The following is a 58,331-nucleotide window of genomic DNA, read 5'->3' as shown; positions in this document are numbered from 1 at the left end:
AATCGGTAAAAATGAAGTAAAATTCATAGGATTTCTCCTATTTTTGTTTAATCTGACAGGTGCTTGCACACCGAATAGCGTGTTGTTGAAAAAGTTCTAGAATTAGGTCATTGGGCTAAGGCTGCTGCTTGGCCCTAAGTGTTTTTTGCACATAAATTGAGTAAATATCATCCGATTTTGCTAGTTTGCTAAACGCAATTTTAAAGATGAACACTTTCAGTAAATTTGAACATGCCGCTCTTGGGCTAGGCGAGCAACAATGTCAAGTACTCAATAGGCTTGAGGAAGCATTTTGAAAAGGGACGCACAAGGGTTGCAGAAGTATTAGGGTTACAGGCGTATTAGGCCTGAGGACGTATTGTGGTAACGGACGAAATAGATTTACGGGTCGTACGGGGCCCGTCGAAGCAAACGCTCCGACTGTTCTGATACCTTGTTTTTTATATTTATTAAAACCATTTTTTCCGTTCTATATCGCATCGAATGTACAGCATTGAACTATCATTCAATGTAAAATTAAACCAATGCGATAAGACGTGTTTGATGATAATGATGAGTGTTGTTTGCAATTTTATTTTTATTGTCTAACCGTTGTTATATTTTAGGGAGGCGGTTCTTCATTGAAGTAATATTTCGGATTTATGACAACGATATAAAATTTTGCATTAACGTAATTGACTATTCGTATGAGTTGTACAAATTATTGTCATTGACAATTTTTGATTAGACACAAAAATAATTCTGACGCAAGTTTTACCTGGTGTTTCCTGGAACAGTATCTTTGCTGTCAGATCAGGCGGTTACATTGATGCATTGAAACTAGTGTATAGTGTGAATAACGACAAAGAAAACCACTTTACCGACACAAGTTTTGCCAGATGTTTTCACGAAATATATGATTTCTGGGAATGAGAATCTTTGATTCAAGGCATAATCGTAACCCTTTCGTTTACAGGTCAATCGATTGAAAAACAGCTGAAGCAAGCTCATGTCTGCATTTCAGTTGATGTTTTGATGACTTTTGAAAATTCTGTACACTTTTCTGTGCCTACGTCTACCTCGACTTCAACTTCTTTGCCCCTCCCCCTAAAACTCTAAATAAATCTTTACTATCAATTGCGAAAATTTACTACCTCTAAAAATGTGCGCAATTTTGGTGGCTTTTCGGTTTAATAATCTAAATTACAGCATTTATTGCCGATAAAAATGTAGCGCCTGCTGTTTCGGAAATCAAATTATTGATAAAAAATAATTACAAATTGGGTCAGATTGTTATTTAATTGGCCAATCAATTTCTATAAATACAAGAGATTGCATAAAACATCATAATAAGAAAGTGATTGAGGTGGTAATGGATTCGGATGATGGATAATTTCGCTTAGAGGTAAACTACACACTTCACATTGGTCTTTCATCTCTACCAGTTGGTCCAAAACAATACATTCTACGAAACATTAAATTATTAAGGGCCGGCGTCAAACGGTAAATCTTTTTAGTCGTATTCATCCAACATTGTAAAACCCGGAAATATACAGTTATCGCACTCACTTATTGTCGGTGTCAATGATTTCGGATATAAGATCCATACCTGAGTGCTTCATAGTACAATGCGATAAATTACACACTTGTCTATATGTTACTCAACAAAAAATATATCACGACAATGAAAATCAGATACACTGCCATTAAAATTGTAAAGATTAGATAAAAAAGTTAATTAATTAGCTCTGTAAAATATATTTTCATGAACGGGAATAAAAACTTACTTTTGTTTCTCCAGTCAGTTGTTACAAGAGCACGTAGTTTCTAGTTCAAAAACAATTTTTTTTTTAAAATGTGTACTAATTGTATAAGATCTGGACTTGCTGCTTTTCTCATTTTAGCAGCAATTTGTTGTTCCAGAAGTGGTAAATGTATTTGCAATACAAAATTTTTAATGAGTCTGGATGTTAATTAAAATCGGAAATGGATTTACCGGGAAATTTCGATTCCGATGTAAACAACGTTTACCACTATACTGATCACCATTTCTGACAGGCAAACACGTTTTTTAGTGCACAATGTGGATTTTTGTTCAATTATTTTTATAAATGACTTAATCATCATTGCAGAGTGGATAACTATCGAGTGTCGGTAAACAATTCCCGGCGTCTTGTTGTCAGAATATTGTATCATTATGGACGAAACTTTATGCATCTTCTAAATATATTCGAAATGTGAATTCGGTTTGCAGCATGAAACCAGACATTTATACTCAGAATATTGTTCATTCATGGACATTAAAATAAATTTATGTGCGGTGTGGTGTCGGAGATGCTAAAATGTCCTTTAATTATTTGAAAAGTACTTAAAGTTTACAATTTTAAGATTGAAAGCACTTCAATCAGGACACAAGAACTACCACAAGAAAGTTTTTATTTTGTGACCAAAGATCCGATGTAGTTGATGTTAAATCTGAAGATAATTTTCTGCGCCTTAGGTTAGACTTGCATTATAAAAATGTTTTCATTTTTCGTTTCCCAACGATACTTTTTAAAGACTGACTATATAAGGCGAACGATCCACCAACATTAATACACTTTCTTTTATTTATATATGAAATAATTCATTATGGCAAGCAAGATACAGTGTTGTGTGTCCTGTACATTTGTGCATATAAAAATAAATTTTAACGATACTTTTGTAGTCGATTTTGATGTGGTATAGATAAAACATGAAAATTGCTGCTGTGAGAATGATACTTATGTTTTAAAATTGTGAGTCTCTGCAATGTTAACAGCTACTCGGATATTTTTGAGCGATTTTGATAACATTTTTACAGCCAAAGAACGGAAATTTTAAAATTTGACTTCTAGAAATGTCTTTCAACGGATTTGATCGGATTTAATTTCAGACAAATCGTTGAAGTGTTAAGTTACTGTTCTCCAGGACTTATGATTCCACTATTACCAAAACTTGATTGAAAGTAGTGGAGTAGAGAAGTGTTGGCAACAGGGTGTTGGCCCTTAGCATTAACGATCGGATGTCAGACGTCAAAAAGAGTCCAAATTTTCATACATGTATGCGTGTACATGTGCATGTGTTGTGTGTTTTAACTCGCACTGGAAAGCATATAACTCCTGTCTTAACAATCTCTTGCAAAGCGAATTCTGAGACCATTAGCATTCAAATATTTTCCGTTTTGATGACGGTTGTCATTATTTATCGATAACTATTACAGGAATAAACGGCGACTTGTGACTAACGCGGTCTTATATGTATAGCTAGAAGCATATGTTCAATAAATGAAGTACAAGATTTAAAATCGATCACTCTTAAGAATACTTTAGTCAAAATGTAGTAATAGATGCGACTGTTCACATGTGCGTCAATTTATGAAATCTCTGTGCTACTGAAATGTTGAGAAGTTTTAGTAACTTTTAAGTGCTAAACACCATCGAATTCTTCTAGAAAATTGTCTGTTTACTAAGACTGAGTGGAACAATGTATAATAATAGAAAAATAAAACCAGAAGAATTTTTTCCGACTTGGACTAATCAACTCCAATTAATTTCTTTTCCAGCTTTCGCATATGACTTAAGAATAATCGGAGGTCAAATTGCACAACAAAGTGCTGTAGCTCACCAAGTAATTTTTTCTCTTTAAATTTGAGCTTAATTGGTTGAACATTTGAAAACGAATTTAAAGGTGTCCATTCGTCTAGCAGAACGAGAACGTGAAGGTGAAGGATTTGGATTTATATGTGGCGGTAGTTTGATTTCCGCAAATGCGGTATTAACAGCTGCTCATTGTATGTTTCGTGGTGAAAATGCAACAATGTAAATGGCAATATGGCAGTTAGGGCACAATTTTACTGTTTTAGACTCAATCTCTAATTTCTGTTTCAGGCAACATCGGCCAGAAGATCTTATGATTGTAATGGGTTCGTTGCTGTTAAACACAACAACCAATTTCACCATTTACAGAAATGTGTCCAAAATCATAGTCCATGAAAATTACACCATAAATTATGTAAATGACATAGCAATTATACTGTTCAACGACAGTTTAATTTTCAATGAGGCTGTCAGACCGATTCGTATTGCCGAGAAAGGTGTTAACGAGTTAACTATGTGCGAGGTGTCTGGATGGGGATCAACGGAATACGTCAGTGTGATATTATTATGAAGCTTTCACAAAACATGAATATGAAAACTGAGTTTATTTTATAGAACATTTACGGTTCGCAACCAAGTAATACTCTTTTGACAGCTACGGTGCCAATTGTCAGCTTAATGGATTGTACAAATAGTTTTGGTAGCTATATACAACCCGGCATGATTTGTGCTGGATATTATTTGGAAGGCGGTGTGGATGCATGTCAGGTAAGAATTATCGAATTGCAATGAATTACAAACACAGTCTATCTTTGAGAAAAAAAATTTCCACAATTTTCTTGGGTTCTTGAACACTTCCTTTTTGCGAATATTTTAGACAGTTCAAGATAAATCGAAGCTAATCGAAGGCGTAAAAAGCATCGCAAATTTTCTTGTTAGCAAAGATGGGAACATAAAGGATGTTAGGTTTTAAGTTTCAACCAAAATACAAAAAAAAAACTTTCACAAATTTGCGCTGATTGGGAAAAAAATAAAAAATAAAATTTCTGCGAAATCCGCAGTAATTTAATTTTTTCCAGCCAAAATGGAGCAACCTTCTAGAGCCAACAGACTTAAAGGCAAATATCATTCATAAAAAAGCGCGAGAAAATGTTTGTAAATTGTTTGGATATGCTGACAATCTAGTTACTTACTCTAAAAAGAAACCGGGAAGTCATTATCCGTGCTGATAATAGTAGAGAAAAGAATGAAGTTTTGCAATTAAAATTATTTTACTCGGGTTCCAGTAGTAAACATATTAATACCCCGAATAGTCAGCCGTACCAGTAATCACTTTAAAATTTTTTAAATCAATAAATGAAACTTTTTTTTTCAATAATATTAAATAACATTTCAAACAAGTTTTACCTTATATACGAGAAGCCAAGCATTAATAGATCCGACCGAAGTTTCGAATAGCTATACAAACTTTTGTTTAGCTTATACATTTTCATGTTTTTCCATAAAACGTTCGAAAAGTAAGAAGAAAAAAATTACAAAAGCTCTTTGAAGAGCTTAATAACATTCACGGATCGTTATTCGTTCCATAGAGCAAAAACCCATTCATTGTATTATGAATACGAACTGCAATGGATTAACTGAGATTTGCATTTTGATTTAAAGGGCGATTCTGGCGGGCCGCTCGTTTGTGACAATGTACTGACGGGCGTTGTATCATTTGGAAATGGTTGCGCTTTTCCATACTTCCCTGGTGTATACACAGATGTAAGATATTATCGAGATTGGATAACAGAAAAGAGCAGCAGTGAAATTGTGACGAGTAGTGTATTGCTGTTAGTATTAAGTGTGTTTTATGTACTGTACTAAATGAGAATATCACGATTATAAATTCAGGCTAAACAATAAAAATGAAGTACGATGATTAATAGTTAATCATACAACCGAGTGATAAATGCTTTTTAGGCACTAGATGTGAAGATAGTGCAATACACATCGTGTGCCTAAAAAAGCATTTATCATCGAGTTGTATACAACGTTTTTCGCAATAAGAACAACGGAAAGTCCAACTTTTCGTCACTTGTTGCGAAAATTAACATTTGCACTGGTTATTATGTGAGCGCTTTGTCTTTTTTAAATTATCTGATCAACTACTACCACTCTTACGACCTTATTTGATTTCTGTTTTACATCCACGATACATGGATCTATATAAAAACAGTTCAGCAGGGAACGTCGATGCACACAATATTCATACTTCCACAGGTAATCAAAAACTCTCCAACTTCGTTGTAAGGCTTGATTTCCACAACCTGTACCAGATGGCAAGCATTTGACCAGTATTATTATTGGTTCTATTACTTCCATCGATCAAAGTATTTTTAATCTGTTGATTTCAAATCTTGTACTTCAATTCTCTTAACATGCATTGCATCATGCATCATTAAAGAACCATATTAACGAGAGCTTGTCATTATTTTTGTCGTCGTTCTCGATAACAGATGAATAGCCGTATATGACAGGTTAAAATGTAAGCGCAACGGAGTGCTTTTTTCATAGATGGAAATCAAGACTAATTTTCCTCCGAAATTTTTTTATTTATCCTCATTGCTTAGACAAGTGGAAATCAATAATCGATTTAACCTGTTACAGACGGATGCCATCTGTTATCGACAACGACAGCAATAATAAACGACAAGCTCTGACTAATCAGGTCTTATATAGCAAAATCTTCGATCAAATGAAGTAATAGTTTGAAGTTTGAATAGTAAAACTGTTACTATGCTAGCCAAAAATAAGTTCTACGATTCTTTAAAAATGAAAAGCTACCAGTACGAATAAATGTATTAAAAATCATTTGTTAACAGTGCAAAAGAGTTAAAAATATGTTAGTATTGTGGCTATTCTAGGCACATAATGATATGTGAATCCTTCCAAGCTTTATCTTTAGTTCGACAATGAATTATCGATAATTTTATTCGATTAAGAATAAATCCAAAGTTTTCTAAAAATCACCCAGTCATAAAAATTGTAAGGAAATTTATCTAGCAAGTGTACTGACCTACACACGCAAAGAAAATTTATTATGCTTGCGAGAATAATAACTGCTGCAAATATAGACTCAATCACAGTTAATTTAATGAAAAAAATTAAATTCACGGCAAGTGTGAATATGAAGAAAAATAATTATTTAACCGAAAACACCTCAATTATAATTGCATTTCTCTCCGGTATTCCTCTCTGGTATTCTCTGTAATCGCCAAAAATATTTTATTTCTTTGTGTGTACGGTGAAAATTTACGCGACGAAACGGAAAAAAAATATTTTTTTTTATTATTATGACGAAGCGAGACAATTTACTCTATTAGCTTAGATATTTTTGTGAGCATAAAAACATTAAAGATTTAATGACCTGTTCAGCACACATTAGACATAATGCATTGGTCTGTTTAGCATAGTCAAGATGTAAATGCTCACTGTGAGTAAAACAATAATATAGCTACACCCGTCGGAAAAGACTAAACAATTTCTTGTGTCACCAGCCGATAAGAATACTTAAAAGTGTCAAAGTCTTCCTGAGTAGCTATTCAAAAGCCACTTTATTGATCTATATGAATTGTACACACACAAAAAAATAGTTAGACACCGTTGAAGAGCTATTAATTCGTAACATTCTTTCAAATGGCTTCGTATAAAAAACTGTTGTACATGCTTCTTGTGAAGGTTTTCCGTTTACAGATAATTCCAGACTATACAGTTAAGTCACGTACAGCACCATGGAATAAGTACCGAAAAAAAAATAATTCTTGCAACAAATGACACACAAACAAAAACATGCAGATCTCTTAGTTTACCGTATGTGCATACAAGTGCGTGCACAGGAAAATTGTTCATCTAACATTTTACATGTGAGCTTCAGCACACACAAAAAAAAACAACGCCAGTTGAAATCTAACGTTCAACAAGTGAACATTTTCCATGTAAAATGAGTTTGACAAATTTACTAAAGTCAACTGGTGGCATAATTTCATCAGCGAAAAACCAGTATGGTGACATTGAACGAATGTTTCAAGGATATGCCCATAATCCATACATTACTCAACCGTCGGAAATGTACGATAATGCCTACTATCCGGGCTACATGTGAGTATATCTTTCATCGAATGTTCTACGTTTTGGACACCGAAACCAATAGATTTTGCTGAAACTAATCACCTAAAACAATCAACTAAATCCGTATTTATATCGTACGTCGATTTATTGCGAAAGGAAATTCGTTTTCACAGCTTTTCGCATATTTCGTCACAAAGAAAACTTTAGTTGGGATTTTCAGGTGATTGTTCAGCATTTGTACGGCGACCAAAATTGATGTATGTAAATGAACGTTCGCGATTTTCAATTTATTTCTGACTTAATTACAGTCCTAACAATCCACACGGCTACGGACTGAAATACGGCTCATCAGCTCCTGCTGGTGGATATGGGTAAATAAACGCAAGATTCGACTCCATAAATCGTTCATTTATTACAATTCGAAATTGTAGACATGACCAAGGCTATGGAGGTGGTGGTGGAGGAGGAGGAGGACATCATTATCAACCTCCTCACGACACATATGCTGAAGTCCATTCTTACGGTGGAGGTTACAGTCACGCTCAGCCGCGTCACAAAAGTAAAGGCAACTCTTCAGCTATGTCCGCACTCACATTGCTAGCATTTTTATTCTTCCTGAACATTCTTCAAAGTTGTTTAAAGGAGCACATGTTGGCAATGAATCCAACAGTAAGTTGTACATCGAGATTGAGGTGTATCACATGTTGTGCCACATTGTTGTGGTATTGAGGTGTATATAGACAGGGCTAAACGAACTAAAATAATTTTGTGTGGTTTATGAACCGTTTAATATGAGTTGAAGTGGCTGTGTGTTACTAAGAAAGGTATGATTTCATACAATTTTTTTTTTAAATCAGTTAGTCGTCTCTTATCGACTGCACAAACAAAAATAGACAATAAGCTCGAGTGAATATATGCTAAAATTGATGAAGTAAAAGATTGTGTATCAAACGACGTTTGTTAAGAGGCTAAAAACTTCACTCGATCACCCGAAATATTATACACCTCAATATCAGCAATAATGTTGCAGAATGAACTAATTAATTCAAAACCAAAATCATTTCCCAGGTAATGGTTATGACCGCTGGTGCATCACGCAGTAAGGCCATTATGCGTGAAAATTTAGATAAAGGCGACGCTGATCTCAAGGATACAACTTTGGATCCAATTACAACTGGTGACGGTGATGAATTTGAAAGTGATTCACAATTTCCCAAATCTGATTACATTTATCGGAAATTTTTCAACGAATCGGACATCAAGTACCAGAATGCTAATAATTTTTACACGCGGAGACCTCACCGATCATAAGAGGGTTTTTATAAATAAGTATAAACTAGAGAACAGGCTCTATTCGATTGTTGTTTACAGAAAACCTTCGAAAAACTGTACCGCTATCAATACCCTTGATAGATGTATCCATTGGTGGAAAACTGTAAACAACAGTAGAATATAGAGCGGCAGAGCAGCAGTTTCATTTTCTTTACATTAAAAATTTTCTAATGTTAACGATTAGTAAATAAATGAACACATGAACGGAAGAGATGTTAGTGGCAATCTGAGATTGTGATCTGTCGTAATTTTTATTTGGATGGTAATAATCGAACGTTATTAGTTTTGGGTTGAGCGTTAAAAATAATTCCATTTACCAATATTTCCATCTTATTGGTACCAATTTGATGATAATAACGGTAGCGAGAATTAAAATATTTGTAAAAGGAAAAATTCCAATGGTCGTCGATCAAAAAATATTGGTCGAATATAATTTCCCATTTTTATTTGTCGTAATTGTTATCAATTTTTAAGCCTCGTACAAAGTAGAGTAGACTCTAAGTTTTTGCAAATTAATTTAATTTTTATTAATTTAACCTTTTAGACACGGCAGACGTATTGTAATCATTAAATTTGTCTTTTTGTTTGTTTAAAGTATCGTTTAGTGTTTGACAAAAAATCGATCCATTCAATATTTTGTATCAAATATTTCGCTATAAAAGAACACTGGGCAGAGTGCATCTAACATTTTTGACTTTGCTGTCGATGATCAAAACATTTGTTTTTCTCCGAACAAATGTCGAGTCGTTACAGAGGCAAAATATTTTTTTGTGTGGATCGATCAAAAGTTACATGATGTTAGAGCCATTTAAAAATTAGAGAGTTTAGAAAACAAGTAAGACTTGACAATATTTTGTCCACCGTTGAAGGTTGAAGCTTGTTGTTCAGGAGAGAATGTGAACTATTCAATTGGATAATTAAATGATATGTCACATTAGCGAATTATAAGAATAATGACAGTTGCATTTTCTTGCCGACAGTGGTAAGTGCTTCATTTTTACTTTTCGATTTTATTTACATTTTTCTTAGAATTTGCTATTGTCACACGTCCTCTTTCCATATTTAACGATTCAATTATTGTCCAACAATCGCATCGATAATAGGGTTTTAGCATGTCAAATAGTGAACTGGTTAATATTTACCCCGGTAATAGAACTGATTTTCAAAATTTTGCACCAACAACTCTGCTGCTCTTTTGCTCATTTTTAAACATAAAAAAACTGTTCAATCTGTGAATCGCATGAATTTCTAGTTTCCCCAGTGGTCACATTAATAAATCAGCAGTCATACTTACACCACACCGGTATTCTCTTCTCAATGCATATTCTGTATCGGTTAAATATACTTTCCGTATGACGGAACTTTTATTGCAAGCAGCCCCGTGAATAATGCATACCTTTTCTCGCGTGTGTGTTCCGGTGTGTTCCGTGAATCTATGAAACCGCAGTTATTGTGTGCATATATATTCATCTAACAGAGTTTGCAGCGAAAATCTTACAACGGTTATCCCACTTTTCACAATTAAAATTTTTATTCTAAATTTTAATGTAACACAAACGTTACAATTTTCATGGCTGCTTTCAAAGACTGATGGCGTCGCTTTCAAATATTCTCTTCATTTGTTTTTTTTTTGTGTGAATGTTCACAGAATCACAGTCATAACATTACAAAAGCCAAAACATATAAAAATAAAGTGAAAGACATTTGTACAGCAAAACGTGTTGAAGACGAAAAAACTGTTTCCCCTGTAATTATACAAAAGGAAAAATTATTTCGAAATTTGAAAACTACCATATTCGTTGGTGTCATTATAATCTTACATTGCTTTGCTATTGCTCGGTCGCAACAGCATTCCCTTATTTCCGTGTATAATATGCAAGAGCCAGTTCTGGGTTTACATGATTCGCCCACATAGCAAGAATGTGGCAGCCAAGGAAACTGTTCTGTAATTAAAGTTTAAATTCGGAATTATAATGGAAATTTGCAAATGTAACGGACAATTTTGAGTGCATGGCGATGGCGTTGAAAGTTTGAATTTCTTGCATGATCGAAATAAAAAATTTTGGTATTACAAAGTTGTCGCATTATGTTCAACTCATTCATACAATTCATTCATTCTACACGATTTCAAAATTTTTACGTTGTCTTATTATAGCATAGGTACAAACAAAGTGTATCAGCCTAATGGCTACAATATAATAATATGTAGGTTAAAAGAATTAGAGAATGAACCGTGTATACAAGCAGCCATTCGGCTAAACCTTTTCACAATGTGTGAAAGATAAACATCACGAAAAATTAGCACAATAATGTCGACTTTTTGTCACATGCAAATATGAAATCTGATCAATGTATGAATTCATCGTTCATCTCACTCATTGACAATGTGTGGCCAGAGCCGTAACTGGAAAGTGTTTTCCGGGTGATGATCACCCGGTAATCACAAGGTTAAATGAGAGTCTTTCACGATATTGCTTTTGGGGGCCGTTCATAAAGTAGGGCGAAAATCAGGATTATTGAGACACTATGCACGTATTTACACATGTAACTCAAAATGTAAGAGAATTAAAAAAAATGTATTGATCCTTCACAGTAGAAACTTCTCTCCCTCCTAGTCGTTTAGTCGTTAGTCGCTTCTAAAGGGATACCTATTGAAGTTGCAGTTATTGTTGCATTTACTTGGATCTGTGGTTCTCTAAAATGTTACATTATTACGAATTGAATGATTCTCATTTAACACAAATGGACAAAGAATAATCAGAATCTATTTTCACATTTTCAAAATATTGGGGACTGCAGGTCTGTATTGTATATTGTAAGTGTAAAGAATCACTTATCGTTATCCAAACATGTAACCTTAGCAGTTAGCCGTGTTAGTAACTGCTGAGATGCTAGAGTGGGGCTGAGCCCCTTAGTATTTACGTCCCGTCTATATATAATACTTGATACTGTGCTCGTACCGATAAAGACACTTTACACATTGAAATTCATTGGCCTAGACTTTTTAAGAGGCGATCCTAGATTTATGTCGACAAAAAAAACTACATGCTCCACATCAAGTACACATTGACTAACTTTACAATGTCGCTATGTCGCGATCCTAGATTTATGTAGAAAACCAAACTACATGCTCGGATCGTATATACAACACTGACTTATTTTTACAATGTCGAATCACGTCTTGAACACGATAGCTTCTAAATTCATTAGTAACGCTTGAGAAAGTCCGATGACATTCGAGGTGTATTGTGAACGAGGAGATGTAAATTGCAGATAAAACTGTAATAAACGATAAAACTTTTATTCTTTTTATATTGAACTGGTTCTGGCCGAGCAAGTGTGACATATATAATGTCGTTACTGATAAATTGCATTTTCTACCTCCGATTCTCTGCAATAATACTTTGGTAACTCAATGCGTCATACTATATGACCGAGCCAAATAAATACACCTTGATGAGGTCGTGCGTGTCTCGAATGATTGTGAACCTCATAGTTAGCATGTCCAAATTAAGTTAAACAATTTAAATATTAATTGTAATAAAGTCGACATTGCAAGTAAATATTGAATTACGATAATGTAATAAAATTATGCAAATTTTTGAGACACAAACCTATTGTTGCATGACATCAGTATTTACATCGTGTCTTTCGCGATCTCGTTCCCGTAAATAAATTGTTTATTGTTATTTTTAACCAATCAGCATATCGAATTGATGCATTTAATTCGGCTTAGATTTTGTTTTATTTTTGTAATTTAGCATAAACGAGATTTGTGGCGAAATGTTGCATTTGTCACACACTATACGTACTGATTTTTTCGCTGAATAGTTTTACGCATAAAATTTTCGGTTTTTCTCGATTCTTAAGTAAAAATATCGCTAAGTCGATTTTATAAAACTAACATTTCGTTCAAGCTGATTACAACGCTAAAATTGTTAATTTAACAATTTCACCGTAAATTATAGCAAAAGAGTAAATTGTTTGAACATTTTACTTCGAAATTTTGGTTTCTTTTCAGCGTATTACCAAGTTTCTGGACATGGACGTATAGTACTCAGATTCAAATGTTATAAAAAAAAAGTTAAGAAAACGGCAAGCATATCACAAGCACAATAGTTATAGAGTCTATTCTTGATCTGTTGATGTTATGTTTCAAGTGACTGGATGCAGAAATCGCTTATTTTATCAAACATTTTTTAGGCATCAATCTGTTTCAGCTGGTCTACTCATACAAACAAAACTGTTTATTTGTACGCTTTTACCACTACCACGCATGTGCGTGTAACTATTTCAAACTATTTCAAACATACAAAGCCAATTTTTTTTGTATGAGTGTATCAGCTGAAAAACAACTGAACCAACATGTCTAAATTAGAGTTCATCTTCTTTTTCGCCGCACTCGATAACAGATGACTTAGTTCCACGAATGTTCAAATGTAATTTATTTAAAAAAAACATGCTGACGTTTACATCATCCGATTTTCGGAACTTTTCACCCTCTTCACCAGCGACCCATTTTTGATAGTGACCAATTTTTAGTTCTAGCTTTTCTATAGACGAATTCGGAATTCATTTTTTCTGATTTAGAAGTGGTTGTGTATCCAACAAAAAATTAGAAAATAAAAATCGAATTATTCTTATACGAAACATGAGAGTCGCAACAGCACCCAAATTAGAAAACATGGCGGAATTAACTTTTCTTCGAGTGTACGTGCAAACATTTCGTTTCTAGCTTACTATTAATTTTCGCTGTTCCCGCAGCTCCCCGAAATTTTATTAAAATCTTATTATTTTACACTAGCCTCTGTTCGGTATGCATGTTCTATGCAGGAAATGATGATTTTATTCAAATTATTTTATTAATCTTAGCAAGGGACAATCAAAGTTTATAAAAAAATCCACGATGATTCATTCACAGCCCGACGCGTTTGCAATTTCTACATGTCTTCATCAAACTGTTCAATAAAATGTTAGGAACACCAAAGGGAGTGTTATTACGTATATGTTCCCGTCAGCACAATATTTTCCATGAATCAGTCATCCAGTTCGGTCTGTTTATTTAAAACTTTGATGAAGTTTGAAGATTATTTCGAAAGAGAAAACTTTAACTAAATCAAACATTGCTCGATGCATCAAAATAAATTAAAGTGCAGTTTTCATCTTCTGTTAAGCTAATCTATAAAATGTTCAAATATTTCGTATTTATAACGGAGTTATGAGACTTCAAAGGTGCTTCAGCATCCGTCTGGTAAAACTCCGAACCAAAAAGTTTCGAATTGACCAACACTTATATGGGCAAGGTTGAGAGTAATTCGGTACACTAATTCTAGAAAATTGTTTCCATATTGCGAACTTTCGATAATACGGTACGTCGTCGACTCGAGGTATCAAGTTTTTATTTACTTGTGCACTTATTCACTTCAAATTGGATAAATCATGTATATTAGACGTGCACTTCAATTCAGTTACCTTTGCCATGTCTGGAATCGCAACAGCAATGATCGTGTAGCATTTCGTTGCCGAGGCAATATTTTAATATAGTACTATTGCATGGGGTACGTGCACACCAGGCCGGTGCCTTTTCTGTGAAGCAAATTTGAATAATGTTAGTGGCCGAAAATGGAAAATCATTTTATATCGGAGTAACTTTTAAGTAGCTCGTCTGCGTGCAATCGAAATGATGTGCCCGCGTCCTTTTCGGTGATGTTGTGTTCGATGAAATACTCGGTGAAATCGTGGACCGATGATGATGCTGCTGATGATCGACCAACGTCGACCGGAAATTTGCCAACAACATCACACAACACCTTGCTCTTTAACATTATAATTAATATCACATTTATTTTATATGCACTCCAGTGTAGTACATCAATCATGATTTATTGAAATTTATTCATAGTTTTCCGATACATTTAATTCATACAGTTTTGTGGTATCTCGTCGTTTCACAATTTTCAAATTACCATTTTGCGTGTCATAAATTTATTTGAAACGAAACAAATTATTTATTGAAGTCATCACCGACTATCGAACATAAGAACGATTCATTGTAGATCATTTTATCAGCAAACAGTGGGTCAACTAGCACAATTTATGTAGAAAATCTATTTCAACTAGTTATCACCTTTAGCACACAGACCGTGCAATGTTAATACATTACACACACGTTCTATTATTTTTATATATATTTTTCGGTGTGTATTTTAATATCGCGCGCGCGGTTACATCCACTTTTCTGTATCGCTTCGCTGCTGAAAGTAATCTGAAATCAATGTAAATTTTAAAGTAAGTTGTGATGTCGTCGCTCGGAATGGAGAAGAAAAAATATGTAGAAAAATTGTGTGTATATCTTTTCAAAAAAAAAGAATTTTATTTATAAAAATTATTGCTAACTTAGAAATGCTAAGCAGATAACCGCATGTTATGCTTATAATATTTTTCGTTTCATTTATATATGCTAGAACACAAAATATTATGTAATTTATGAATAACAATAATGGATAATTGGCGAACTTGTACTGTTTGTGCTTTGAAAAAGTTCATGAAATTATCGAACTAGAAAATATTTAAACAAAAACTAAAAAAAAAAATGGGTCATAAAATTCAAATGTTCTAACTGCTCTAACTGTGCGCGCTCCCGTACACATACGAATTTCAAAATGTAATTGTTAAAAACTTTAATGCTTTCAATTAGAGCAAAATAGTTTCTAGGGTTTAGTCATTAAGCGGAAAATGGTGGAAAGAGATATTTAGATATTTACACCTCTTAAGCTATTATTGCGGTAAACAGAAGTCCGGGAGTTTGTTTTGCGATTGGAACGGATATTGGAGTTTAGATTCTTCGCTTTATCGAAAAGTTTCTTCGAATAATAGAAATAGTTTCTCAAATTCTGCCGTTATCTTGTCATTATGCATTTATCTTAGAATAGAAATAGAAATTCTTCCAAATGCAAGAAGCAGTATACTTACAACGATTTTTGCTTCATGTTAATAGGAAGTAAAGGTTTGATAGCGAGTTTTCAACAGAGGGTAAAAAGTAAGACTGAATGATTCCAGTGATTGCTCCTTGGTTACTTTTCTGTAGAAAGACCTTTTCAAAGTGTAAGATTAGGTACCTCTAACTGTAACTAAATATTGTCAAACACAAAACTTCCTTTTGACCTATTCGTGAAATGTATTTTATTGAATTGCCGTGAATATTTCAACATTAAATTCTGTTTTTTCAGGGTATGTATACCGAACATTAATTCTGCCATAGTGTGCGATATGTGTGACGTCATTATTATTTCCCTAGAGTTGTTAAGTCCTACATTATTATGTCGATAATAAGTTGATCGTTTGCGCCAATACAGTAAAACATTAGATTTATGAATTACCAGTGAATATGCCACGCATAATGCTCTCTTGTATATTACACAGACACTCGTTTTGTGTAATATACACTCTAGTTATTAAGGCTTGTCATATTCTCTGGTACCGTAATGTACTATTATTATTCTGTGCTATTCTATGTTACGGTTGTGCGATGATAACAACAAGGACTATTTTTGGGAAAACATTCCGCCATAGTTTCAGAACTTTTCACATTTTTCCGAATTTTCCAAATGTTTTCAAAAATTAAGGAAAGTAGGCGAAGATCTAGGAAAATGTTTCCCCAAAAATAGTCCCTGGATGATAATGACATGTAATCAACATGTAATAGTACAATAATACGTACGAGCTTCCAAATTTTTATTTTGACAAGTGGTGACGTTGCTCAAACAAGTAATAATTATTACGTATCTGCTGGAAATTTTATTTATCTTGGAAGAGGAAGGTTGTATAGTATACAATGTATAATGCGCCGAAGGCAAAGGATATAATCCTTCTACAATCTAAACGTATTTTCCTGCAGAAACGCATTCGAAATTATTGCTTTGACTACTGCCTTCGACTCGGGCAGCTAACTTTTATCTAGTCAAAACAACAAAATTTCCAAGCAAGTACGTAGTATACTATTATTATTATTTAAGTCTCTCTGACGGGACTAGTTAACATGAAGTGAATTTGTCATATAATATGAGGCTAGTAATATGTATGCTTATTTACGAAGCCCTTAAGTGACAAAGTTAAAATTTTGAAAATTGCCGAGGTTGATGAGCGATTATTTCATTCGGTATTGTCAACCAATTTATCAGAAATCGGTTTTTCTCTCAGTGTATACAGAATGAAGAGAAACGATTCAAAATTGTTAATGTTCTAAACGTAAACGAAGCGATTAACCATAACACTGCATCTGAAGGTTGTTGTTCACTTTGACTTTCTATGAATTACTGTAAGCAGTTAATTTATAAACGAAAACTAATGGCACATAAAATTACGCATTCAGTTAGCGTTATTATTTATATTCAAACAATATTTACTTCCAGTGAATCTGGATTCTGACCAAGAAAAATTTTCATTTTTACATGTTTGAGTTGCGCTAAAAAAACACGACTTTTGTATATACAATGTTGTTGTTCCGGTCGAAATGGTCACATATCCATACTACTTATAAAAAACGGTAAATTGGGGTGGTGATGATTCTTAACAAAATGGAAATGACAATTCACATATTAAGCTACGACAAAACAAATTTAGTTTCATTTTTATACAAATATAAAAAATTTCGATCGACTAAAAAGATTATCATAAATCGACGACGCACAAACAAATAATTACGAGTTAACAGGAATTTCGCAATAATTTACGTTAATCCTCCGTTTAATCGGATATTCAAGAATGAACTGCACATTTTTATGGTGTAAATAATGTAAACAAACATAAAACAGTTGTGGTTTACAAAATGCTTAAATAAACTGATTGTAGATTGAACATTTTATATTGAAAATTAACGAATAGAACGATATGTGGTGTGTTTACTAAATTATTCATTGGTTCACCGAATGGCCTTTAATACGTATATAGTACATATACAACATTGCCACAAATAAGATAAGCAATTTCTATCCATCGACCATATGTACACATTAATTCGTAAAAAAATATTTTCTTCACATATTCTCTAACGTACCAAATATTGTGATCACAGTCGTGGTGGTCAGGTAAACGATAAACTATACGCAAGGAAATTAAAATGTTTGCTCCACCGAAGACAGATTTATGAGTTGTTAATTTTTGCACTTAAACTCACTGTAACAACAAAATGTTTATTTCAAATTTATAGAAAACGAATTTCGAATTCTAATAAAAATGTGTATTCAATTTAATAAATTGATAAGACACTTGGAACAGGCCAAAGGGCCAAATGAAATCGTTGCCAACATGATTACACAAATTTTATGTTGTTATTATTACTCATCAAACGTGATTTCCTTCTTTAACGCATGCGTGTTCGCGATCTCAACCCTACTCGTTACATATATAATACAAAAAAAAACTACGCATGATGTAATTCATAAATACGAATATAGTATACAACCGACAAGGGTTCAACGGTGAGTTTTACATGTGTGCAATCTTCTTTCTTTTGAGTATAATTCATTCAATTCTATAAAATGTAAATCGTACGAATAGTAGCTTGACAGTGTTAACTGCATCGGCACTGTATATAACTGTACAATATTATTGTAGGTCCAGACGCTCTTCAATTTTTTTTATTTTCAGAGTAAATAACTTATTTTCATCTATAGTAGTGTAGACATATACGATAAACGTTGTCCTAAGGTTATTTAACAACATGCAACAATATTACTTCATCACTTGATAGCAGCTATGAGCATAAGAGGATGTTCGTAAATTACGTTTGCATTCGAGGAATGGAGGTTATGCAACGTAGAGAAGAGGTGGGGTTTGACCGAAACAACCTTTCACACAAGAAATGTGTAAGGTTTTTACCACTTAAACACTTCTCGTATAAAGGTTTTTCTACCTCAACAATAATCAGGGCCGTAGCCATACGATGTTGATACAACGTTGAGGGGCTACTAGTTTTTGAAGGATTTTCTTAAAGATAAGAACTGTTTAGCTATGTGTCGTGAAAATGTCGTCTAGTTAGTTAGAATCCAGTTATTCTCTGTTGATTTCAAATCTTATGCTTTAATATATTTAACATGCATTTCATTATATAAAGGACTATATTATCCAGAGCTTGTCATTATTTTTGTCGTCGTTATCAATAACAGATGAAAGCCGTATGTGAAAGGTTAAAGAAAATTAAATTGCAGCGGACGGCTTTCTTTAAGCACATTTACTGCAATTAAATACGTAAATATTAATGTTGCTCTATGCTAAAAATTGTTCTACAGTTAGTCTCGACAACACACTGATTTTTTTTATAAAAATCATATTATCATAACAATTCGAAATAATATAACACATCAGCCGCTTAAAACTTAACTGAGGCCATATAAATTGATTTGAGCCGGCGGGCGCCTTTTTCTAGAAATACATTTATTGAAAAAAGGCCTGGTTTGAGCAGGTATCTGAAGCTACATGTCTATCAACATTTTCGATCAATAGAACATCTTAATACAGTGTGAAATAAGAAATCCGGGTACGCTAAACTTATAAAAATCTCGATGCATTTTCGAGGCATACCGTAGAACAATTAATTTTTGCTTGTAGTTATCTTTTCCGTCCATCAAAAAAAAGACTTGTGTAAATGCCTAAACTTAATTTCTAGTATTTTAGTATACTTGGTGAAAACCTTATCTGAATTGTCGAGCGAAACGTTATGACCATTTGGAAAGGGACAACTAGAATACATGTTACTCAGAGCAAACTGCTCAATTTTGTTCGTTTCTACTATAATTCGAAGGACTGCCTTCATTCTGAACGTCGAAATTGTTTTTGGAGCAATTCCGTAATTGAAGTTGCTTGTCTAAATAAACACTGTCCGTTAAAAGAAATCCTGGCAAAACTATTGACAAACAATGAGTTAAATAATTAGACGTGGGAAGCCTGTAATTGCACATCAATCGTAATAATTTCAATTTTAAAGTCTAAGTACAACAATATGTCAATTAAAATCGACACTTATTAAGCTGTCGCTATTTTTAATGAATCTCTGCCGAAAACATTCTCTCTGAATGAAATAAAAGCTGTGATTATTTAAAAGAAAAATTTCGCAATGATTAATAGTTATTTATGAAACAAGAATCGTTTGAAGGTATTTTATCGCACTAGATGTCGATTGTCAACCCGAGGCGAAGCATACATTGTTTTATGCAATTCAGTGAGCGAATTCCCCAAGACTTCAAACAAACCACAAAATTTTCACTAAAAAAACTGAAACTGAAATTGACATCTACTGAAAAACGTGTTACAACTGTTGCAAAAACAGTTGTTCTAACAGTATTCGGAACAGTTGTTATTACACTTGATGAATTATGATTATGATCGTGTCGTTGTATTTTGGGTGCGATGAATTTTTCTCGCAATGATTTTTGGATGAAATAAAACTGGTTCATATGACACTACACACAGGCTGCGTAAGTATCGAATTCGCTCACTGAATTGCATAAAAGCTTTATGTGATTCGTACCAACTACTGTTGCTGTGAAAACCATTACTTTGGCATGCCAGTATCAAGATTGACATTTTAGATATATAAAGCGAGATTATAAAATGCAACTTTTGACTATTGATAATTCATGCCGGCAGTGAGAGAGTTTTTCATTTATTATAACACTAGTGTAGTACCCGGCTTTGCTCGGGATTATTTTAATGACAAAATATTACGTTACATTTGGTAAAAAGATGAATTTCTTAGGTATGAACTTACGCAGTTACGTTCCATTTCGTAAAGGGATGAGTTCCCTAGAAAGCAACAAAAGCCTGTACAGCCTCTTTCTCAACTCCACTCAACAAAATCTTGAGTTGTGCTAAGATATCATGCCCGCACTTTAGTAAGCGGGCGTGACGCAAGTCCACTCTCAAAAATGTTTCAACAAAATATTTTTGAGGACGGCGGAGCATATTTACAGCAACTTTTTTACTTCTCCCCCTTAACTCCAACGACCCCCAATCAAGAATGTGTGGAATCTAGGAATCCATACGAGTTCAACGAGCTATCACACGTTATTGCAGCTTCAAAATTGGCCGAGATATTGAACTTCGAAATATTGATGTTTGTATGAAAATAAGCAAAATTCGTTTTTTCAGATAACTGAAATCGCCTACGTTAGTTAGTTAGTTAAAAATAAAAATGGAATTTTCAAAAGTTGGAAAAAACCCATATCTTGGGAGCTCCCCAAAGTCTCCATACAAATGCCATATAAAAGCCAATTTGTATATGTGTGTGTGAGCTGTATATTTTGTTGCATGATATGGATGGTAATGTGGTGAATGGTGTGTGTTGTTTTGGGATGTATTTCTTGTTGGGAATTGTTGGGATCATTAATTATTAACTTCCAGTAGGTCGGTTCCTAAATTTTGGGATGACCAACTAACTTCCATCGGATTTTTTGATGGATTTGGGTTATTTTCGACATGAGTGAGGTGTTTCAAGGATGGTTTCTAAATTTTGGGATGACAGATGATTCCTCTGGCACTTCCTAACTTCTATTGGATTTTTCGATGGATTTGGGTTATTTTCGACATGAGTGAGGTGTTCCAAGGTTGGTTCCTAAATTTTGGGATGACATATGATTCCTCTGGAACTACCTATGTAACTTCCATCGGATTTTTTGATGGATTTAGGTTATTTTCGACATTATTGGGGTGTTACAAAGTTGGTTGCTAAATTTTGGGATGAGAGATGACAATGCCCTCAGCGATATCAGTTATTTTGTAATTAAGATAAAGGACTTGCGTCACATTTACCCTTTAAGGGTTTCTTGACTGATTCCTCATCATTTTCAAAAAAATGTACGGTGCAGGTGGTGGAACTCGCGTCAACTTTGTCTTCAACCAACATCACGGCAGAGTAAAATAAACCAGGCAGGAGCGGTTCATTTTCGAAACATCAAATAAGGGACCTAATACACTGGATGAAAATGAACTCAAATGAACACTGACATAAATTGAATAATTTTATTCGCAAAAAATGTAGGGCTACTAGATTATTCAGGTCCCTTGTCAAACGTCCACTCCTGCCTGGTTAACTTTACTCTGCCGTGCCAACATCCAACTGGAAGGTGCCAGCGACACGTATCACTTTTCTATCAGTATTTGATTATTTTATATCGGTAAAATTGAATTTTTCTATCGATCGAATATAATATCCTACATATTTTCATGAGTAAAAAATAAATTCTCCATACAAAAGTTTTCCACGCATCGAAAACAAATTTTCCACAAAAAACATTTTCACGGGTCAAAATATATTTTTTTTTCAAAAATAATTTCACGGTCAAAATAAAATTATTATTCGCGCCAAAAATGTTTCCACGTTGAAGAAACACATCCACGACGTAAACAGGTAAAAAAAATCCGTGCGTCAAATAACGTATGAAAGTGAAAAATATTTCAGACGTTCTTCCTAATTTTCTTCTTTATATAGACAAACAAACAAACATTAAACTTTATATTATAGATTTGACTGAACTTTTTCGTTAGAGATTCGATGTTCATGTAAATCAGGTAACTATCCGGCAATTTTTCAGGTCATTCAAGTCTTTCGTTTCTTAACGGAATTATTAATGGTAAAAATTTAGATGACAACTAGGTTCGACCTTTTGGGTGGGTCAGGTACCTTGACTGATAATTTTCCCAAAATAATGGTGTTTTTTGTCATCAGTAAACTTCTTAATCAATTAATTATAAATAACAGTGTTATGAATATCTTAACTTATTTTAACTGATTTTTTCATCTGGTTGAGAATGGACAATGTCTCAAGTCCAAGCAAATGACAATATTTTTGTTTGAGCTCAACAATCACATCATACGTAAGACCTAAAATATTTTTACAATATAAATGATCTGAATTTATTTTTTTCATGATAAAGAAAATATCAGCGTTCATAATGTCCTGGAAGCTTACAAGAGTTATCGAAATAATACATTAGAGACGAGGTGCGCCAAGGGGCGTCGTGGTGCGCCGATGTTCAGCTTTATATGTATAGATAACGCCACCCCTGGAATTAGTCTGGTTTCCAGGTAAAATAAAGTTTTGTACAACCGGTCAATTACAATTTTCTAAAAGAAGCAAATGAAGCACTCAATCAAGTTTAATAAACTAACCTCGATTTCCCGTCGTATGCTCTTATGATGACCCCGCGGTATGGATTTCAAAGAAACACTTTGATGCTGTGAAATCCCATTCACATTTTTGATCGCAACAGCTAAGTACACGCACCCAAAACTCCCTTCACCCAACGATTTAACCACATTAAAATCACTTAATTTCATTTTTCTTTTTTTTTCCTGCACTTACTTTGAGTGATCAAACTGAAATGAATTTATTTCTAAAAATTCTTAAACGCAATGGTAATGTGATTGATAATTGAGAATTGTACATACTGAAACACTCGGCAGAATCAAATAATTGATAATTCCGCAATCTAATTTAATTCCACATCGTTAAAAAAATCATCGTTATCGTGTCCACAACGAAAATTTGAGACACATCTTCCATTTTTTTCAGAATATTTCATACTTATTTTGGGATACTATTTTCTAACGTAAGACCCTAGATTTTCAGTCAAGTGAATTATCAATTATTACCAATTATCAATAATGAATTATCAATTACCAATTGTCAACTGAGTAAAATCCTGTTTTTCTGGAATAGTTTCCAGAGCCCTATGACATGACCCATCTTCAAACTTACCCTAATTCCTCGTTGATTAAAAAAATCATCAAAATCGGTTAAGAATTACTCAAGTTATCGTCGTGACAAAAAAATGGCCACAAACAATTACGTTTTTGATAACATTTCATACATTGTGTGGTTACAAACATTTTTGGGGTATTTTCTGGCGTAAGACCCTTGACTGAATAAAATCAACTTGTGCAAGCTGTAAAACTACGATGCTATTTTGATAGAATTTTTCGTTCTACAGGTTTGATGCTGTTTAAACATTCAGGGGAATTTAAAAAAATTTAATCAAAGAAATCATCTCGACGAAACGATCTATATCCTGATCATTTGATCAGTTCCAAGATATTGTAGATGACTGTTCACCACTGTTCAATTAGGCTATTTGGAAGTACCTCACGGACATACTTAGTCTAAAGTCTAAATGCAATGTATCCAAAGAGTGACTATGGTTCTAAGTCGACATTCTAGTGGAAAAGAAATTTTTCACTCGCCATTGTAAAATCATTTCTCCACAAAATATTTAACGAACTGAAATATAAACCTCGAATAACAGAAACTAATGCGAGAAAAAGATTGATTCACATAGAAGTGTTACGGGCAAAATCCCCTTTGGTGAAAAACCGTAACGCCATAATATATGTTAGAGAAGACGTTGCGTATTCTCAACTCGGTTCTTCCCACATGATGAGTGCGATGTACCTTCTTTAAAGTATAGATAGTGATGGGGTATAAATACGTGAGACTATGACATTCATATCTACAGTTGATTCAAGTGTGCTGCATTACAGAGGAGCTAGAGTGTGTTTGAAGTTGAATCAATTAAAAACTTTTAATTAAAAATGGAACGCAAAATTGTTTTACTAATTGCAATGATAATGCTTGTGTTATCATGCGTGTGCGATGCGTATGCATTTACGAACCGGCAACAAGGCGGAAGATTTGGAAATCCAATCAACATACCAACAACACCACCATTCAATCCGAGACCGCAATGGCCACGACCATATCGATTTTGAAAGAGTCAATTGAATGATCTTATTGGTGTAATTAACTTTTAAGTTAGAACAAAGAAATTTTTGTAAAATAATTCAAGTTTTTTATTCTATTTAACGCTCGGAATTGGTTGACTGCGGTAAAAAATGACGCACCCTGATAGTTTTATAAATACAAACTTGATCCAAACCTGATTTATGCGAAACTGATAGGTCAGGTTTCGGGTTGATCTGAAATTTTCATTGAGGTGAACCTGAAATGCGACCTAATACATACCAACATTAGGGAGTGGCGTTTTAAGGCCTTGGAGTATGTTCCATCCAGAATTGACCCCTGATTACAAAACAGCTAATAAAAAATGTTCAAATCTCAGACTGACTGGCATGATAATTAAATTACTAATACAGATTGTGGCTTCGACTTTGTGTACTTTTTGTGTTCCCAGCTCTGACGTTTTTCTAAATATCATTTGTACCAAAGACTAAAAGTCTTTTTTTAGCGTGTGAGACAGAGCCGAAGGCGAGTCTTGGGTACGAAATATACTATTCTTATGCTGGATTCTGCGTTGCTCAAAAGTAGTCGGAATCGAAAAATTATTGATGCAATTAGATTAGTCTTGGGTTAAACTACGAGCTGTCAGTGTATGTTCAAGTTGTCATGATCGATCCTGCTATCTAGACAGTAGCAACAGCGGGGAAAAGTACTTCGAAAAAAGCTGTACCATGACTTTTTGACTTTGTATGAAGCTGAGAGTGAAGCTGATGAGCAGTTTTCCCCTCGGTAGCAACGCAACAATTGTTTAAGTTTCTGTCGCCAACAATTCTGATGACTTATATTGAAGAAGAACTATGTGGTGTGACAGTAATAATTTTTTGTGCTGATCGATTTACAAATCGGAATGCGTAGAGATATACTTAAAGTCGTCTCATAATACCTTCTATTTATTCAAATTACATCGCCGCATTTACCACTTTGTTCATTACATAGAGAACAAGTTTGCGGGCACTGTGAAAATGTCTCAAAGAAAATTTATGATAATTTTGATATTGCCGCCGCAAGATATAAAATGATAAATTCTTTTCAGTTTAACTTTACTTACAATTACAATATAGTGTACACCGGTGATGATGGTGATGATTCGTTCCAGTTGTTGGTGAAGGGAAAATCGACCGACATTAAACATCAACATTTAACATTTGACTGACTCATTGTTATTGGGCTAAATATTCAATCAAGAGAAACAGTGTGTCCTAGGTTGGACCAGAAAAGACGAAAGCCCGATTTTGGGTGGGACAGCACTGACGGATTTCCGGGCTGTTGGAATGAAAAACTTTTAACCACCTCACGAAGAGCAGACAAAAATGGAAACGAAATTCGGAATTCGGAATTGTAACACTCATTAAACTTACCTTTCGAACCAATTCCGACTACCACACCATATACAATATATAAATTGAATATCGTAAAATTGAAGTAAATTCTAACAAATCCACAATTTTCACGTTGTCATTTACTTTTTGGTTTTTTATTTATGACAAAAAGGAAAATTGGTAAAATTTACCTGACCTAATCATCTTCACAGAGTCTTCAAGAGTTAGTGGCAACATAAAGAATATAACCAAAATAAATGAAGTTACTGGTCTGGTCTGGTTTCGCCTCGAACCGTTTATCATTCCTCGAACATAAAATACCCTGAGTTCTTGTAGCATAAAATGCCATTACGCATTGAGCGCTAATACAAAGGCCCAAACCACTATCCACCAATCAGCTGCTAATATAATAATGTCAACCAATTACACAGTTTGGAAAATTAAGCACTTGTATGTCTCTTCAGTCCTTGTTACCGGATTGGGCATTACTAGGATATGATGTAAACGTGAGTAAACATGAGTCTGCAAAGCGGCCGCCGGCGTAACTCTGGGTTAGATTAATAATTTAAACAACGTGAGCTGCGTACCTCGAGCTAGACAAGACGCCTCTGTATTCATAATTTCGTTTTTTCCAGAAGGTATTCCAGAAGAAATATAAGGAGCTCGGCATAAATATAACATCAAGTTCTATATGGCTTTAAATGCCAGGACGATTTATCGATCACTTAATAAATATCCGGAACATTGGATCGGAAGAGCCACTATAGACGAGACATCATTCGGTGAGTGAACTCCTGTCACTTCCATTCCAAAGAAACATTGCCAATCATTTTTATTCATGAGGATCAAAGTGATGAGCCTATAATTTTCCCAAGTTTTACTCTTTCCAATGAAATTATGTTTGTCTTACACTTACAATTATATCTACTCTTCGAGATCCGTGAGATGATGACGAATTATGTAAATCTGCGACTCACTAACATCATCTTAATCCAATTGAGTGCATGTAACGTTGAATTCTATTTAATGTCCAAGAGAAGATTTATGAACTCCGTTCTTATCGAAACTTTTTTATGATATTGTAATTAGAACTGACTATATACTTACTAAAGGAACTCACTGAATAGTCAGTCACCACGTAATATTACTTTGGAACTCGATGAAAACCTCAATTGTCGCGGCCGTCTTAGAATGCATCCTTTCGACAATAAATTAGTCAGTGACGATAGCTCGTTCTTTTTCGACATTATATCAATTCTTCAAAGCACAATTGTTTTATTGTTGTACACAAATGAACACAGTGTCAGTGTCGACAATCTTTTTTTTTGTACAAAAGGAGATTGTGAAAGCTTCTTAGATGAATGTTTTTTGATGGCGGTAGATTTAAATTTGAATTTATGTTACGAACATAGTTTTGTTTTACAATTTTTGATGTTTCTTCATTATATTATTTAGCGACAAGTAATACAACATTCATACACACTATATTAGGAATTTACACTAAGACTGGATTTCCACTTACAAAAAAACACTCCGTTTAGCTAAACCACGTTTCTTTTCAGAGAAACGTGAACACTCGGAGAAAAAACGAAGTGCCTTTTTCGTAAGTGGAAATCAAAAGAAATAATTTGCGGTTCGTCAGTCTTCGTGTGTTCACAGTAAATTTCTTCACGAGTTATTAACTTCCTAAAGATCTTGCGTCAAAGTAATAATTATGTAGAGGAATTCGAAACGGAGAGTGAGAAGATAACTCTCTATGGGTTACAATTCACAAGGATTCACAAATTTCAGGCTTTTCGTCACACTCAGTGTATCCTTTTTCTGGAAGATTTGTTACAGTGTTGAATGGGTCGAAACTGCCAAGAATTCATTGTTCTAGGATATTTGTTACAGTTAGAGGCAGTGAAATTTCAGCATGAATTTGTTTCACCTATTTTTAAACTCATCCACACAAACAATGAACAATGTTTATTAGTCTACTACCACGCGCGTGTGCGGAGCAGCTTCATCCATATAATCAAGTATGAACAGTTTTGTTTGTATGGGGATCAGCTGAAAAACAGCTGAAGCAAATTCATGATGAAATTTCACTGTCTCTGATTGTACCATAACTTTCATAAAGGCGAGTATTACCGTGAAGTTCTTACCAAAAATCTATCGATTTATTGCTCTATTGCACAAAATGAGGTTTTCCTTTTAATTAGTCGAAATACTTAAGTTTCTTACATTTCGTAACGTGAAAATGATACCAAGACCGACTTACCTTTTGTAAAAGGAAATTTTTAGAGCAGTTTAGAATTGACCAATTTTTGGTTTAAACTTCACGGTAATAGCGTGAGACTGTAATTGTCATGGCAATAATATCACGGTTGGCGATAACTCATCCCCAAAAGGAACAGTCTTGCATTGTTTAAGTGGTAAAATGGAGACACTAAGGACTTCTCCGTTTTACGGAATTCGCATTGGCTGACTCATTTAGGCAACAGTACGAATAATTTTTGTAACATTTTCATATCACGGAGTCTGGATGGTCTAAATAGAGTGGAATGAGTGTTCCGTTGGTTCGCTTTGTAAACACAAACAAAACATACGTAACAAATAGGAGGTTCACATTTATAACATCAAATGAAATTGTACTAGTGCTTCAGCGCTGTTGGTACTTTCACTTTTACGAGACCATACATGCCGTAGAAAACGTTCACATCGCAACTGTCACACACACACGAATAAATTTTGACATAAGTCGAGACAAGAAACGATCAACTTGTTTTGTGTGTATATGTTGTAAAAGCTGGTGTCAAATAGTTTTTGATTAATTTTTCTGTCTTTACTCGTTTTGAGTTAATAAATTGTACCGTAAAAAGTGCTTAAATTGACCAAGGTTAGTTCTATTTTGTGTACAAATTATTGAAAATTGGTAATCCGTTTGAAAGTTCTTTGGAATCCGACGAAATGTCCGTAATATTTGTGAAATGTTATGTTGGAAAACATCGCCATACTTATCACTTTTCTAAAGGAATGTCAGACGAAAAATTTAATTGAAATTTTATTTTAAAGAATCCGGCATCAGCCAAACATTACACAATGCATTTTGTCGTGTTCTGAGTAACCAAACGGAATATTTCATAGCTGTGATATTTCTGTGTGAAGCGTACTGTTTTGCTGTTTTTTCATTGCAAATTGTTTTGGTCACCAAAAACACAATTTGTTTACCGTCTGTTGGTCTTATGTAAGAGTAAAGCCATTCAATGATAGATAGCCATTCATCAAATCCATTCGGAAAAATTCATTGATAATTTTGTTGTCATTTTGTGGCAGGAGAAACTGTTTTTACACGCCCACAGCTAGGACTCTTGGGTTTCTATTATAACAAAGGATTACTTTCATTACCAGCCAGCGTTGTGAGCTACAATTGCTACACTTTATAGCGCTTTGTAAGAGCCTGTAACACATCAAACATTTTAAGATGTTTTTTCTAGTTTTCTTTAAATTATTCAAAGTTAGTTAACGATTTGCGAACTAGAACTACCTAAATCTAACCGGTATCTTGACTAGATAAAATGATTTCTTTTACAGATGTGACAGATCGAACTAATGTTTAATTAAATGTTTTGTCTACCGACAATTATCTGAGTCAACAGATAAATTCAAATTCAGTTGAATCTCTAACAGAACTTTCTATAGTCCGACGAAATTTTAGATCTGAGCGTGGAAAGTAGAATTCTATTGCAACATTGCATAAGTTCAGTTCATGTTCATATCGTTCAACATTGGTTGTGTAATGACAAATTTGACGTTTTCGTTTGGGAAGATTGATTTGGTGTCTTCATCCCTACGTCGAATGAGAAAATTTGTAACTTTTCGCAAACAGACATCGTTGATGACAGAAACGACAAAAATAAGCGATATACTCAGGCTAATGTTGGCTTATATACTAAGCGGCATATTGCTGAACTAATGCAACCGATTCGGTAATTAGATCGGTAACATACTTACAGTTTGTGAAAGGTTAAACTATTGACCGTCTGGCGATGGGCTGTTAGCTTTTTTACGCAGCTCAGGCCGGCAAAAATCATTTTCGCTGTCGTTTCCTAGATTGTGTGGCCCTGGTTGGGTGTGTGTAAAACGGTAGTTGTATAAACTGTTACTAAGGGAGACAAGAAATGTCCGATTTTGTCGATATTTTCTTAAAATCCCAGACTATTATCTGGATACTAATATTTGAATAATATTTTTGCTGTACTATGTGTTTAGTGTAGTATTTCGCCGGCTCAATCGAAATGAAATCACATTGAGTGTGCGGAACAGCCAAACCCTCTCGCTCTCACTCTCTGAATAAATATTTTCCTTTCAGAGCCGTAAAAAGTATTGTGTCTATTTCACTGGAAAAGTCAACTTACGCTTGAAAATCGTGTAGAATTTCAACTTAAAAAAAATTGATTTGGCGACAAAAATTGTGTCTATGTGGATATATTTTTGGATTATATGCATGGTTATGAATGGTCGCAAACATTTTATAAATAAATATATATAAAAATATTAATAATAAGTGGCTATACCACTTTATTGACATGCATGAAATAATCACTCAGTAGAGAAAAAAAAACCTCACGAACTTTTTGTGTATGGCTTTGCTCAGTTGGGTATTTATAACTCATACATTGATGGTTCCAATTTTCAAGGACAAGGTTATTCAGTTATTCTGTGTAAAGTTCATATACCGCTGAACAACTACTAAAACAAATTTGGTTAAAAGTGAAATAAAAACGAAGAGAAAAATTGCTTTAATGTGTAAAACCAAACATAAAAATGAAACAAACTTTGTCTATCGATGTAATTCGTGCATTTTTTTACGATTTTTTTTTCCTCATATATATTCAGGCGAACATATGGAATATATGTTACAGACTGTAACGAATTTTCGGCAAAAATTTATTTATGTCTGCACAATTATATATTACTCAAACTCAAAATTACATTGATAGTAACAAAACAGAACAAACAAAAAAAGAAGTCGAAACGAATCAGCCGTCGTTAATTAGGTTTGTTGGTGTACATTTTATTGTAGACTGACGTATAAGCTTCGAGACTACAATATAGGTGAAGCTTGGACGATAGGGTAATTTGCGAAGTTTTTTTTTTCAAATTTTTATTTGATGTTCTTCAATTCAGTATGAATGCAATTACAAACACCAAACCGAAGCCTTTTGTTTATTTTTTTTTTTTTGTTGTAGACTGGCTGTATTGTTGTCAGAAACATTAATTTAAAAACGATGACATGCAATGAAATGAATTCTATTCTGAATCTGCAATAATCATTTCCGCTAACATTTTTTTTTAAATGTAAATTGTAGCGTCTTGAAAGTTCTGTTTTTATCATCCATTTGAGGGCGTCTCATTTCACTTTAGAATGTTTCTAACGTCTTCTTCTCTTTAGTTTTTGATTTTGCAAAACCAACAATTAATATCACCGGTAGAAAACAGCCGATGACATATTGTAAATATTTCAGACGCTATAGTTAACTTTTCATAGGCGGCATCAAACGCATATTCCGCCCATCAAAATCCAAATTGGTGTCAAAATGAAAGTTTTGGTCCCAAATTAGAGGTGTGCGCCGCCGGCTGGAGGTGCTCAGCCAAGCGCCGCTGCCGGTACATAAAAATGACATCAGAGTCATGTAAATGTATGTATTCTTAAAGCTGATTATGAAAGACTATTGTTCCGTTGTTTGGGACTAAAGACTCTACTTGTTGCCGTGTGTGACTTGCATTTCAAGCATTTTCCAGACTTATCATTATATCTCGTAACAAATTTTCCATTTAGTACTGAATATTTTGCTCTATCTGTAGCAAAATGTCCAAACCTACCTATGACTCTCTCCCTCCCGATGGCTCCCTCCGCAAATTATTAAAAATTAACTCGAGGATAAGATAATTAGAATATACTATTGGCTTTTGACAATAGACTTTAGAAGTAGTTGTTCTTCCGACCTTTAGCACACCCAGTTTATTGTTCTCTTCGAATAGATTGTGGAAATTGTTCTCGTCACTCGGCGCACACCTCTATGCCAAATAACTAATGGAATTTAAAAATAAGAATTTTGTTGACGGTCGAGAGACGTAACCTCACCTAAGTTTTTTTCATTCATTTGTATGATTTTTTTTTTAAACGTGGATGGCATCTCAAACGGTTTTGAAGATGGTCTATTCGACAATTTTAATTGTCTGGCACGACAGGCATTTCAAAAAAATAAATTCTTTGCTTAACTCCAATTCAGATTATCAACAATGTTTGACTGCCGAGATATACACTAAGGCGTACCGTCGTTAGGGTTTTCCTGAGGTTGGGGTATACTAAAGAGCATTTTACTCTTTGTCCAGCAGAATAATGAAAAGGTGTGTCCCGGCGGCTAATAATGATGAATTTTCTTGAGCTTGAGGACAATGGTCAAGAATTTTAAATCTGTTGTTGCTCCTCTATAGAAGAAGTTCTGCAGGATTGAGAAGTCACATATCACAAGTTCTCGTAATTTACAATAGCTTGTCTTTAAGAAACTCATACTAAAACTGTTGCCCTGGAAATTGTTGCTATGGGAATTATTGCTACGGAAACTGTTGCTGCGAAAACTTTTGATACGAAAACTGTTGCTATGGAAGGATGTGAATGGTTGCCCTAACAGATGCACCTAGAAACGAATAAAATTTCATTTTAACTTAATAAAATTCTTGGTTCAGCAGAAACGACAGAAAATCGCTTGATTCGATAAATAATTTTAATTTTTATCATTTTGTATCACAGAATAATTGACAAAGTAAATTTCACTGTTTGTTATAGATTTTTATGGTTGACAGAGTTCTAATTATCTCATTTTTTATCATATCTGATCTGCCACGTCCAAAAATTTGTTTACATTTTACTGATCATCGCATTTTTATATACCCGCAAAATGTTGGTAATAATTTAAAAGTCTTAGTCTTAGATGAACATTTGTTGCAATCAACCGAAAAAAAAATTGAAATCAGAAACGGGTAGTTTCGAATTTAAGAAATTTAGATATGCCGTCGCTGCACCTCATTAACTTAACTTTTATGATCTCACGTTCTCAATTATATCTTGTCAATGAATATTTCGCTTGAATCGTGAATTTAATTGATTTCTTCCACTGCACGATCTTGAGATAAACATCAAATCAACACTTCAGAATAATTTCTTACCAACTTGTTTTGCTACTTTGAGGGGAACTTATACGATCATGAGAAACGTGCTCTTTTCCAGTTACCAGGATCGGACTCGTTTATTCATATTTTACCGATATTAAGATCTTATGTGAATAATACCAACGCGACACAGTAAATTCATGCAAAGTGATCTATATTGTCAGTTAATCTTCGAGGATGTTTTCTTGGATATTTTTTGTACTGACTAGTGAGAAAGCCAAGCCGACGAAAAGATGATGGAGAAAATAAACTCAAAACCACTTCCAGGACCTGAGGACGACATCAACGACATATTAAGCTTCCGTGTAAACACATGATGCTTTTTAGCTCTTTGTTTTGTTAAAATTATTATGGAGATGCCATTGAAAAGCTTTTGTTGTTTTCTTAGCGTCTTCTTTCAATAGCGTGAATGACAGAGTGGTAAATGCATTTAGTTTGAAATACGATCCACTTTTGTATTACTATCAGGTCAAAAAGGAAATTCCCTTGCTCTTTTGTCACTGAGGCTAATTTCACTTATGTATGAGACCTGACGTCATTTTGAGAGAATAAATAGTAGGTAGAAGGTCGGAGGAAGTATGGCCTGGAATCCAGGCCCTGGATGCTGAAAGTTGTAGTAATGAGATTCTCCTCCTATATATCACAATTTCAAAATCCTCTAATGATTTTCGGACGAATTCATTAAAGTTTTTATTTGAGTTTACAATTTTCAACATTCATACAGCACCAATGACCGCATTTTCCGCTCTTTTAGCCAAGGCATATCTTTATGAAATTTTGGTAAATACAGTTAGAGGTAGTGAAATTTCGGCATGAGGTTGCTTCAGCTGATCCACACAAAAAATGAAATCTGTTTATTCGTCTTCATACGGTTCTACCACTACCAAGCGAAATTTCACTGTCTCTGACTGGATTGGAAAATTTCAACAAATTTAGAAAAGGAATTTTCGTCTTTGCGAATCATCATATTCACACGAAACCCGACTCTTCCATTTTTCATCCCTAGGTTATGTAATTGACTCTTTAGTTTTTCGGATGAACGATTTTTTCCGATACCCTGCGAGCGGAAAAATTAGGTCCCCTATGTTGCGCAAGCCACAACGCATTAAATCATCGAATTTATACTTAACATCTATGCATCCCAATATACTATTTTTATACGCTGCATTACGTCGTTCGGTTATGATTTATAAAAAAATTGCTTTTTCCAAAAAAAAATAAATAATAAAATCCGTCGCTTATAAATAGAACTAATTTTGCAGCACATGTTCTAAAGTAATTAACGACAGTTTTCCACTTAAGTAATTTTCGTTGTATGCAATTTTTATGTATCATCGAGTAAATGAACATTGCCGACAAGGTCAACCGAACTATCCTCTTTGATTGATACATTCAAAATATAAACAAAAATTCAGACCATTCGCAAAAGTTTTATTGTTGAAGCTTTGCAATTTTTGTTTATAAAATCGACAAGTTAAATTTTCTAACACAAACGCATTCCCTATTACGTACATCATTCTGGTTAATAGGTATATAATAACGTTCGAGAGTGTATTATATGTGCTGGCTCGCAAATGTTTTGTGAATTAGCAATATGCAAAGCAATTTTATTCGCGAAAATAATTCTTTAGTATGGAACAACGCATCGATCTGCTTAGTAACACTAAATATTTTAGTGGAGAGAGAAAAAAAAATCATTTTTCATTTTAAATTATTTTTTCTGTTGCTTTTTTCTTTTGTTTATTTTTTAATTGACTTTTTTTTAAAAACATTACCATGTTGTTGCTTCGCTGAAAAGGAGCAAAGACGCTACAAATCCGATTATTACGTTAAGAATGAAGTAAAACAGAACTCAGTTGTCAGTGATCGAAAAAAAAATTCAATTCCCAGTTTGTATCATTACTGGTTCACATTATAAATATAGCAAATAACGAATTGAAATTTATGGACATTTTATTATTTATAATTTGTGAGATAATTGTTGTATGTAAAAGCGTTTACAAATAATTGAGACTACAACCCGCCAGCTACCTAATTTGTGTGTACCAAAAAGTATAAATCTTGTTTAGTACAAAGCGATTTTTGCATTTTCCTGAGTATTTTGTTGTTCTCTGATATGGATTGCTGGATGCAAGATGTGGTATGTTGAAAATTTCTTTTTCATTTATTTATTATTCATTTCAGGTTCATGTTCACGGTCAAATGTATTTTTTTAGAAATTTATAATTTTTTTCGTAATCAGTCAACCAACTTTCGGTTCACAAAGTGATAACAGCCTAAATTACGACTTTATACCGTATTATCATGAAAAAAATGTTTTTTTTTATTTATTTTCATACATATTCTCTCTCCTATCTTAGCCAAGTCTCTTGTGTCTTTTTTGGATTGACGAGAAACATTTTCGGTTTATTTTGAATCTAATTTATTGCAAGACAATAAAAAATTTTTTATTTGATTTTGGTCGTCGTCTCTCCTCCCTGTCTCACGAAACAAATCAAATTTTGAAAATTATTATTCCAGTTCCAGTAGACAAAATATTGAGCCATATGAAAAAAAATTCGCCGGCAATATTTTGTCAACAAATGTTTCGTCTTTATTATCTTGTGTAGCATTGAGTGAATGTTTTGTATATTCGGGAATTGATTGTCCGATTATGTTAATGAATATCGCAGGCAGTTTAGTTCTGCATATCATTTCCAGTCAATTAAGCCCATGACATTCCTCAGTGAAAAGTGAATGAACAGAAGGAGATTTTTATTTTTAAACAATTTGTTTGAAGGAAAACGAAAGAGCAGTTCAGACAATAAAACCGTCTCTATCAGTTTTTCCCAATCATAACTAAATAGCATGCAATTTATCAGCGGATAATTGAAAAATATTCGCGCGGCTGATAATTAATCTTTGATATGTTTGATATATCTCCATTGTTATCATCGCGTACCATGGTTTCATCATTGTATACACATTACCTATTACCTGTGATGCCATGATATACCACTAACTATAATTATTCAGATACATATAAAACCGACAGTGTTTTTCATTTCGTTTATGTAATAAAAAGTAGTTATCAACCGGTTTGTTCGAAAGCAAATAATGAAAAATTCACCGCCCCAATCATCTTCGGCAAATTAATGTTGCTTTTTTTCGTTGTTGTTGTTCGTTGTTCAGTTCATGCCTCAGATAATTTATAAAAATATTGTTTGAAATTGCTAACTATATAGTTGGTCTGGTTAATACCAGACTTTATTGAAAGGGTTTATGTTTATAACTTCATAAAATTAGCCACAGTATAATTATTGTACGAAGGCAAGAAAAACCTTCCAAAATGTAATATGCTAGCGGCATTTAAAATTGTAGTTTTCAAAGCTTAAGTTGTTCAATTGTCAAGACCAATAACGTAGACAGACGAACAGACATTCATATTGAAGTAAAAAAATCAGATCCACTGCTATTAAGTAGCAATAATCATAATAAAGTGTACAGCTGAGCCGCTGAACACTTCTTCATTTATTATGGTTTTCATCCCGATAAAAAATATTTGCACATTGATCGGCATGACGCCATAGAATTCCAACATAATATTACGATTACTTCGGTTTATCATAATAATCTTTTTCGTTTTTGCGTGTGAGCCATTCTTGCGCATGCTAGCACATTTTATTTTTAATTAATTTTATTGCGAAAATTTGGACAGAAAAATATCTGCGTTGCCAATAACGACAGACCTGAACGGATTGTCGTTTCATACATCTACCAATTTTATTACATCCTCTCATTTCACAGTGTAATGTCTTTTGCGTCGATGTTGATCCCATGTATTGTTTCTTGAAAATAACGATACACGGAGACGGGATTCGCTAATTCTTGAAGATTGAAATTCTTAGACTCAGGTAATTTGAATATTTGTGTTCGACATAAATAAATACAAACTGCAGCAATTATGGAACCGCAAACCATAATGCCTTTTTGGAACCATCAGCAATCTATTACTTCCGTTGTTCAAAGTATCACCTGGGGCTTGATACTATACTAAATTACGTCCATGCTTTCCAAATTTTTATTTTGACTAGTGTAGAGGTTATAGCCTGACCCGAAAGGGACTGTAACATGTAATAGTAGATAACATCAGTGCTCATGTAAACGGCACTTATTTTCTACCCTTAACTATCATAAATAATGTCGGAACTACTCAACCGATTGTCATAAACTTTTCGGCGAATTTTGGGGATACCTTGCGGCCATAACTTCAGTAACCAACGACGAACAATTTTTCAAAAATATCAAAATGTGGTACCTCCAAACGACATTGGAAAAAGAGTAGCCAACGGGTTCTCTTTTTTCATTTTTCAATGCAGTTCACTTCATGAATTTCTCATCAGGTCACACCAATAGATTGTCTTCAAGATACGGTACTTTCAGACGTAACCTCATTTAAGTTTCGTTAAATGAATTCGTTCATTCATTAATTTGTATGAGATTTTGATAACGTGGATGGCATTTCAAACGGCCTTGAGAGGCAAAGAATTAACCAAGAAACTTCATTTTTAGTTTCTAAGCTGTACAAGCACGCCAACCTCATCGTAAAATATTCGCCCGAACACAATTGTAATTACCCATTTATAAGCATATTGCATCGTAATATTTTAATCAGTCCCTTAACAGACATTACTTTCATTTCAATTTTACTTATATTACAAGACATTCTAATTCAAATAAAATAATTTAAGTTTTAGTGAGTTGACAGGCATATTATATATAAGGGGGCATACATATGTATAGACTTAGACAGCAAAAAAGAAAATTGTATCGAACCGACTATTTCAATAGACGAAAGCATTCAAAATTGCTTTATTACTCGCTATTTACATCGAAGAGTTTGAACATGCACATGATGCACATTGCACATGTAGTACAATTATTGAATATTTACATTAATTATTATCGTGACGTGCCTATAAATTACATCCAGTTAGTAGATGTCTAGATTCTATAATACTACACTGAGATTCGCTCTTATTCAATTGCCATATATTCGACTAGTAATTGGTATCTAGAACAAGATTATTGATAAGAATTAGTAAACATATTTCAATAGTAGTGGATGGAATTATGTAATTCAGAAATGATTTCCGTGTTTGTCGTGTACACAAATTGATTAATCCGATTATATTGCATGTTATTAATCACTGTAATGATTCCTTGAGATTGAGCTATGAGTAATCATGAACCTTTTTTTATCTTCTTCAATTTAAAATACCTGTTAGACTAGGGGCATGTGTGCACGCCAGTCCTTCATTCGGCTCCAGACATATGTCACATTTTTACACTGCCCGATTCGAAAGGGGCATTTTTTCTAGGGTTTTACTTTTGAGCTCCCGAACAACGCTTGTTACTGGCCAGTGTACCGGCGTCAAAATAGAACCATTGGTGAAGGTGATACATAAAAGTACAATTTTCGTAATTTAAACCAGTCAACGACAAGCTTTTTCAGGAACCAACAGTTCAACATCGATTTGGATTTGCTATAATGCATGTGTAACGAGGTGTGTAGGCTAGGCTTACCATCGTTGGGCGCTCCTAACGCTAAAAAAAGTCGTTTTTATATGTCCGCCATTCGTCCGTATATTTCATATGAATAATCAAATTCCAAAATGGTGCCTGTCGCCTTAGTGAATTATAAGAAAAATGAAAGCCAAGTATATTTTACTCTCATCGCGTAGCTTTGAGAAGCAAAAATATTATCTTGGATTGTATAAGTGATGTGTGAAAAGGGAAATGAAAAACTTTTCTGATTGATTGGCGAAACGAAGTTGAGGACTGAGGTAAATTTAAGATTTTGAATTGAACTATATTGACGAGACGTGATATCAGAATTAACTGTTGATGTGATGTGCAAGACGAGAAGACAGAACTGAATTGATGGATTGAATGTAGAATTAATGTTGAACTGTGATATGTCGGCTTTGTTACGTATGCGTTAAAACCAAGAAATAAATAAATAAATATTTAATTTTCATTTTTCTTATAATTCACTAATGCCTTTACACATTTCGCTGTATGGAAAATGAAGATATGTGTTCGAATAGAGATTTACAGGAAATAAATAATTTCAGTGTGCCGATCTAGCAACAGCTGGTCTTGTATAAGCTGGTGAACATTGTAGCGATTGTTTACTTTGTGTTTATCTTGATTTTCTCTTTATATACGTGTGTGTGTGTGTGTTTGTGTGACGGGTAACAAGCGATAATTGCATATCGTTGTAACAACGAAATAGACACCAGCTGGTGTAAAGGCAGCTGTTACTAGATCGGCACACCGAAATTATTTTTCCAACAATTTGATGGGCTTTAGTCCTAAAAATCTCGCTTTTCCACTTATACGTGCAAGCAAATAGCTGATACATATGGAATCGGCTATGCAGGGGGAGTGGAAGCCGAATAATCTTGTCTATTACGATAAGCGATTATTGCAAATTGAATAATTTTGAAAAGCTTACTTCCACTTCTATAACATCCTTTACGGTATTAAATGCTATGAAATTACATTGAGTCGTTTCGTCATATTTAATTACGACTTCATATGCAATCTGTAACTTTGAAACGGGTAATATCAGCGACTGTACAACAGTGTACGATATATACACAGTACCTACTACATTTATTATTTTAATAGTTTGCATTGTTATTTATGTACTAAAAATAATATAAAAAAGAGATATGTAATGTAACTACTGTGTTTATTACCATCCCATACTCAGCGAATCCATGAAAATGTATATTTTTTTTTGTGTTCATGTTTCTCTTTATTGAGTATCTACAGACTGGTTTACCTTGAACTTGGCCGCGAAATTAAACACACACACAATTGTAGGTTACTGGTGAGATTTGCAATACGCGAAATATCTTTGTGTAGACAACAACGCCAAACAGATGAGCGATGGGATATGTTTTTCTTTTTTTTGCACAAACACATATGACCCGGCATTTTTATAATAAGATTACACGTTGTGTTTTGTCGCACACTTATGGCGTTTATTACTCAAACCCGTATGTGACAATGTCTTCATGGATTTTCCTTTGCGTTTGTAAAATTGATAACATAGCGAAGGTAACCGTCCACGAAAGTGGTAATTAGTGTCTTGCGTAGCGAGACATGGAAACGATACGAATTGAGCACATAACATCCGAGTGCCGATTTATTTGATGGATTTCATGTTCACTGCATTGTTAAGGTAAAAAGAAAAAATTCCCGTGCTTGCTGCATGATAGATCTCGTTATTGGAATATTGCGGATAAAAGAAAAGACGATGAGCTTTGAAAGTTTGTGATGTTCGACAAGTTGTTGTGACTTTATTTTTCATCGTCTTTACAGACGCAAAAAATCTTCTTCTCTGAAAAATTAGGGTAAATTGTAGTGGAACTGGACACACACAGAAAGGTTCAAAATGTCGAAACCTTTCCCTTCGACATTCACCTGATTTCGCTCACATAACAAAAGGTTCGTGCAAGCACATTATTCCCAAGATTTGTATAATGGAGTTGGTTAGGGCGAATAAAATCAGGTTTGTTCAAGAGTTCAACCTGATTTTTTCTATTTTTAAATTTAAATGTTTGGGTTTCACAAAGCTAAGACGATTCCATGCATTAACACCAACTGCTTTTGTCGCAGGATTTTTTTTAGAAAGCATCCAACCGGTATCATTTTATTAATCTTCTGTTCGAGGTGTGTCGGGGTCGCGCCACCACAAATTAGTTAGACTGTTTGCGATGAAGGCTGAAATTAATTTAGCTTGATGTCACGGTCGTAACTACTTTGTTGAACGTTCAATTTTAGAAGTGCACGATTGATTTTGCGAATAGATTGTGAAGCTGCAGATCATATTACGAAATATGAGAATACATTAGTCAATGTCGGTCATTCTCCTCCAGAAAACTTTAGATTTAAGCTACCTAACCTGTGTTGCCTATACGCTTAAAATTGACGAAATATTTTATTTTTTTCAGGTCACTATGATGGCTGAGGGCTCTGGATTAAGAATAAAGCAAGAGATAGAAACCACATGCTGTAGTCCGTCTCCATCGTCAGGTAGTGGCAATCAACCATTCGTATACAATACGTCACAATCAAACGTACAGTAACATTTAAAGTGTCAATGGAATTCTTGATTACAGAGATTTAAACATTTCAGATCGAAATGGAGTTGAAATGCGCTTCAGCTGAACCACACCCCTCTCCGGGATCACCAGATCAACAGTATTGTAGTTCGACAACTACACCGATCGGTGACATGTGCAATGATATTAATATGGATAATTCGAAAGAGGAATTAGTTCCGCGACGATTGTGTTTAGTTTGCGGTGACGTTGCGTCAGGATTTCATTATGGTGTAGCGAGTTGCGAGGCATGCAAAGCATTTTTTAAACGGACAATTCAGGGTTCGTAAATGGTGACCTTGAGTTTGTTGTAGTTTTTTTTGTAGCTTTTCGATTTGTCCAATCGTTTACAGGAAACATTGAGTACACGTGCCCGGCCAGCAACGAATGCGAAATAAACAAAAGGAGACGAAAAGCGTGTCAGGCATGTCGATTTCAAAAATGTCTGCTCATGGGTATGCTGAAGGAGGGTGTACGCTTGGACCGAGTACGCGGAGGACGACAGAAATATCGACGAAATCCTTCCGTCAATCCTTACCAGTTTATGATACCGCAATCTACCACAACTGCTGCTCCCACATCGTTGGAAGATATAAAAATGCTGGAAACGCTATCGATTAGTGAACCGGAAATGTTATCGGTTGGCGTAGTTGGAATGGATCTTATGAAAAATAATTGTGATGACAATGGAGATGATAAATCAAGGTCAACTTCAGACGTTCGTATGGACACTGACGCACAGGAACTGCTCAGTGTTTTAAGTGATATTTATGATAAGGAACTAGTAAATGTTATTGGCTGGGCGAAACAAATACCAGGTATTGCACCGCATAGTAATGCATTTTCCGACACTATTCGTTTTAAACGACCAAAATGTAATTTTAGGTTTTATTGATCTGCCTCTTAATGACCAAATGAAGTTGCTACAGGTAACATGGGCAGAACTTTTAACCTTACAGCTAGCACATCGTTCAATTCCGTACAATGGTAGATTGAATTTTGCTAAGGATTTTTGGTTGGACGAACGATCTGCCAAAGATTGCGGTGCAGTAGAGCTGTTTAATCACGTAAGATAGTTGTTCATTTTAAGCTGCTAGCACTGCTACAAATGATTGCAATTTTACGACTTTTAATGCTCAGGTGAATGTAGTCTGTCAATCACTAAAGCTTTATTTTCCATCTATTTTAGTGCGTTCAAATAACTCAACGACTGGAACGGTTGTCTGCTCGTAAAGAGGAATACTTTTTAATAAAAGCTTTAACTTTGTCCAATTGTGACATTCGTCTGGACAATTTGTCAGCACTGCGAAAATTCAGAGATTCAATACTGAGCTCGTTGAACGATTGCGTGTATTTGCTGAGGTTTGCTTTTCCTTACTTATAACATACAACAACTAATAATGTTCGTGATGACGAATCTTATATTTTGCGTCTCTTTTTTCGGTAGACATAATGGAGCCGTTTCACATCAGCAACAATTGCTCCTATTACTACCGTCATTGCGTCAGGCTGATCACATAATTCGAAAATTTTGGATTCAAGTCTATCGGGAGGGTAATGTTAATATGAAAAAACTTTTTGTCGAAATGTTGGAATCTGTTTCAAAATAACGGACAAGCGGTTCGTACTTTTGCTTTTGGTATGAATAAGTTTTGTTAATTTTTATAAAACAAGGAAAATATTCAAAAAACAAAAAAAAAACGAAAATTCAGCGAAAAGATAGACAAACAAAAAATCAATTTTAGGTATGGTATGGTTGATGGTCGGTTCGTAAAAAAAATGTTTAAAAAAGGAAAAAAAAATGTGAGCAAGTTAAATATCCGAACATTGTTATTCTAAAGTGGAAATTGATTTTCGATTACACAGTTTTGACCTATCCATTTGAATAAAAAATGTTTTCCTGAACTTCCCTAACTTTGTAAATATTTACGAAATCGAACGTGTACATTCGTGGACAAACAGCTAAAAGAAACTAGCATATCATTTTTATTACAGTTAAGGTCAAACAAATTTGTATCTGCTTCCACCCATACAATCACACTGCTTATATACTGTTTAAGGAATATTAGTTTAAACATCCCAAGCAGACGCAGACACAATTTTTGTTCACTTTAACTGTTAGTCCCTTTGATTAATAGTCATTTACATAACAAGGGATAAAATGATGAAAAGTAGAGTTGTCGTGAGAATTTTGCGTAGCCGGGAGGTCAATAAAGACACGAAAACGAGACTTTTCATTTTATCTGAGTTATGTAATAGTTATTCTGCGAACGATTGCTAAAAGGCGTTTTTAGCTTATTCGATTCCAGCACTCGCTTCCCGGCTCGTGCTTGAAATTCGCTAAAAAAGTCTCTCAGCAGGCGTTAGGAAAATACATGCTGAGGGCGTCGAAAGTAGTGCGGTACATGAAAAGTACGGTTTCCGACGCATGTAAAAATATTTAAATCTGCTACGACGATTGTAATAAACTTTTCGTCACAAAAATTTCACATAACACATGGGATTTTCCAAATGATCATTGTTTCTGCCGCTGTTTCCATTGTACTGTTACTTGGCCAATCTCGATTTAAACACAATGCCATGATGACGTTGTTGCGGTAGACTATAGAATTAGCGTTATAATGGCACCGTCAAATGTAGTAAGTTCACTTGTACTGTGACCGTATTGGTAGATCACCGATGCCGAATGCATCAAATTAATACTTTTGAAGGACGAGAGGACGAGATGCTTATTTTAGTTAAATGACAGCAACTCCATCATCGTAGAAATTGACCAGAAACTTTGGAGTTAGTATGACAGGAGTGAATTGTAACGAAATGTCAGAAAAATATATTGAGCTGCTAGATAATTCAGATTCATTTTATTCGGAATAATTGAGATACCGAAAATAGTGCGAAAAACAGTAAACAGTATAAGGAAGTAGTCTTGCAGGCTTATTAATATTTCCATAATATGGAAGCGTATTTTACCTTTTTTACCAGACTACGGACGTGCACAATTGTGTTACATTTTTTTTTCAAATATTCCACATGCTACATGCGTCGAAAACCATAATCTTCTGATTTGAAGCAGTACTTTCGACATCCTTAGAATTTATTGACATGGATTTATTGCTTTGGATCAACAAAATTCACACGAAAATTCGACTATTCAACTTTTTTTAACCGTACCTGAAATTGGCTGGATGGATTAGGTCGGGTTCGGGTTCAAACAAATCAATCATGAGCTATTAAATTCTATGAAGCAACAGTGACCCAGATAATTCTAAACAAGTAAATGTAACTAATGCATGAATTAACTCAGTTGAAGGTTTAAGGAATTTCGTTGAGGTATCTCTTCGAAAATCGTCAAATCTGCAGAATCGAAAATTTATTTGCCGAAAGTAGGCTCTCATAACCCATACAGATGGTAAATTTCGGAAAAACATGAATCAGAATGATTGTTGTAAGCATAACGTTTTTAAGTGACAAAGGGAGTTTTTGTTAGAAAGAAAAAAACAAAACTTTAGAAACACTTGAACTTGTAGGGATACTACTGGCTTCTGTGAATTTATCTTAGCTCTTTGTCTACAATTAAAGTTCATATCAACCTACTTTTTGATCATACAGAACCATTGTCGTCTAATATATCGAAAATTTACACATTCTTCGATCATAGCTCGACGATGGTAACTCCCTGCTGTACAAACAAAGAAATATACCAAGCGAATTTCTAGTTGAAAGTTTGGTTCTACATTGTAGAATCTACAATCAATTGTAAATATCGTATCATCAGATTGCGTAGCCGATGTAAACGAGTTAAATTTAACATTTTGGAATCTTTTACGTCTGATCGACCACTTTTCCAATTATGTTCACATCAGTGATGATTCTATTATTTTTTTTGGCGTAAATAAATTCTAATGAAATTCTACTTCCTAAACCTGTTAGAGATGTAACAATTTCATTAAAATTTATAATTTCCATGTACATCCATGTAAAAAACACATTACCGCAAAAATACGTTATTCCAATGAATATGGATGAATCAGCAATAGATTACTAAAGACGAGCTGTACAATAATGTTTTTCCCTGCTCATCAATATTCTTCACCGATTAAAAGTTGCTTGAGGCAATTCAAACAATTGATAAATGACGTCTGCATTCAAGCGATTAGAATTAAAATTTCTCAGTGTGAAAATGTGGACCGAGTCTGGTTTGCTATAAGTAAAACCAATTCAAATGTTCGATCCTCTTCATTATGGTTTGCTAATAGAAATAGCTATCAGAATGTTAAATTTAATTCTGCAATCTAAAGTTTGCGTAAAATGAATGACCGAAATTTACAAATTAACAGTCTTATAGTGTGTGCAGCTAGCGTTGTCCAATCTTTAGAAAGCGAAAATCATGTTAAAATTAACAGATATCTTTGACAACTATGCAAATATCCCGGAATGTAACGGTGTATGTGCCTAAAATGTGTTCACTGTGAGCATACCAATCTATGAACTCAAAACTATCGAAATGTCTACACTTCTAATTAAAATGATCAAAAATCGTATGTAAAATCTTGGAGTGCAACTACTTCCTCTGAATACTTGGCACCTCTGGACAATACCCGTACTGTACAAATTTTCGTAGATTTTCATTCACTTTATTCGCTTGTTTGGGGACCACCTCTTTCTAATCATTCTTCACTAAATAAACGAGCGGAGAACCATATAGCACTTTGTTCCAAACTGAAACGTTATGCTGTAGAATGTTTCATTCCGATTTCATCTTTTATTGATTCTAGCTAAATTCTACTCATTTTATAGACGAGGATATTATGCTTTAAAATAACAATAAACAAAAATAAAATAAAAAAGAAACATTAAAATAGAAGAACAAACGAATAAAAAAAACCAAACAAAATAACCGCAAGAACCTCATTCAATAAAACAAAAGTACAATATTGAAACAGATAAAAATTTTGAAAATTTAATTTTAACAAATTAAAATGTAAAAGTTTTATGTGTTAACTCCGTAGCAATATAGAACAAGTGTAGAAGTACAACGAAGTGACGAGACAAAGCTGATTCTTTTTCCTTTTAAATACAAAATGGTTCTTGATCTTGATTTTTACTTTCATTATTTCTTCAAAACAAAAGTTTTAAAACAAAAATGGAAAATGCCTGTACTATATTCAGGGAATTGATACCTCTGATGGCGCTGCATTGCTTTGGCTACAATTTGAAAGTTAAATTCTGCGTGACCTATTGAAAAATTACTTAGCTTTGAACCATGCATTACATATTTTTGAATAATCGACCGTGAAGAATAGCCGTCGCGCTGTGTACATAAATCCACATCATATCCGTGTCACATAAATTAGTTGTCATTAAATTTCACACTAAAATGTATATTATGACTCAATCTACTTATCAAAATTTAAGCTAAACTTTGTGATAGGATTGCACAAGTCTGTCATATTTTGATATATTTTTTGTCAGTAATTTGGTGGACCAGATCAAGGCATATTTTTAGAAATTAATTTCGTAAAAATTCCATGAAATTCTTTTGAAAAAATTCTAAACTTCAAACTCTACTGGTTATGTGCACAGGCACCAGCTCTTGATATGTCACGGTCACGGTCACGGTCATGAAATTCTTTTGAAAAAATTCTAAACTTCTGAATTCAGAATTTTTTTCAAAAAATTTTATGAAGCTTTCGAAAAATAAAATGCCTAGAAGAAGCGCCAGTGACATTTTTTATTAGAGCCAAATTTACTGACAACGTAGGAATTTTATCTGTGCGCCAACAACATTATTTCGCTGAACTACAGCAATAAGTTGACTAAAATGGATTTTAAAAGAACTTCTAGTTAATGTGCGGGTTTCGTAAATCCAAAAACAAAAGAATTTTTTTGTCATAATCTAAACTCAAACTTTTCAAAATAGTCTGTCTTACCCGTCTGCTAATAAATGTATGCCCATATCGACTGAGTTAACAAACAATATTCGATTTTTCTACCAAAACAGAACAGAAAGCGAAATTAAAACAAGGGCAACACCTGCATGAATTCATTGAGCAATATCAACAAATATCATAAACTTTTAGCTAAATCAGTGCAATGTTTCTTTTTGATGCGTCACGGTTATCAAAATCGTGACTTGAATAAGGCTCTTGCCAGTTCATTCTTTTATAATGTAGCGAAATGTAAGCAAAAGAAAAATGAGAAGAAAAAGATGTTTCGTGCAACGCTTGGCGATATTTCTATACAAAATGTAGTGGCACATTTAATGATTTTTATTTGATATGCGTTCAGCGACTAGGTTACATTTTGTCACTTTTGAATAGAAACAAAATTTACGATATTAGGCCCTGCTTTTGTACATTTATTCAACGAAGAACGGAAGTCAATATTATCAACCAATCAATTTTAACTATTTTTTTATTGACCCTCTTGTTATGTAGGTAGAGGTAGAATGATCTAGAATATTTGTAAAATAAAGAATTCCATTTTGGTGAAACTAGTAAGATTTCAATTTCAATTTAAATTATTTCTGAACAATTTCTTGAACTAAATGCACCGCATAGCTCCAGTATAAGTTACAATTCTAAGGAGCTACTACAAAGACTCTTCTATAATAAATACCTCTGTAACTTTATCTTACATTAAATTAAAAAAAAAAAAACAAAGAGAAATGTCAGACAGCAGTCTTCAAATCGACATCCTTACCAATGCTTTCTATTCTATTTTCGAACATGCTACCGTCCTTTGTCTTGTCATATGAAAGACGAGACGAAACAAACAGTGTTGCCAATGCGAATAAATTTGAATTTAGTCCACTATTTTATACGAAAAATCGACTACGCAAGGTCGTATAGAAAATCAACCTTTTCACACGTCGCTTTAGTGAAATTGACTCAAATCAAAAGTCCACTTTTCACAAGTTGTATGCATGCATAGTTATGTAATTTAACATCTGGTCACGAATACTATCCCCATTTAGAAATTTGCTGTATTACTATTGTGAACTGCAGTGCGTAAATATTATTTTGTCGAAATTGTAAATTCGCTTCCATTTTCCATACATAACTTGAGTGTAAATGGTCATTTTCCGCGCTCGATGGGCTGTCAACCTCGCCTTCGTCTCGAGCCATTTTTTTCAATCTTTTGCGCAAAACTTCCCACCTAGACACTTGATAGGAAAATCGCTCCTTTAAAATTTAAAAATTTTAAAAACTGCTGCACCTGAACATTAAGAAACAGTTTCATGGATACAAATACATTTTGGACAATTTTTGTTTTCTTCTTTTTTGATAAATCAGAATAGGAAATTGACGATCTCGTAAATGGATGAAATAAAAATGAATGGAAAAATCATGAATATTCTACCAACTAAAAGTAATATCATAATATGTGTTATAATAAATAATAAATAAAGAAGAAGAAAGAAGAAGAAAAAACTAACAATTTCCTTTATAGTCTTTTAGCTGTTAAGAACAAACACACATTTAAAATGTAGTTTATATTGAGAAGAATAAAACAAACTAGAAGCGAAAAATGCAATTTATATAACCTACACTCAGCAAATAAAATATAAAATTAAAGTGAACAAGTTTAGAATTGTTAAACAATTGAGGAACAACAACCAATCTTTAGATTCACATACACATTTTACTGTGTTTTTATTTTAATTTTTTTTAAGGAAAAAAAATCGAAAAAGAAAAGCGAAGAGAAACAAAAAAATTTATAATTTTTTTGTTTGATGAAAATTTTTTGTTTTTGTTTTTTCATTTTGATTTTGAATTAATTTTCATAATAAATTTTTGTGCCTGCTAAATTATAAAATGATAATATTAATAATATACCATTGTGATGATTAAAATTAACTTTTAATTATAAAAAAAATATTATAGAAACCGTTATTTTTATTAAAAAAAGGAAGAAAAATTAAATTGTAGAAAATAGAAAAAAAAAATTAAATTAAAAAGTTTGGAGAATTTAGAATTATTTTAGCAAAAGTGGAACACACAAACACATTTTCTTCTTATTCTTAAATTTTTATTCTTTTATTTGAAACAAATTACCCCAAGTAAAAATTATATGCAAATTTTAAACTTATTGTTTTGTTACTTTGACTCACTTCAATTTTAACATCACTCCCTCAATCATCGCTCAACTGTTCAATCGTTAGCAAATTGGAGCCTTATAGATCCGATGTTTTTCCTGTTGTCTCAAGAAAGATGCAAGAGAGGGTCTCGCATCGTATTATGTATGCACTGATAAAACAACATACGTCAGGTATGTATAAAATAGCTGACAGACAGATTCACTTCAGTCTTACTTCGGACACGTATGCTGCTAACTTATGATATATACGTAGTACATGTCCAACGTGTAAACATACGAGTAACACGAATAGTCACGAGCAGTACATGTCATATGTAATCAGCATACGCGTCCGAAGTAAGACATGAAAACAAAAGTGAAGCTGTCTGCCAGCTATTTTATACATATCTGACGTATGTTGTTTTATCAGTGTGTTAGATAGATTTCATCAGCTGGGGTCGAACATTTCAAATTGTCTTTACCGAATTGGCCATAAACAAGCTGTATCTGCAAGAGGCGAATGAACGTTTGAACTTTGTTGTCATTCTACCGTTGACGATCAAAATTTCAAGGTATAAGCAACGCGGTAAGCCCATAGATTCGGGCATTACTACGACTGTGGCAAATTACGCAAAAAAAAGGTTCCACACTGTATTTCGAAAATGTATCGCTGGTTTTAGTAATTGATGTTTGGTTCTTGTACACGCCTAGGAAAAGCGACACATTTGCTGTTTCTGGGTTTTATTTAAGTTTTTGATTTCTCCATATAAAATTCCATGCAAATTCCTTGTTTACTTTTTTCCATTAATTTATTAAGTTTTCGTAATTTAATCCTCCTTATATTTCAATTCCAAATTTGTCATTATCTTGGAATTATTTTTGGTCTCAAAGTTTGTGATGTATTATGGTACATCTTCATCCATATAGAACAAATTCAATCGAACTTGGTTTTCATTTTTTTATGTTTTTTTTTTTATCGGAACGAACCTGGTTTTTTATTGATCCACCCTTCGTGTGCAACAACTTTCTCTCAAAAGACTCGGATTATGCTGGTTAAGTCTCTTGTCTTACCTGCCTTTACGTATGCGGATTCAGTCTATTCAACCAACCTTTCTGCTTCTTCTATTCGGTCGTTAGAAGGACCATTTTCTGCATGTTTGCGTTTTGTTTATCGCTTGAGACGCTACGACAGTACTCGTGGCTACGATAATGATGTCCTTGGGTGTTCTTTGATGACCTACCTAAGGCTGCGGTGTTGTACCGTCATCTACAATGTGGCGAAACGGCGGGAGCCTGGTTTTCTCTACGAGAGACTATTTGTCGGTAGCTCGGTGCCCAGTCGGAATTACGTACTACCCAGACATTCTTCGGTTCAGTACAACCGCTCTTTTTTCGTTCGGTCAGTAGCCGATTATAACTCTATTCCGGTCCATATTAGGAGGCTACCATCGGCGGCGAAGTTTAATGACGCTAGTATGGCATATTTTACGTCGTTGTAGATTTCGATTGGGTGTTGCTTGGGCGTGCTGCCACCCATGTGATCAGAGTCTTTTGTCTCTTTTACGTTTCCTTTTTACTGTTTTATTTCTAGGATTTTGCAAGCGAGTTGGTGTGACTATCCGGTGCGTGTTAATGTGAGTCAATTTAGTTTTTATTTAATTTTTGTTCTTTTTTTTGTTTATTTTCTTCTACTGTAACCAAACTCTAACGTCTACTTTCCGTCTATATAGTTCGTTTTTGACACGACTTTTTCTCTTTTTATATATGTCGTTTAATTAATTTGTAAATTTGCTATTTTTTGTTTTTCGCGCAGAACATTTGTATAAGGATCTTCCTTTTTGTTCTTAATTATTGAATAAATTGAAATTTGAATTTGAAACCAGCTTTTCCCTAAAAAAAATCGACTTTGACTAAATAATATGGGGTCAAATCAACAGAGATTCGCGGAGTTAGTTGACAGTGAGTCGAATCAGGCGACAAGTGGCTTTGCTGCAAAAGGGTTCCTTTATGAATTTTCCAATTATCGAAATGCATGTATTGTGTAAAGGTTGTTCCGCTATGACCGATTGACTACATCAGAACAGTAACTTTTTGTTGCTTAATGATTGCTTGGCCTATACACCTTTTCAGCAACGTTGTTATTACCTAACTTGATTTCGTCGTAATCTCTTCCTTCTGCACTTTTATTCACGACTTTGTCGCCACTTAATTAATTCTAAACGTGAAACGTGTTCTTCGTTAATCTTGAGCTTTTGTGAATTTGCAGGTGTTGCACGTGACGATTAGGTAAAAACGGCGCAAGCATTTTTTAACAGTGGAGAACTAGAGTGCCTAACAAAACAGATGTATCGATCTGTTAGCTTAATTTTATTCAAATTTTAAGTGCCCATATGACGTCCCTGGAACTGGGTGTATGAAATGCGACAGTATTTTTACATCGGTCATAATCACCCCGGAAGCAAACAATCACTCAGTGTTATTATTTAAAAGTAAAGTGGAAGATGAGATATTTTTTTGTTATACTTACTTATTTTAAACAAGAAAAACCTGTTCAAATATTCTTTTGTTTGTCAACTCCAATTTCCACGAACACGAGTACTTTTATGATAAAATTATTACTCGGCGCGAATACAAAATTTATTATAAAACGGTGGCAGTTTAACGTGAAAGAGCCACACGAGCTTTTGTTTCATTCTGTAACCAAATTTAGCAGAAAACGTAGAAAAGGTGTAGAAAAAAAAATGAAAACTGTAATTTTGTTGATTGTTGCCGTGCTGGCTTTCGGTGAGATCAATATTATATAGCAATAAATTTAAATTATTTTGATGTTAGATTCCCGTTCAACAGCGTCAGCAATAGAGCAGCTTAATGACTGCTCCGTTCCAAGGAACTGCGGAATCAATCCAAATATTTCTTGGAATCCTGTGACATGCCGATGTGAAGAGAGACCGAATTGTGAGCCTAGAAACTGCGGAATCAATCCAAATATTTCTTGGAATCCTGTGACATGCCGATGTGAAGAGAGACAGAATTGTGAGCCAAGAAACTGCGGAATCAATCCAAATATTTCTTGGAATCCTGTGACATGCCGATGTGAAGAGAGACAGAATTGTGAGCCAAGAAACTGCGGAATCAATCCAAATATTTCTTGGAATCCTGTGACATGCCGATGTGAAGAGAGGCAACATTGTGTGCCAAGAAACTGCGGAATCAATCCGAATATTTCTTGGAATCCCGTGACATGCCGATGTGAAGAGAGGCAGAAATGTGAGCCAAGGAATTGTGGAATCAATCCAAATATTTCTTGGAATCCCGTGACATGTCGATGTGAAGAGAGGCAGAAATGTGTGCCAAGAAACTGCGGAATCAATCCAAATATTTCTTGGAATCCCGTGACATGTCGATGTGAAGAGAGGCAGAAATGTGTGCCAAGAAACTGCGGAATCAATCCAAATATTTCTTGGAATCCTGTGACATGCCGATGTGAAGAGAGACAGAATTGTGAGCCAAGAAACTGCGGAATCAATCCAAATATTTCTTGGAATCCTGTGACATGCCGATGTGAAGAGAGGCAGAAATGTGAGCCAAGGAATTGTGGAATCAATCCAAATATTTCTTGGAATCCTGTGACATGCCGATGTGAAGAGAGGCAAAAATGTGAGCCAAGGAATTGTGGAATCAATCCAAATATTTCTTGGAATCCTGTGACATGCCGATGTGAAGAGCGGCAGAAAAGTGAGCCAAAGAACTGATCACCCTCGAAATGAGAATTTTGTAATTGGAAATTGAAAAGAAATTATCAATAAATTTGGACTTTTACCGAACAGAAACCTTTATAAATTCACATGTTGCAAGTAGTGTAATTACTGAATCTAGTACTTCATTTGATCTAAATAGTTTTTATCTACTGGAAGTTGAAAAAATTCATAATTTTCAGTATGAATTTAGTTAGCAAAGACAGTCCACGATTTAATGCACAGAGGCACATAAAGGTTTTTATCAGTGCATAATAGTCATTCATTTATACCACCAAGTGAAATAGTAATTTATACCACTCAGCATCATAATACGCAAAATTTAGAATTTAGATGCCTCTGTGGCATAAAACGTTGCATGCAATTCGCGAAATTGCCCAAGATCTACCGTTCAAAACAGAAGCGTGTACAACTTTTCATGCCGAGTGACCAAATTACGAATTCTTATGAAGAATTCTGTAATTTTAATCCAAGACATGAAAAGTACTTAATTAGGCTCAAGACGTGTAACACTTACACATCTAGAGCCTTATAAATAACTATTATGCAACAAAGTGATAAACGTTTTTCTCATGGAAGTTTCTCATTTCGTCATTTTTACTTGAATACTGAAATCCGACGACTATATCAACTCTTCCATACTTCTCAAAGACTACCTTGCGGCCGAAAAAGTAACTCTCTCTTTGTTGTTGAAATGACTGTAGAATGATTTCTTTGTTAGTGTTGTTGTTGTTTCGCCCCATTTCAGTTTTCAAATGCAAAAAACGTCGTTTGTGACTCGTGATGAGAGTGGAATTTTTCGGTAGACATCGTGAGCATGTCCTAATCGGCTCTGCCTCGTTACGACTAGTACTAGTAACGAAAAATTCAGCTTTGAACTTGTAAAAAAACATACCATTATTACTGAGTTGCATAAACAATGCAATGGAAGTTTTACTTTTTTGTCACTGAGATGACAAAAGCGTGATATTGTTGATGACTTTGCGCAATTCCAATCAACACTTTAGGCGTCATTCAAAAAGGACGTCACGCTCATAGTGACCCACCTTTCGAAAAACGTGACGTGTTGTGACATGGGACGGACCCAAGGTAAATATAGCGAGGAGGTAATGCCATTCAGACGCGCGGCCTAGCACATAAGTTCGATGCCAATGACATCTTTTTTTAAAATGGTTGACTACGATTTACTTGTATTTCACAAAAATATTTTCGCTATCTCACAACAGATGGCTCGACTTTCTATTCCATTTTCTGCTTTCAACGAAGGGATGAGATGGCGTTTGTATCGAACTTTCGTGCCACCGCACATCTGATTCGGTTATATGTGTTATTTTTGGTACTACATTTAAAAAAAAAATTACTTGGTATCAAGACGTTGGTAGTGTTTGATTTACCAGACAAAGCATGCAAAACCATCAAAGTCCTCAGAAATCGATTCTTCTACGGCAGTCATCGCACCATGACTTTCGTTGTGTTTTTTGGTTTTAGACTATATTTTTGATGTTTTACTCCAGTTTGTTTTTCCCTTATACGGACGTCCGCTTTGGGGGATGGACCCCGAAAATCAGAAAGCGGACATGTTGTGACATAGGATGGACCCACCTCAAAAAAATCGAAAAAAAGCGTGACGTCCTTTTTGGACGATGCCTTACTTATGCCAATTATAAGGTTCAATCGAAAAAAGTTTTAGAATCTTCAAATTTACTTCTTGGATAATCGGAATGGATTTTCTTCAATTCTCAACTTTACGTATGTCTTGCCGCAGCATCCAATCTGTATCTGCTATATCATTCCAAGAAATCCTATTGCCGTGTTGTGGTACAAGAATCCTCGAAATCAACGATTTGCACTCTGAATCCACAGCCGGTTCATCGGGGAAGTGAACACGTCGTAATGAATGTTTCAACGAAACAATATCATAACCTTTGGGTAATTTTCCAAAAACCATTTCAAACAACACAATCCCACTGCCAAAAATATCGGCGTAGTCAGGTTCAGTGAGGCTGCTGCTCTCGCAATCCGTATCCACAACAACACAATGATTTATCATATTCCTGTACGAGTATCCGAAGATACTGATTTTCAGAACACTGTTAGCATCAAATAAAATGTTTCCGCTTTTGATGTCATGATGAATGCAACCACGAGAATTACAATACGACAATACACTGGCTAATTGACGATAAATACTTCTCGCCCCCGGTTCGGTGAGACATCCTTTTTCTCGAATCAAGTCCGAAAGTGATCCATTCTGTGCACACTCCATGACAATGTAGTATCGGTTTGGGGTCTCGATGCTCCGGTAGTACTTAATCAGATTGGGATGATTCAGTTGCCTCATCATTTCAATTTCTTGATAGAAGCCTTTCTTCCTGCAAAAGCCTGAATTTCCGACTTTTGTCATTATTTTGATAGTGACGACACCACCGGTTTCTGATGATCTGGCCGTTATTACTGTCACATCATTTGTATTATCAATGGCATCTGATGTTCTATAGCCCTCCTTCTCAAGTAAGCTTCCCTGATGGCTTATGGCACTGGAATGGGATGAAGCAGGTTCTATGATCGAAAGTGTTTGCCCGAATGCTGATGTCGATGAGACTCCGGTGCTACTGGATGCGCTCGCTTTTTCTGCATTTTTTGAATTGATAGAAAATCGAGATTCCATAATTTTGACTGAGAATTTCAACAAGCACACATATTAAGCGGCAGACGTATCGAAAAGTGAAATTTTTTAAATTTTAATTGGCCTACTCGAGAGAAGGTGGAGTTAGCACAGTGGTTAATAAACAATGAACTAAAGTGAATAAAAAGAATTTGAAGCATTACTAATCAGTAAATTAAACATTTCTCTCGTCTATACCAAAAATTCGGTGTATAAGAATTCAATAGCTCAATGTTTTCGGAACAACTTTTAAGGAAGGTCTTATTTTCAAGGTTTCTACCAAAAATCATAAGCTCACGCCTACCGGAACGGAACATCTATTCGTACCAAAAGCCAATGTGAAAATCTGTAGCTCTCTCATTTTATTTTCTTCTCTGCTTAAAGGCTATTTGCCTCACTTACATTATCCATTCTTTTCCTTGTTATCATGTACAATGAAATCGCCGGTGACAATATCGACAGCCCTGTATGAAGTCAAGTTTCATAAATTCCTATAAACAGCATATAACGCCATATTTACCTATATTTCACTATAAATTATACTATAGATTGTGGAAATTGTTATCGTCACTACTGCAAAAATCAGCGATGGCACTGCCTTCAAGTCGGTCTTTTGAGATACGAAATTTAAAAATAAAAAGCATTTGTTAGGAAATTAAATTTTCGATCACATTGTCCATGAAAATATTGTTCGATAAAGTGACAGAAGTGACCGACTTGCCGACAGCGTCAATCATCGAGAGTCCTGTGAAATAGTGCTCAGATCCACAATCTAATAGATAAATATCACAGATAAATATGCTATTAAATAGCTTCAAAGAGCTATGCCTATAATATATATTGATGTCCATATATGGGATGCCTAAAACGACCAACACACATAACCAATTACGTCTCTGTTAACAGAAACTCTTAGAGAAGCTCTCTAAGTACAATTTTTCCCAAAATATATCACTTTTCCTAAAATCCAATATGGCTGCTGGCAGCCATTTTGTAAGGAAATAGTACTGTTAATACCTTGCAAACAAAAAAAAATCATGAAATTCGCTCAACGTTTACTGTAGATATTGGCAAAAACGTCACCTCACTCCAATGGACCTAACTCACGCTCCGGTGAACCGAATTTCATATACATTTTTCCCCTGATTGGTGCGGTCAATACCTATCTAATAAAGAAAAATCCGTTCAAATTTAGCCGACCTACAAGCAAAATCTGCTTGCCGCACTGTTCCTGGTTCACACCAAGGGCTCTAACTCACGAATCGGTTATCCAATTTCCATAAACTTTTGCCCCAGCTCGGAAGGGATCGACCCAAAATCACCCATCTTCGAACTTAACCTCTCTTTTGACATTACCAATCGGGGAAAAAAAGAAATCGAATGTTTGACTTGACGATATGATCAAGTAAGAGCAAACGGTTTTCCAAACTCCTATCACGTAGCAAGTATTGGTCCGATTAAAAAACTAATTACTGTTCAGGAGTCCTGAGATCATGCGCTATACGCTAACACTTTATTTGACTAACTCTCGTCGATGTACTCGCACTCCCTTCACACAATCGCAATTCGGGTAAATAACTATGCCCCGAAAGGACATTGGCACTTGTTGGTAAAGTCGTTGTAGATTGTGTTACCTTCGCATGTGCAATTCGGGTATTTGCCATTATGCGGACATTGTTTAGGCTCGTTATACGCCAGTGCGTATACTTTACCTGTAGGTCTTTCCAAGGCTGTTTTCGCAACCCTCTGACATGTCTTTACTTTCGAACGATTTTCACAGAAAATATTTTTCGGAGACCGCTTGTTTACCAATCACCCGAAGTCTTGGCGATATGACTCTTAATCCGAAAAATTCTTTACTTTTATCGAAATACTTTGAGCATACGCCTAAAAAATTTGACAACTAATTACTAAATTATGAAGGCTCGCTGTGAATCATCAGGGCGTTTGAGCACCTGCGAGAAGAAAAAATAATTTTGAAATACAAGGAAAGAAAAGTGAAACTCCACGTGTTTTAAAACTTGGGAGGTTTGTAATTTATTTTCCACAAGAATTTTGTTGAACAAATGAAAATCAAGATTTTTATTTTCTGAATTTTGCGAGTGCCTAGCTCGAACAAGAAAGAAATATTAAAAAAAAAAAAATCTGGACTTTCATTTGTTAGACCACAACAACTCTCTCACTGTAATAGTTATTTATACTACAAGAACTGTAAAGGGTGTTTTATGTTCGAGGAATGGTAAATGGTTCGAGACGAAGTCGATTTATTCCATTTATTCCATTTTACATGAGAGAACTTCCAAAAGTATG

At 34.4% G+C, this 58,331-nt stretch overlaps 6 protein-coding genes and 1 long non-coding RNA gene across 9 annotated transcripts; 4 read left to right on the top strand and 3 right to left on the bottom strand.

Annotated features, from left to right (window-relative positions):
* Positions 1-1,763: 1,763 nt before the first annotated feature.
* Positions 1,764-5,536, top strand: LOC119069973 (trypsin-2-like). Its single transcript, XM_037174216.1, has 6 exons — positions 1,764-1,907; positions 3,563-3,627; positions 3,688-3,818; positions 3,888-4,146; positions 4,212-4,364; positions 5,259-5,536. Exons 1-6 carry the CDS (start codon positions 1,835-1,837, stop codon positions 5,460-5,462), a joined length of 885 nt encoding a protein of 294 aa, XP_037030111.1. The 5' UTR covers positions 1,764-1,834; the 3' UTR covers positions 5,463-5,536.
* Positions 5,537-7,461: 1,925 nt separating this feature from the next.
* Positions 7,462-9,474, top strand: LOC119069975. Its single transcript, XM_037174218.1, has 4 exons — positions 7,462-7,736; positions 8,015-8,077; positions 8,138-8,375; positions 8,775-9,474. Exons 1-4 carry the CDS (start codon positions 7,579-7,581, stop codon positions 9,015-9,017), a joined length of 702 nt encoding a protein of 233 aa, XP_037030113.1. The 5' UTR covers positions 7,462-7,578; the 3' UTR covers positions 9,018-9,474.
* A 1,070-nt stretch (positions 9,475-10,544) lies between these two features.
* Positions 10,545-18,326, bottom strand: LOC119069982. Its single transcript, XM_037174226.1, has 5 exons — positions 18,094-18,326; positions 14,689-15,303; positions 14,511-14,624; positions 10,859-10,981; positions 10,545-10,783 (listed from the first exon to the last, which is right to left on the bottom strand). Exons 2-5 carry the CDS (start codon positions 14,915-14,917, stop codon positions 10,695-10,697), a joined length of 555 nt encoding a protein of 184 aa, XP_037030121.1. The 5' UTR covers positions 14,918-15,303; positions 18,094-18,326; the 3' UTR covers positions 10,545-10,694.
* Positions 18,327-26,429: 8,103 nt separating this feature from the next.
* On the bottom strand, positions 26,430-27,426 carry LOC119069984. The gene is made up of 3 exons (XR_005086440.1): positions 27,256-27,426; positions 27,065-27,167; positions 26,430-27,007 (listed from the first exon to the last, which is right to left on the bottom strand). It is a non-coding gene; the product is annotated as an uncharacterized LOC119069984 (long non-coding RNA).
* Positions 27,427-28,869: 1,443 nt separating this feature from the next.
* LOC119069967 (steroid hormone receptor ERR1) lies at positions 28,870-47,685 on the top strand. 2 transcript variants are annotated; one of them, XM_037174203.1, is made up of 7 exons: positions 28,870-29,029; positions 41,373-41,498; positions 41,558-41,804; positions 41,876-42,340; positions 42,408-42,589; positions 42,712-42,884; positions 42,970-47,685. In XM_037174203.1, exons 2-7 carry the CDS (start codon positions 41,379-41,381, stop codon positions 43,130-43,132), a joined length of 1,350 nt encoding a protein of 449 aa, XP_037030098.1. In that variant the 5' UTR covers positions 28,870-29,029; positions 41,373-41,378; the 3' UTR covers positions 43,133-47,685. The 2 variants fall into 2 exon arrangements, with proteins under 2 accessions (XP_037030098.1, XP_037030097.1); XM_037174202.1 differs by lacking the exon at positions 28,870-29,029 and adding an exon at positions 34,996-35,506.
* Positions 47,686-52,257: 4,572 nt separating this feature from the next.
* LOC119069970 (balbiani ring protein 3-like) lies at positions 52,258-53,422 on the top strand. 2 transcript variants are annotated; one of them, XM_037174210.1, is made up of 2 exons: positions 52,258-52,385; positions 52,434-53,422. In XM_037174210.1, the coding sequence occupies exons 1-2, from the start codon at positions 52,343-52,345 to the stop codon at positions 53,351-53,353; spliced, it is 963 nt and encodes a 320-aa protein (XP_037030105.1). In that variant the 5' UTR covers positions 52,258-52,342; the 3' UTR covers positions 53,354-53,422. The 2 variants fall into 2 exon arrangements, with proteins under 2 accessions (XP_037030105.1, XP_037030106.1); XM_037174211.1 differs by having other exon boundaries at positions 52,259-52,385; positions 52,449-53,422.
* A 1,458-nt stretch (positions 53,423-54,880) lies between these two features.
* On the bottom strand, positions 54,881-56,122 carry LOC119069972 (testis-specific serine/threonine-protein kinase 4-like). Its single transcript, XM_037174215.1, has one exon. It carries the CDS (start codon positions 56,022-56,024, stop codon positions 55,089-55,091), a length of 936 nt encoding a protein of 311 aa, XP_037030110.1. The 5' UTR covers positions 56,025-56,122; the 3' UTR covers positions 54,881-55,088.
* Positions 56,123-58,331: the final 2,209 nt, after the last annotated feature.

The sequence above is a fragment of the Bradysia coprophila genome (genome assembly GCF_014529535.1).
Source record: "Bradysia coprophila strain Holo2 chromosome X unlocalized genomic scaffold, BU_Bcop_v1 contig_416, whole genome shotgun sequence".
In the NCBI taxonomy this organism is placed as follows: Eukaryota; Metazoa; Arthropoda; class Insecta; order Diptera; family Sciaridae; genus Bradysia; species Bradysia coprophila.
This window is presented reverse-complemented; position numbering and strand designations above follow the sequence as displayed.

Coding starts and splice junctions, on each gene's coding strand:
- LOC119069973 (XM_037174216.1), top strand. CDS start 1,835: ATGTGTACTAATTGTATAAGATCTGGACTTGCTGCTTTTCTCATTTTA. Junction 1,908..3,562: donor AATTTGTTGTTCCAGAAGTG/GTAAATGTATTT, acceptor TTTCTTTTCCAG/CTTTCGCATATGACTTAAGA. Junction 4,147..4,211: donor GATGGGGATCAACGGAATAC/GTCAGTGTGATA, acceptor TTTATTTTATAG/AACATTTACGGTTCGCAACC.
- LOC119069975 (XM_037174218.1), top strand. CDS start 7,579: ATGAGTTTGACAAATTTACTAAAGTCAACTGGTGGCATAATTTCATCA. Junction 8,078..8,137: donor GCTCCTGCTGGTGGATATGG/GTAAATAAACGC, acceptor TCGAAATTGTAG/ACATGACCAAGGCTATGGAG. Junction 8,376..8,774: donor TGTTGGCAATGAATCCAACA/GTAAGTTGTACA, acceptor ATCATTTCCCAG/GTAATGGTTATGACCGCTGG.
- LOC119069982 (XM_037174226.1), bottom strand. CDS start 14,917: ATGATTGATGTACTACACTGGAGTGCATATAAAATAAATGTGATATTA. Junction 10,982..14,510: donor CGATTCCAGACATGGCAAAG/GTAACTGAATTG, acceptor CTTTAATTACAG/AACAGTTTCCTTGGCTGCCA. Junction 10,784..10,858: donor CCGAGCAATAGCAAAGCAAT/GTAAGATTATAA, acceptor GTATAATTACAG/GGGAAACAGTTTTTTCGTCT.
- LOC119069967 (XM_037174202.1), top strand. CDS start 35,483: ATGGATTGCTGGATGCAAGATGTG. Junction 35,507..41,372: donor ATTGCTGGATGCAAGATGTG/GTATGTTGAAAA, acceptor TATTTTTTTCAG/GTCACTATGATGGCTGAGGG. Junction 42,590..42,711: donor CAGTAGAGCTGTTTAATCAC/GTAAGATAGTTG, acceptor CATCTATTTTAG/TGCGTTCAAATAACTCAACG.
- LOC119069970 (XM_037174210.1), top strand. CDS start 52,343: ATGAAAACTGTAATTTTGTTGATTGTTGCCGTGCTGGCTTTCG. Junction 52,386..52,433: donor TGTTGCCGTGCTGGCTTTCG/GTGAGATCAATA, acceptor TTTTGATGTTAG/ATTCCCGTTCAACAGCGTCA.
- LOC119069972 (XM_037174215.1), bottom strand. CDS start 56,024: ATGGAATCTCGATTTTCTATCAATTCAAAAAATGCAGAAAAAGCGAGC.